Source organism: Salvia splendens, chromosome 16, assembly GCF_004379255.2.
Source record: "Salvia splendens isolate huo1 chromosome 16, SspV2, whole genome shotgun sequence".
NCBI lineage: Eukaryota > Viridiplantae > Streptophyta > Magnoliopsida > Lamiales > Lamiaceae > Salvia > Salvia splendens.
In genome coordinates, this window is record NC_056047.1 from 19,650,763 (window position 1) to 19,722,851 (window position 72,089).

Sequence of the window (72,089 nt, forward strand, 5' to 3'; positions counted from 1 at the left end):
AATCGTGTCTGCCTCTCGCCAGCAGCCGCAGGAAATGGTTCACCGTACGCTGCACTGCTGGGAGGCCATGGAATGCGACGTAAATTTCGCCGATATTATTCTCTCTTACTTTACTTTCACTTAATTTTAACTATTTATTATCATTTTCGCAAAACAACGGCTGAAAAGAGACCGCTCACTTATAAAATGGGATGGAGGGGGTATTATTCATTACCAATACTATTGGAGATGGATAAGGTAAGCATAATCTATTGTCTATATGTACGTATGTTTAGATGGAGTAATTTGTGAAACAATCTAGCATAATTTTATTTGTCCAAATAAAATCATTGATTGAATAAGTATATATTGTTTTAAATAATCAGCGAGTGTGTAAAGGGAGACTTAGGATCCTTACTTTGCTCTATTTAGGTAATGCAGTATATATAATAAGATTAGAAGATTATTACTGCCTCCGTCCCACTCCAAGTGACACATTTTATTCTTTGAGACGTCCTACTTTAAATGACATATTTCTAAATATGAAAACATCACTCTCTACTTTTTTCCATCTCTCTTACTTTACTCTCTCTACTTACTCACAAAACAACACTACATAAAATCTCGTGCCGAATTAGAAATGTTCCACTTAAAGTGGGACGGAGAGAGTTATATAAATCTCCTCACTAATAGTATGCGCTACAATATTATTTCCTGAGTCAACTTTGTTGATTCAAATTTAAAATATGAATCCTAAACTAAGTTGAGTAGTCCTTTTTTTTAAAGGACTAAAAACAAAATATCCAATCATTTCTTTTTTAACTAAAAACAAAATATCCAATGACTCTTATTTTATTTTAAAATAAAGCTTAATTTTGGTCCTAAACATATGATCAAAATACGAATTTGTTCCAAAACATTCATTTTTTGAAAAACATGTCCATAACAAATGAAATTCTTGCCGGAGTGGTACTTTTTTTACGGTTCCATCAAAAAACTAACGATCATGCCACTGTGCAATTAACATTGACCATTAGTTTTTTTGACGGAACCATACAATAAGGACTTCTTAGGTGATATTTTCATTTGTTACGGACCCATTGATAATGCTCATTTCATGCATTGGTTTTGAGTGATATACTGACCGAGCAGACGCAGATTGAGCAGAAATGGAGTGAAAATGCCAAAAATCCGTCTAATTGATCAAGGAGAATTATCAGAAGGAGCAGTGAGAAGGACAGTGGAGAGAGAATTCGAAGACACTCTTATTTTCAGGGTACAAATGTCAAATCATGGAAGACATATCCTAGGAATTTGAGCTTGAAGCCACCCTATATAAAGGGACCAACATTGAAGGAAGAGAGCAGCCCCCTTTAGAGCTCTTCTAGCTCACAGCTTCACATAGCTCACCATTCTACACAGTAGTTTTTAGAGAGTTCTTAGCTGCAAATTCACTCCAACTCCAGTTTCAAGCTCCCTGCCTCCCAGCTCGGAGGGGGAAATCCTCAGTTCCGGCTGTTTCAATCATTTCATCATAGTTCCACCGCTCCGAGTAGCGAAGAAACAATCTTTATTTTCTTCCGATTAACTTTCGTGCTTTGAGAAGTTTTAGTAGTTTAACATCCTAGCTTAAGAATTTCATAGTTATTTCGCTGCTTGTTTTCAATATTGACGTGGGAAGCTTGGATTTGGTTTTATTTCTGAAGTTGTGGAAGGTTTCGTTGAAGTTCTTGTTGGATATGGTGAAGTTGAGCTTTATTTGTGTTTTGTTGCATGCTTTTCGCAATTGGTAGTTAGATCTTGAGATGTTGAGCTTATTTGTGTTTGTTGGATGCTTTTCGCTAACAATAGTTGTTAGGATGTCCTAGTTCTAGTTCATTAACGTCTGATTCCGTAGATCTGATCTGTTCTGTTTTGGAAATTGCATGATTATGGCTTATTCTGGTTGATCACTTAGCATAGATCCAGTAGTTCTTCGCTTAAATTTGTCGTTCGCGTCTTGTTTTGAAGCATGCTTTGTTTTCTTAAGATTCGATTTATGCAATGCTCTGTTCTTGCTTAGTTTTTTGAAGGAGACGAAGTAGGAGGTAGTTACAGATCAGATCTGAAACTTGCTTTATGCTTTTTACTTTTCCAGCTTTTCCTGTCAACCCAGCCAGTTTAGGAAATATGGTCCCCACGTACTTTTCCACCTTGTCTGCCTATTTTAGGAAAGTTTTCAGCATGATCTTTTAGATGAAGGTGTTCCTAGTAGCCTTAGCTTAGATTTAAATGTTTGCTTCGTGTTTAGTCGTTCATGTATGTTGTCGTACGTAGCCTGTCTAGTTGATCAGTTAGGTAGAGTCCCCGGTTCATTCTTCCAAGTTAAGTAGGTAAAACTTAACCCACTTAGTTGCGTGGCAACTGCCAAAAACCTCCCAAAATGTCCCGAACACATGCTTGATACCTCCATCCTTGTGGGATTCGATCCTTACTTCCCTATACTAATTAATACTCCCTCCGTCCTCAAAGAATATGCACTTTGGGTTCGGCACAGGTTTTAATACTCCATCCGTCCCATAATAGAGGTCACACTTTCCTTTTTAGTTTGTTCCACAAAAGATGTCACATTTCCTTTTTTGAAAAAAGTTCTCTCACATTAATATACATTTATATTATTTTCTCTTTCCACTTAACACACAAAACAACACCACCTAAAATCTTGTGTCAATCCCTAAGTGTGACATCTACTCTAGGACGGAGGGAGTACAAAATTGGGAAAACAAGAGAGAGATAGAAAGAAAAAGTAATTAAAGTATTGTTAGTGGAGAATGAGTCTCACCTCATTAGAATGAAAAGAGTTTTTAAAATTGGAAAGTGCATATTCTTGTGGGACGGACTAACTAGGAAAGAGTGCATATTCTTATAGGACGGTGTGAGTAGTATTTGTGGTTTATGGGTTTAAAAGTAGCTTCGTATTGCGCGTCCGACAACACGTAGATAGGTCGGGAGTCTGCCTAATCAGTTTGGTCTAGTCAGTCTTCTTGATCTGTCTGCGATTTTACTTTATATATTTTGTTTACATCGCGCGTTCTCGAGCCAGGTCTTTCACCCATTTTTTCAACAAATTTCCAATATCCGTCGGTAGAAATAGGATGTCAAATTGACGAAGCAGAAGAAGAATAGAGATTTAATTCTATTGTTGATTTGGCAATTGGGCACGCAATTCGTTTGGAAAATTTTCACAATTACCGATTCTCTTCTTTCTTGCCCATTTCTAATTCTTGAAAATTTATCAAAATCCATCTGCGCAAATTTGAGATTCTTGAAAATTTTGGAGAAGCAAGAAATAACAATATGAGATGTTATGTTGAATTTAAGCTTGGAAAAAAATATTGTGGAATCTCAATTTGAAGAAGAAAATAATAAAGAGATAGCACAGATTGTATTGTTTGTGATAAAGATTGTGTAGATGAATTTTTTTTACTAATATCGCCGAAGAATACTCCCTCTGTTCCATAGTAGTTGAGTCATTTTGCCATTTTGGTATGTTCTATAGTAGTGGAGTTATTTCCTTTTTTTGGTAAAAAGTCAACACATTTCTTCTCACTTACTTTTCCCCCTCTCTTACTTTATTCTCTCTACATTTTCATCTCTCCTACTTTATTATATTTTTATTTAATACATTACACACTTTTTTCTTAATCTCCGTGCCGGAATGAAATGTCTTCACTACTTTGGAACGAAGAGAGTAAGAAATAAAACCTGATTTCACATTTTATAAAGAAATAAAAAATAGAACTAAAAATTAGAAAGAAAGAGAGAAATAGTCGCTCAAAATGAGCGATAGCCGTATCAATCCTCTTAGGCCAAATTCATATTTTTGTCCTATGTTTAGGAGTAAATATGACATTTATTCTTTATTTTATCACTTAATTGACTCTTCTTATCTTTCCTACTCTTTTCCCTCTCTTATTTATTTTACTTTCATTTAATCTATTTAACATAACTCCGCTCAAAAAAGTTTTGTACCAACTTAATTGGGACGGATGGAGTAATATAATATCCTTTCAAACAGACAAAATAGTGCAACCTTATAATGCGAGTGACTGTCTAGGATTGATACCAGTGGCGGATCCAGAAATTTCATATTGGGGGTGCGATAAATAATTATATTCACTTGAAAATATAAAATTGAATCGATATTTTTTCGGCTATGTCAATTTTTCTATCAAGTCATTCCATTAAATAAAAATAATTATTTTTAGGGCTATTACTTGAAAAATTTTCAGTATTAAATTATAAGTTTTTTTAGATATTTATATAAAACGCGCTTTGGAGGGATCAATCTCAGGTCAGTGCTGTGGAAGGGTGATGCATATACCACTAAGCTACTTCCATATTTTGAGAATACAATGGTACCCCCTTGTTCTTAATTGAATCCGCCAGTGATTGATACCCACTGTTCCCCTAAAATATGGACTATTTTATTTTAAATTTATCCCTTTGAAATATGAACTTTCTAATTTAGGATAAAACTTTCTTTCTAATAAAGCGAGAATTCATTCTCTACTAACAATACTTAGCATATATATATATATATATATATATATATAGGATAGTGATCAAGATATAACTAATCTTAAGTGTATAACTAGAGAACAAATCTTAGTCACTCATTATCTTAATCCAATGATCAAAATAAGTAAACATTTTTAGTTAATAAAAATTGCATAAGGGTATTTTAGGAAATTAACTTTATTCTCATCTTCCCCTAACGCTAATTGCTGGTGTGTAGTCTCCGGATTTCCTCCAATTCCTCGGGGGAGAGGTTGGAGGCGTCGGCTTCGTAGTGAGACGGATCGATGTCGTCGCCTTCGTAGAGGAGGACGCCTTAAGAATTTGTGCATCCATGTCATACGATTTGAGAATCGGAGAAGCAGATTCATACCGACGAAATTGACGAACTTGTTTTTACGAACGTTGCGTCTGGAGACGATGAGAACGCGAGGTAAGATCACAGAGAGATCAACAGCAGCCACGAGCAGAAGTAAAATACGCCGAGCAAAATCAAATCGAGAGAAGATGTGACAACCCGAACTTTTGATGTTATAAATGTAAGAAGTGACGGCTAAATATGTATATGTCCCTCTTTTTCCCAACTTTAAAAATATATATATAATAAAAATAAATAAACTAATTAATAAAAGAATATTAATTTTTTTCAAGAATAGCTTTGATGAGTCAAGAGTAGGTTATATTAGTCATTTTGTTGACTAATCAAAGCTAAGAATGTAGGCTTGATTAGTAAATAGTACGTGTCATGAATTGTACATAAAAGATACCAATGAACACTTATATATATGTATGTGATCTTCTGTTACACCTCTTTGAGGTTTTAAAAAAAAAAGAGAGAGATTACACCACTTCATAAAATTCACATCTACACTAAAACATACGCCGGGTTTTGACGTGAAACAAGAAGCAACACAAAGAAGGGAGATTTACGAAGAAAGTAACGACGGAAAACGAAGGATCTTTTCCTAATAGTTGGAAAGTAAATAAGGTGAGCTTTCCATCCTACATACTAATGTGGATAAAAATCGCAAGGTAATTTCGAGATTTGTTATGGTGAAAATCCAAACTCATGCTCGTCAATGTTATTGTCCCGTCAGAAATGATTTATGCCTATCTGCCTTGGTTATGCCAAATATGTTATAATCGAATTCGGGTTCAAGTAAGGCCGCAAACCTTGCTTGGACTAGTGTACACAAATGGACCGTGAGCCGTTGGCCGGTCATGTGACCGTCGTGGAAGGTGGCCACCTTCCCGGTACACAAATGTTAAGATATGGCAAATGAACTTAGACCGCGGTTGAACATAGAATTTTAGCAAGCTCAGGCCTTTTAAGTAAAAAAAATCCATGAGTGTTGCTGGAATGATGTGACAATATTTTCAAATATATAATTGTATTTTTCGGCATTGTGTTCACTGAGTACTCCTGTACTCAGCTCTGTATGTATTTCTAAACGTGCAGGTTGAGCTGCAAAACGGTGAAGCAAGGGTGTTGAGAGAAAGTTCTTTTGAGTTGATCTAGTAAGACCTCCGAGGTTTATGTCTCTATACATGAAACTGTGTTGTTTACTTCCGCTGTGAAAACTATAACTTCAAATCCTATTTTGTATCATAACGCTATCCTTTGATCCTATATTACTCCTACTCAAGTATTTCAGGATGTATACATGATATTTTGATAATTTCCGTCTGAATTTGTACTTGTTATTACTTATCCCTTTTTCCTCATCCCCACTTCTCTTAACCCTCCCCTTTTAGTCACGAATTTTTGTACTATACTATCCATAGGTAGTGCGGCCGTGACAGAGTGGTATCAGAGCAAGTTCTTTTCTGCCCTGAACCTGAGTGTCAATTTCTTTTCAATTCTCTGTCTAGACTCTTTCTACTACACTGTAAGGTGATCAACTCTCAACACTCTCACCTATCGCACTCAACCAGAAGAATGATTCAAAGGCCAAGTTATGTAATTAAGGAAAGGAAAGAATAAAGAACGAGAAATCGGGTCAAAGAAGGAAATAAGTTATAACCATCTTTCGCTTTTCTGAGCGAAAAAAAAAAACAATAAATGGAGGATTAAAACAAGTAGAAAGCAACCAAGTAACAAAAACTTAAGTAGGGAATCTGGAGGCAATAAGATATTATCATACCTTTCCATAATTTATTTTAATATCATAGATACATAGACTTATTTGGCACGGAGAGATGTGAATTGATGAATGTTTTACTGTAGATGGCCCCTTTTCGATTTACTGCTAGGATGAGAACGTCACCGATACAAAGCCCAGAAGATATAGTAGAAGAATATGAGGAATGTGCTATGCGCTTTAATGAAGATCTAGGAGAATTTCTTGCTCGGTTCGGCAAGCTCTGGAGACGGGCCCATCGGTATGGGGTTGATGATATGGACGGGATTTCACGACTTGTTAGTCTACTACCTTCTACTTGGCAGCGATGGGCGAAGATGATCTCCAGGGATTATATTTTCTATCGTAGGCCACGCTTTGTGTACACAGGTGATTTCCTCCACTTCTTAGGGGAAATTCAGTTGTGTTACACTGTGTACGGACATGCTCCTCTAGGGCCATATATATTACCCGGTGACCCCATCCCAGCAGGAGGATCCATACTTCCGGATCAGCCGAGTATCGTGCCTGGTATGATGCCACCTTCTCCTTGGCCCGTTACTCGAGCACATAGGGCACGATATGAGGCTGAGGCAGGCCCGTCACGACCACTGCCGGATGAAAGAAGGTGGTCACCATTTAGGTGGTCACCAGTGAGGATCCCTGATGCCCAGACACCTATGGAACATGCTACAACGACAGACACTTTAGCAAAGAGGCACAGACAGGGTAAGGCCCCAGCTTGTACTCTTACCGACTTGAACAATCAGCCATGTACGGTGGGTACTGATCGTTTACAGCCTCTATCCACGACCCCACGCGTATCTCCAGCTGAGGGGACTTCTCCGGTCTCTGTTTACCACCCACCGACTTCAGAGGAGCTCAAGTTTAATGCTTGGATATTTAGTCATTTTGATGAGATGACTCGTGGACGATATAGGCCAGGAGGGAGTCGTATGACTGCCATCGTCATTAGCAGTTCTGATGATGAAGACATTGAAGAAGAGCCAGAAGAAGATATGACCTGCAAGTCAGAAGCCAGTGTCACGAAACCTACAACACCTTAGTAGTAAAGTAGATGTGATCACTGTACTTATCCGAAACAGACCCGCTGTGAGACTGTTCGGTTATGTGTTTTTGTTTTGGGTGTAGTAGCTACTACTTTTGTATGATGTATATATGGGTACATGTATTTCATGTTTAGGTCTTGACGATGTTTTGGATAGTATTGTGATGCTTGTAAAACTATATCTTGTACAAAAAAAAAAGTCCTCTTAGTTATCCAAAAGGCAATTTTCACATGTATATACATATATGTTCATATTTTCAATGACTCCCTATCCTTATTGTTATTATTGATTCGATTGTATTGTTGAATAATTTTAATCTGACACAATACAAATAGCGTTATTTAGTTATTTACTAAATGGTTTTATCCCATATATATATACACGTAAAGCCTTATAAAAAAAATGTTTTGTCAATTTAGAATGCCACCAAGGAGGATTGGGCGACCCCGAGGGAGAGGGAGAGGAAGAGGAATTGGAGTAGTGCCACCACCCGAACATGAAGAATTTGAGGAACAACGTGAAATAACCCCACCACCCCCACCACCTCTAGTATCAGATCGAAGAAAAGAAGAGATTTTCCTGAAACAAAAACCACCAATATTTGATGGTATGGGTGATCCTACAGATGCAGAAACTTGGATACGCGAACGCATTTTCAACTTATTTCACTTCACAGATCCAGAGCGCTTAATTTGTGTGCCTTTCCAATTAAAAGGGTCGGCAGATTACTGGTGGGAGGCACGCAAAAAAATAATGGGGGCTCAAGAGTTAACTAATATGACCTGGGAGCAATTCAAGGAAGGATTCTATGAGAAATATATTCCCAAAAGTTACCGGAAGAATAAGGAAATGGAATTTTATAATTTGAAACAAGGGAGGATGTCAGTAACAGATTACGAGCGTATATTCACTGACATGTCCAGATATGCCCCGGATCAGGTTAACACAGAGGAAAAATTGGCTGAAAAATTTTGTGGTGGGTTAAGACATGAAATAAGAATGGCACTGGCAAGCCATGGTGGATTATCTTATTCTGAATCTCTTCAACGAGCGCTTGCCATTGAGTCAGCAATGCCAGTAGAGAAACCTATGCCTAGTATACCACCGCCACGTGCTCAAATTCAAAGTCCAGGAGACAAAAGAAAGTGGGATGGTAATCAAACTCAGTGTGAACAAAAGAAACCATGGTATGGCCAAGATCGTGCGCAGAACTTTCCAAGACAGCTCACTTTCAATTCAGCGGGAAGCCGACCAAGTCCCATTCCATGCTCCAATTGTAACAAGATACATAATGGGATATGTAGAGCCGGGACTGAAGCTTGTTATAAGTGTGGTAAAATTGGTCATTTTGCAAAAAATTGTCCAACCAAGTCTTATGGAAGGGGTACAGGACCCTATCCACTAGGACAACACTCCCCGCTACGGGCGGTAAATGTACAACCTCAGAGAGGTCAGCAACAACCCCCACGATGTCTGCAACACCATCAACTGAGGCTTCCAACACAGGCCAGGGCCTACGCACTGAGGCGGGAGCAACCTGAGGGAGAAAAAGGAAATCTGGCAGGTATGGCCATGCTACTTGACATACCTGTCATTTTATTATTTGATACTGGAGCTTCACATTCTTTTATATCGGACTCTTGTGTTGATACCTTGAGACTGACAACTGAACCAGCTGAATATAAAATCAAGGTAACCTCACCCGTCGGAGGAATTATAGAAATCACTCGAACTTGCTCGAACATAGAAGTCTTATTGGGGGAACATAGGATCCTAGTTAGTAATTTGAAGGTCCTGAAAATGTGTGATGTTGACCTTATACTAGGAATGGATTGGTTGGCTGAAAACCATGTCACCATCCAATGTAAAGAAAGAAAAATTTTCTTTCAAAACACAAGCGAAGCACTAACAAGTTTCTATGGGGTCACCATGAATAAACGACAATCCATAATCTCTGCCTTACAAGCAGCAACATTAATAAGAAAAGGGTGTTCCGCTTACCTCGTTTACCAGAACGAGGAACATAAGAAAAAAATGGAAATCGGGGATGTGAACGTCGTGCGTGAGTTTCCAGACGTGTTTCCTGATGTTCTACCTGGGTTACCACCTGATAGACAACTGGAATTTAACATTGATTTGGAACCTGGATCTGCCCCAATATCGAAAGCACCATACCGGATGGCGGCAAAGGAATTGGGAGAACCAAAGATACAGTTACAGGAACTCATGGATCTAGGCTTTATCAGACCTAGCACTTCACCATGGGGAGCTCCTGTACTCTTTGTCAAAAAGAAGGATGGATCGCTAAGAATGTGTATTGACTATCGGGAACTGAACAAGCTAACACTTAAGAATAAATACCCATTGCCGAGGATAGACGATTTGTTCGATCAGCTCAAGGATGCTAGGGTATTCTCCAAAATGGATTTAAGATCCGGCTATCACCAGTTAAGGATTCGACCAGAAGATGTACCCAAAACGGCTTTTCGCACCCGATATGGTCATTATGAATTTTTAGTAATGCCTTTTGGATTGACTAATGCCCCTGCTGTATTTATGGATCTAATGAATCGCGTATTCCATCCCTATTTGGATAAGTTCGTCTTGGTCTTCATAGACGACATACTCATCTACTCGAAGGGTGTAAAGGAACATGAAGAACACCTCAGAGTTGCATTAGAAACCTTGAGGACTGAAAAGCTCTATGCAAAATTTAGCAAATGTGAATTTTGGCTAAATGAGGTGAACTTCCTTGGACATGTGGTAACTGCGGAAGGCATTCGAGTGGATCCGGCAAAAGTGGAGGCTATACAAAACTGGAAACCACCAACCACCCCTAGTGAAATTCGAAGCTTCCTTGGGTTGGCCGGCTACTACAGAAGGTTCATTGAAGGTTTCTCCAAGATTTCTAGGCCAATGACGCAACAACTTAAAAAGGGCATCAGGTTTGTGTGGACATCAGAATGCGAACATAGCTTCCAACTGCTGAAGGAAAAATTAACAACAGCTCCGGTGTTAGCAGTCCCTGAATCAGGAACAAGCTATGTAATTTACACAGATGCCTCAAAGAATGGGTTGGGTTGTGTGTTGATGCAAAATGAGAAAGTAATTGCTTATGCGTCACGACAACTGAGGCCCCAAGAGATGAATTACCCGACACATGATTTGGAATTAGCCGCGGTAGTACATGCTCTGAAAATATGGAGGCACCACCTTTATGGAGCTCGATGTGAGATTTTCACTGATCATAAGAGTCTCAAATACTTCTTTGAACAAAAGGAACTGAATATGCGACAGAGAAGATGGCTGGAATTAGTGAAAGATTACGATTGTGGCATAAACTACCACCCAGGCAAGGCTAATGTGGTAGCTGATGCTCTTAGTCGAAAATCTCAGCAGTTAGCAGTGGTGATCACTCAAGAAGAAGAACTATGGCGAGAATTCAACAAAATGGGGCTGGAAGTAGTACAACCACATGAAACAGTGGAAGCGAAAATTGCCACCTTAGTGATGGAACCAGATTTGAGAACTCAAATTATAAACGCACAAAGACAAGATGACATCATGGAAAAGATTCGAGAAAAAGTACGATCTGGTGATGGAAAAAATTTTAAAGAAGAAGCAGACAATGCTCTCACCTTCGATGGGAGAATCTGTGTGCCAAATAATGATGAGCTCAGAAATAAGATTTTGAGTTAAGCTCATGACACACCGTATACTGCCCATCCAGGGAGCACTAAGATGTATCAAGACTTGAAAAAGAAATTTTGGTGGGATGGTATGAAAAGAAGCGTTACCATGTTCGTGGAAAGATGCCTAGCATGCCAGCAAGTTAAGGCATTGCACCAACGACCTCATGGGAAATTGCAACCTTTAGAAATCCCTGAGTGGAAATGGGATCATATAACAATGGACTTTGTAATAGGTCTGCCTAAAACCAAACGAGGAAATACTGCTATCTGGGTTATCGTTGACCGCCTTACCAAGTGTGCTCATTTCATTCCCATTCATATCACTTATGGGTCAGAGAAGTTAGCTCAGTTGTATGTCCAAGAAATCGTACGTCTACATGGAATCCCGATAACAATCACCTCGGATCGAGATCCGAAACTCACCTCAAGGGTTTGGAAAAGCTTGCAGAAGGAACTGGGCTCAATACTAAATTTTAGCACAGCATTTCATCCACAAACGGATGGACAGTCAGAAAGAACGATTCAGACCCTAGAAGATATGTTACGAGCAGTCATACTGAATAGAGGAGGTAGTTGGGAATCCGTTTTGCCTTTAATAGAATTTGCATACAACAATAGCTACCAGGCGACCATTGATATGGCACCATACGAGGCATTATATGGAAGAAAGTGCAGATCGCCACTTTACTGGGATGAAGTTGGTGAAAGAAAAATGCTAGGTCCAGATTTGATAAATGACATGATTGAGATCGTGAGGCAAATTCGATTGAGAATCAAGGAGGCACAAGATCGGCAAAAGTCTTATTTCGATGCACGTCGGACGGAGTTGAAGTTTAACATCGGAGATAAGGTGTTTTTGAAGATATCTCCTTCTAAAGGGATAACTAGGTTTGGAATCAAAGGAAAATTGAAGCCACGTTTCATCGGGCCTTACGAGGTTCTTGACGAAGTAGGTCCGGTCGCATATCGTTTGGCATTACCACCAAGCTTGGGAAATGTACACAACGTGTTTCATGTGTCTCAACTTCGGAAATATGTTTATGACCTGAAGCACATAATCCACTATGAAGAGGTTAGTCTAACACCAGATTTAAACTATGAAGAGAAACCTATAGCTATCCTTGATCAAAAGATACAACAGTTACGGAATAAGTCAATATCAACAGTGAAAGTTTTGTGGAATCACCATGGACAAGAAGAGGCAACATGGGAGTTAGAGGAGAAAATGAGAGAACAATACCCAGAAATGTTTATGTAAGAAACAACAAATTTCGGGACGAAATTTTTTTGAAGGAGGAGAGGATGTGACAACCAGAACTTTTGATGTTATAAATGTAAGAAGTGACGGCTAAATATGTATATGTCCCTCTTTTTCCCAACTTTAAAAATATATATATAATAAAAATAAATAAACTAATTAATAAAAGAATATTAATTTTTTTTCAAGAATAGCTTTGATGAGTCAAGAGTAGGTTATATTAGTCATTTTGTTGACTAATCAAAGCTAAGAATGTAGGCTTGATTAGTAAATAGTACGTGTCATGAATTGTACATAAAAGATACCAATGAACACTTTTATATATGTATGTGATCTTCTGTTACACCTCTTTTAGGTTTTAAAAAAAAAAAAGAGAGAGATTACACCACTTCATAAAATTCACATCTACACTAAAACATACGCCGGGTTTTGACGTGAAACAAGAAGCAACACAAAGAAGGGAGATTTACGAAGAAAGTAACGACGGAAAACGAAGGATCTTTTCCTAATAGTTGGAAAGTAAATAAGGTGAGCTTTCCATCCTACATACTAATGTGGATAAAAATCGCAAGGTAATTTCGAGATTTGTTATGGTGAAAATCCAAACTCATGCTCGTCAATGTTATTGTCCCGTCAGAAATGATTTATGCCTATCTGCCTTGGTTATGCCAAATATGTTATAATCGAATTCGGGTTCAAGTAAGGCCGCAAACCTTGCTTGGACTAGTGTACACAAATGGACCGTGAGCCGTTGGCCGGTCATGTGACCGTCGTGGAAGGTGGCCACCTTCCCGGTACACAAATGTTAAGATATGGCAAATGAACTTAGACCGCGGTTGAACATAGAATTTTAGCAAGCTCAGGCCTTTTAAGTAAAAAAAATCCATGAGTGTTGCTGTAATGATGTGACAATATTTTCAAATATATAATTGTATTTTTCGGCATTGTGTTCACTGAGTACTCCTGTACTCAGCTCTATATGTATTTCTAAACGTGCAGGTTGAGCTGCAAAACGGTGAAGCAAGGGTGTTGAGAGAAAGTTCTTTTGAGTTGATCTAGTAAGACCTCCGAGGTTTATGTCTCTATACATGAAACTGTGTTGTTTACTTCCGCTGTGAAAACTATAACTTCAAATCCTATTTTGTATCATAACGCTATCCTTTGATCCTATATTACTCCTACTCAAGTATTTCAGGATGTATACATGATATTTTGATAATTTCCGTCTGAATTTGTACTTGTTATTACTCATCCCTTTTTCCTCATCCCCACTTCTCTTAACCCTCCCCTTTTAGTCACGAATTTTTGTACTATACTATCCATAGGTAGTGCGGCCGTGACAGAGTGGTATCAGAGCAAGTTCTTTTCTGCCCTGAACCTGAGTGTCAATTTCTTTTCAATTCTCTGTCTAGACTCTTTCTACTACACTGTAAGGTGATCAACTCTCAACACTCTCACCTATCGCACTCAACCAGAAGAATGGCGAAGATGATGTGGAGGAATTGGCGAAGATGCCGTTTTGATGAAAAGCTGTTGTCGTTTACTCATTTTTCATTTTTTTAAATTCATTTTTCTGCCCCACAAAAGCATTATTTTACTTCACTCTCGTTTACAAAACACATCACTCTTAGGCATGATTTTACTTCACTCTTGTTTACAAAACACATCACTCTTCCGAGTGAGGTAACTTATGTCTCTATCTTATCAGCTAGTGCTCACATGGGATTGGCTGAGAAGGGGTGGAGGTATTTTGACTTGATGAAGGAGCAAGGCTTGAATCCGGGCGCTGTGCATTACTCATGTATGGTTGATATCCTAGGTTGAACGGGGAGGATTGACGAGGCCAAGGATATGATTGAGAAAATGTCGTTTGAGGCCACTGCGTCCATGTGGGGATCGCTCTTGGCCTCATGCAGAGTTCATAAAAACGTAGAGGTGGCAGAGGTTGCTGCAAGAAAATTTTTCAAGATCGAGCCTAACAATGCTGGGAATCTTGTTTTGCTGTCAAACGTATATGCTGCAAGCGGGAGGTGGGACGACGTTGCATCAGCAAGAAAACTGCTCAATAGTAGTGAAGTCAAGAAGGAGAAGGGGAAGAACTGGATTGAGATCAAAGACAGTGTTAACTCGTTCATGGTCGGGGAGAGGAGCCATCCGTGGATGGGGGAGATATACGCGAGGCTGGATGATTTGCTTGAGGAGATGGAGAAGTCGGGGTTCAGAGGGCAAGTTGAGCACGATCTGCACGATGTGGAGGATTATTGCAAGAGGGAGCTGCTGAAGTATCATAGTGAGAAGCTGGCTTTTACTTTCGGGTTGATGTGTTTGTCTTGGTTTGTTCCGATAAGGATCATGAAAAATCTGAGGATTTGTGGGGACTGCCATCAGTTTATGAAGGTTGCTTCGGCTGTAACGGGGCGCGAGATCGTGGTGAGGGACAATAATCGGTTTCACCATTTCAGAGAGGGGGTGTGTTCGTGTGGAGAATTTTGGTGAGTCTGTGTACTGAGATGAATTGGTGTTAGACAAAAGCTACGAGTTTTTGAGTGTAGGAATATGTTAGTGAAAGAGGTGTGATTCTTTTGTGATGAAGAACTAATGGAATCTGTGATTTTCCGGGGTTCGATCTTGATTCAACAAGACCAACAGATAATTATAAATTTTTGGGTTGATCCAAAATTATTAAATTCTCCGTTGGCCAATATATAACTCAAATCATACTACTCACCAAAAGCGATAAGAAATGACCTAAAAGTTGTTTCAAGAAGCTATCTTTATCTCTTTTTGCCAAAAAAATTTCTCGTATGTGTGCACTTTTTATCTAGGAAAATAGAAATATAGAATCAGTTTAAAACTAAAATTTGAGAATATTTTTATATCTGCAGAGACATGAGCAATGATATGCTACGTACCTTATGTGAGCATCACTCTCGTTTGACTCACGTTTAACTTTGTTCGTTTTGATTTATATGTTTAGTTTGATTCTAATATATTAAAAAATGTTATAAAACTTTTTAAATTTTTACAAAATTCATAAAAATCAAAGCTCGATTTGCTTATTTTCTCTATAATTTTTAATAAACGACCAAATCAAGCTTTGATTTTTATGTAATTTTGTGAAATTAAAAACTTCAATAATATTTTTTAATTTATTAAAATCAAACTAAATATATAAATCGAAATGAACAAAGTTAAACACGCGTCAAACGAGAGTAGTGCTTACAAAAGGAGCTCACATAAGGTACCTTATGTAGCATATCATTCCTCGACATGACATAGTACTCCCTCCCGTCCATCATTTAAAGAGTCATTTTGGTTCGGCAAGGTTTTTAAGAAATTGCTTCCTTTGTGGAGAAAAATAAAGGGAGAAAGTAAGTGGAATGAGAAATTCATTTTTATATTAATTTTATAATGAATTATTAGTGCAAAAAGTTAATGAAATATAGGGTCTGTATACGAAAGCGAAAAAAAATAGATGGTTTTTTAAATTATTGACAACCTAAAATAGCAAAATAATTCTTTTAACGGTGGAGAGAGAGAATAAGATCTGCAAAATCGATGTATTTATTTTCCACATGAATATCTTCATACAATTATTGACAATAAGCAACACATAATCATTGTCATTACAATTCTAAAATAAACTGTGTTTCACGAAAATTTCTAAGCCCTTGCTCAAAAACCCATTTTAGATTGCAAATAAGCTTATCTTCCACTCGTAGCATCTACTCCTCCGTCCACGATTAGGATTCCCATTTTTTCCAGCATTGGCATCAGTTTAAAGAAATATTCAGAAAAGTAGGTGGAAGAAAGTTAGAAAAGTAGGTGGAAGAAAGTTAGTGGAATATGAGTCTCATTTGTAGATATTAGTTTGAAATGATACGTGGTGGAATGTGTTGAAAATGTAGAATTGATTTGGATTGAAACCTCCATCAATGAAGGATGAAGAAACTGATAAAATTTGAGAAAAACTGTAGTGCAGGAGAGAAGAGCGGAAAAGGAAAATTTTCACTAATTGACTACATTTTTGAAAGTGTTAATCTACAAATTACAGTAAGATGCCTTATATAGGCTAAGGAAAAATATAAACTACCAACTAATATAATACTAAACACTAGCTAATAAAAGAAAAACAATATCAACTTTACAATTTATTTTTAGTTTCAACACCCTCCCTCAAGATGGAAACACAACCAAATGCTACATAAAAACACACAACTAAGATTTATTCTAACTCCAAGTCATGAGAAAATCCATCTTGAGCATTTGCAAACCAATTAGAGTTGTTGTTACATATTATGGTAAAACCTTGCTCTCTCAAACATTCACTGGCATTGAGTACAACCAAGATTGTAGAATTGGGTAAATCTTTGTTATATTATTCACAACGGAATTATACATCATATATAGGCTAGAATAAAGCTATACAAGGTAAGATTTCCCTCAATCATATCTCCCTAATTTTTTATCATAATATTGTATAATCTTCTGCTGATTTTGTGCAATCTTCTTTGCCTTGCAGAATATTTCGGATCTTCCAACACTCCCCCTCAAGTTAAGTGATGGGATTCCCGAAGCTTAACTTGCCCAATACTTCTTGAAAGCTTTTCGCCGAGACTGTTTTGGTCAGATTGTCAGCCAGTTGGTCTTCTGATTTCACATACAGAATTTCCATTATCTTCTCCTCAAGGTTCTCTTTTATGAAGTGCCGATCAATTTCGACGTGTTTAGTTCTATCATGCTGTACTGGATTCTTCGAGATACAGATCGCAGCTTTATTGTCACACAACAATTTACAAGTTTTCTGCGGTTCTAAGTTTAGCTCCTTCATCAATCTCCTAAGCCAAAGGATTTCGGTTAAACCGCTCTTGATGCCTCGAAACTCGGCTTCAGCACTTGAGAGAGCCACTACCTTTTGCTTCTTACTCCTCCACATGACTAAATTTCCACCAACAAAGATGAAATATCCACCAGTAGAACGTCTGTCGACTAGGTTCCCTGCCCAATCAGCATCTGTATATCCGTGAATATCTAGGTGCCCATTCTTCAGGAACAAAACTCCATGTCCGGCAGTTCCCTTTAAAGAACGGACCACTCTAAGTGCCGCCTCCTGATGTTCTTCTTGAGGGTCATGCATGAACTGGCTAAGAACTCCCACTGCATATGCAATATCTGGCCTGGTATGGGACAAATAGATGAGTTTCCCAACTAGTCTCTAGTATCTTCCACGATCAGTGGGGGTTGCCCCTTTGACGAGCTGAAGTCCGTGAATCTAAACGATTGGGGTGTCTGCTGGCCTGCAGTCCAACATCCATGTTTCTGTCAAAAGATCAAGAACATACTTCCGTTGGCTAATAAAAATTCCCTTTCCTGACCTAAGTACTTCAATCCCAAGGAAATATTTGAGATCGCCAAAACTCTTCATCTCAAATTCTGCAGCCAGGTGTTCTTTGAGTTGTTGTATTTCCTCGACATTGTGTCCAGTAATGTTCATATCATCAACATAGATTATCAGACATGTGATCTTCTCCCCTTCCCGTTTGATGAAGAGTGTGTGGTCGGAATTGCTTTGTCTGTATCCATACTTCTCCATCACTTTTGTAAATCTTTTGAACCAAGCCCTTGGAGATTGTTTTAGCCTGTATAGTGTTTTCTTCAATTTGCATACTTTCCCTTGCCCGAACTCTTTTGAGAATCCTGGTGGAGCCTCCATATAGATGGGATCTTTCAACTCTCCATGAAGAAACACGTAGGTCACATCGTACTGATGAAGTGTCCAGTCCCTATTTGCTGCAATAGAGAGAAGGACTCTCACGGTGTTCATCTTTGCCACGGGAGAGAATGTCTCAGAGTAGTCGATTCCTTGAGTTTGAGGGTACCTCTTTGCTACCAGTCGAGCTTTGTATCGCTTAATGCTTCCATCTGGTCTTCGATTAATTGTGAAGACCCAGCGGCACCCAACTGTATGCTTTCCATCGGGCAGCGGACTGACCTCCCAAGTTCCATTTCTTTTTAATGCCTTCATCTAAACTAGCATTGCCTCCCTCCAATGTTTGATTTTCACTGCTTCTTCAAATGTTTGAGGTATCTCTTCCTCATACAGTGCAGCATGGAATGCCCTTGCCGTTTTGGAGATGTTGGCTTCGGCGAAGTTTGCTACAGAGTATTTGCTTTTCCCGCCAATTCTTTCCGGAGAGTATCTCTTAGGAGGAATTCCTCTCGTGCTCCTTGGAGGAAGCACATATTGCCCAGTATCTTGATCGATCGAAGTATCCTCTTCCTCTTTCAAGAGGTGAGCCAGAGATTACCTCAGATTCCGTTACGGCTGGATCATCGGAACGCGGCGGAAGCGTCGTTGGGTTTGTTTTTGTAGATGAGGTCGGCTCATGAACAGTGCCAACTTGCTCAATTGGTCCCACATCAAAGTGACTTGGCACATACCACCGACGGGAGTCGTTTTCTTGGGTCTCCCCATGTCTCTCACACTCCCCTTGAGTCCCAAAGTGGTAAAAGAATTCTGTTTCGAGAAAGCTGCAATTCATGGTGGTGATTACCTGTCTGGTTTTCGGATCGTAGCATCAATAGCCCTTTTGATTGATCACATACCCCACAAATACACACTTAATCGCACATGGGGAAAATTTGGTTTTTTCGTGTTTCGGGATGTGTACGTAGACAGTGCAACAAAAGGTTTTGGGTGGGATGGATAAGGCTGAGGGGACTTGTGTCATAGTGGCCAAATGGTCTAGGGGCGTTTTTCGGTTTAGTAATTTGGTGGGGAGTCGATTGAGGTAAACGAAAGTGGCTATGGCTTCGGGCCAAAAAGATGGTGGGACTTTTAAATCAAAAAGGAGGGCTCGAGTCATTTCAAGGATGATTCAATTTTTTCGTTCCGCTACTCCATTTTGTTTGGGTGTATGAGGGCATGAGGTTTGGTGAATTAACCCATTATCCCTAAAAAATTGAGCCATAGAATTGTTTACAAATCCCCCCCCCCTTTATCTGATTGCATCATTTTAATGGATGTTTGAAATTGGGCTTGGACCATTTTATAGAAAGAAATGAATTTTTCGACAACCTCAGATTTTTGTTTCATAAAATATACCCATGTGACTCTACTACAAACATCGACAAATATCACAAAACACAAGCTTCACACGAAAAATCCTTAGGAACAAAAAGTTTAGGAAATAAAGATTTTAGATAACCTGGAGAAGTATGACCCATTCTTCGGTGCCAGAGTCAAGTCGCCTGAGTGGTGGGTCCGTGAGCAAGCATCGCCGCACCATCTTGTCGAGCAATCTTGTAATAGCCGAGACCTAGATTCTCGAGAATTTTGAAATAAATACTAGAATTCATTAAAAAGAAAAGAAAGAGAATTCATAGCTTTGAACATACGGAACATAACAGTTATTATAACGAGTTAAGCCTTGAATGACAGATGTTGATAAAAACAATGAAAGAGCATTTCTTTATTTCTTGAGTAAAAGAAATACAAGATTTCAGAATTTCAAGCTAATAAAGTGCAAATGCTTGAAAAGTAATACACACCAAATAACTATTACATGTTAAAGAAAAGAGAGATTTCAAGTAGAACTACTCGATTACATTATAGAGAGAAAAAGGAAAGAGTAAACTAGCGTTGGGCCTCTTCAGCACGGGCTTGCGGCCCAGATCTTCTCAATGGTCCTATAGGCCGAACTAGAGGGGCTGCAGCCAGAGGAAATAGGTCTCCCTTGTCCCTACCAACCGCACACAAAATGGAATTTAAGTGCATGAGAGAAAAGACAAACTAGCACCCTACATTAAGAGGGAATGAGTAGCCTTACCTTTCCAAAGAAAAGAGGAGAGCTTGGTCGAAAGGAGCAAGTCCAGCCAACAGAATTTGCACCTCAGTGGCTGCACTCTGCAAGGCTGAATCCCTGCAGCTTGTACTTCATTTATACCTGTCATGGTCCAGAAATCAGCCACCCAAATGCCTGCTCTTGTTGTGCACCTGCCAAAAGGAGACAAAACCTATGAATGAGCTAGGGTACAAGGCAACACAAAGCACCAAATTCGGTTATGGCATCAGAATATAGCCAGGAGCCAAAGGCTCATCCAGCTCACGAGTACACCCTGCGATTTTGCTGCAGAGGAAATAGCCAACCCAGTCCATCAAGGACTACGTTTCAGCCAAGTACATCAACTTTTCTCAGGGTTTAGTTAGGCAACGAGTATAAATAGGCCTAAGCCTCTTCCTCCCTTCCCCATCACCACAAATCAATCGTAATACAGTGAGGCATAGAGTGAGAGGGACCGAGGCAGCGAGAGGGAGTAAAGGGGATCAAAGCCGAGAGTAAGGAACAACAAGATACGCAGCAGCGAAGGTAAAACCTCCTTCGAATTCATTTTAAACCCATGTCATCATGTAAGCATTTAAAGCATGTTAGACCAACACCATGCATATTGAGGCAGAATGATAGAGTAAGAAGAAGTAGTGCAACTTCCACACACCCATGCCGTTAAAACATAGGAAGTAAGAGCTCAGTAACGGAGCTATCAGATACCAACAATTTCTCAGAAACCAACAAGGATTTAACCAATGTTTTGGTCGACCATAAACATGCCTCAAATCAGAACCCTAGTGCTACTAGATCACATACAACTTCAATAGAACGAAATAGGTAATAGAAAATGGAGACTTAGCTCTTAGGAAGAATGCGGCGGAGGTTGCGCCAGTATGGGACGCCGGCGGCCCATGACGCCGAGAGATGGAGCCGTCGCTGCGAGCAGCCAGCGGCGATATCGGAGGCACCAGCTGCAGAGAGAGAGAGAAGTCTCAGAGAGGAACCGTCTGACATTCGAGGCCAAGGTGCCGATAATATTTTAGTCCGAGCTCGAATCGGAGGGATGAAGAAGGACGTCTCCCTCCGTCGACGCAAGCTCACGGCGGATGACAGCGGAATCCCCGACGACCGGCATGGCGGCGAGGTTCTCCGCGGATAGGAGATGCAGACGGGGTTCGATTCTTCACGACTGGGGAGGGGTTTAATTCCTTCTGGGAATATCCGAAGGAGTAGAGTAGCTCCGTCGCGCCATCGCGACGGAGGTTCAAAGACGGTGAATGGCTGTCCGGCGGTGGTGATTGACGCCGTGTCAGGGATCGAAGGTTAGGGTTGAGAGTGAAGTTGGGGATTTTTGCTGGATTGTGAAATGAGAGTCGATGGTGGAGAGGGAGTATAACTCCAGATTGGGCCAGCCCTTTTGGGCTATAGTAATATGAGTTGGGCCAGTGCCCATTTTATTTAAGTTGGGCTACTAGAAATTTTTAGACATTTGGGCCTTTCCTTTAAATTAATTTGGGCCAAGGAGTTCAAAAAAAAGGAAAGGAAGAGAAAGAGTTGAGCTCTTTTATTTAAATTATTTGGGGCCACGTTTTTTGACCTCTGCCCTCAATAAAAGTTAGACCATGGAATTTTAATTCAATTGGACCTCACCAATCCAATTATATTTTATACTTAATCCAAGAATAATTAAGTATTTAAATCCAAGAGGATTTAAATTTGAAAATGGACCTATGATAATTTAGGTCATAACGTAAGCCGCTAATTAAAGCAGCGAGGTTTGTTACAGACTCCCCTAATGTCATGCCACCATGAACGATGGATGGCCACATTAAAGATAAATATCGGGAATTTAACTAATACTCGAGAAGTTCGGCAAGACTCCGAATAAATTAAATCGTTGATTTAATTAATAGTAAAGAATTATGAATCCAGAAAGCAGAAAGTAAAATAATAAGCACACGCTTAGGCATGCATGCATGCAAGATAATTAACTGCTTAACGCCTAATTTAAGCATGTATTTGTTATAAAGGAACGTCGTCGTACGACAAGTAAAATCCAGTCAAGGAACGCTCGTTTGAGAGAATTTAAGCAAACGAGGTGGGCCTTTCTCTTCTTTCTTTTAAAGCGTGTTTTATGTGAAAACATGATTATTTGAATGAGTTGTCATGCCATGTTTTGTTTTATGATTGCCTATCTGTTGGCTATGCCAACCAATTAAATTGAATTCGGGTCTCAGTAGGTCAGTAAATCCTACTCGGACTAGTGCACACATATGGACCGTGAGCTAGCGCCAGGTTGGCCGGTCCAGGGGTCGTGAGCTAGCGCTAGGTTGGCCGGTCCAGTGATCGTGGAATGTGGCCTCATTCCCGATTCACGCAGTTTGATATGGCATATCATCAGAAGTTTAAAAGACTGCAGTCTATTTCAGAAAGAAATAACAGATTTTAGTGACCAGGACCTGTTTTCAGAAAAACCCCGCATTCACTCAGCTTGGCTGACAAATAAAAGAAAATAGTTTTCGGCATAAGCCCACTGAGTATATCAAGTACTCAGCCCTGCATATTGTTTTCCTTAATGTTCAGGTTGATCGGTCGAGGCAAAGGAGGTGTTGGGACAGAAGACTAAATCAGTAGAATGATAGCTGGTGTAGTATGTCTTCATACATATTACATCTGTCTTGGTACTCTTCCGTTGCATAAACTTAGACTTGTTTTTGTAAAGACAATGTCCCAGATTTCACTCTGATTCAGTACTATGTTATCCTTAGCACATTCAGACAATGTTTCCTTGAATTAAGTTATATTCATGATGAGTTGAGACAGCTTCACTAAGTTTTAGTCGCGATATAGCTACACCTTCTTTGACTAGGGAGATGTGGTCGTGACAGAGTGGTATCAGAGCACCTTGAATTAAGTTATATTTCATACTACTATTGCACTTTTCCCTAACGAGCTTGGCCTAGCTGATTTTTTCTGAATAGTTCATTTCAGTGTAATACCTTTAATGAACCTATGAGATCATTGATGTAATTCTGTTATTCCATATCCAGATTCCTTTGAAGCATGATCAATGTTCCTTCATTGCAATCGCCTACGTTTCTAAATATTCGCGGTTGATCATCTTAGGCGGTGGCATGTTTGAACCACTATCCTTGATGCTCAGATCCTTTCAGTTTAATTGGACAACAATACTGCCCTATTTGGCCGCTCACTATGGAAATTTACAGTAGTGAGAGTGTGAGTCGAGCGAGACAAGTGCGTATTAGAATGTAGAAACTAGTAAACAACTTGAGCAATTAGAGAGAATGAGCAGAGAATAGAGAAATGGAGATTGAGAGAAGGAAATCCTTGTTAACACAAGAATGGGGTGAGTAGAAATGAGGGGGAAGTGGGGTATTTATAGGAGTAAAATAGGAAGGAAAAAAAATTCAAATTTTGAATTCGACTCGAACCGGCGGTTTACCGCCTAAACCGGCGGTTCGGTCCATGGTTTTGCACCGAAAACCGCCGGTTTCTGACCGGTTTTGCTGGCCTACGCACTGCAGCCTATGCACTGCAGCCTATGCCCTACTTAGACTTATGTTATGTTCGCTTATACATGTAAATATGCAATAAACATCCATTAAATGTAAAACATAACAACATTATGACACAAATAATCTGTTGCATTCATTGGAAAATAATTATTAGAGTTTTACAGTATTCAATCACTCGAAAGGTGATTTCTAGTATACAAACCCTAACAAGCTTTTGAGGTGGGCTTTCTTTTAAATAAGGACGATGTCCTAAATATTTTATCGATGGGAATGAAACTATGTTTATCATGCCGTGCTTTGATTTTAACGTGCCTATCTGATGTGGCTTTTGCCATTATTATTTAAATCGAATTCGGGTCCTCGTAGGGTCGCAAACCCTACTTGGATTAGTGTACACCTATGGTAGATCGTGTGCTAGCGTATAGGTTGGCCGGTCTAGTGACTTGGTTTGTGGCCACATTCCATGTCATGTATGTGCAGATATGGTTAACGTCTATGGGAAAATGACTGATTAGTCGACTTTTTACAATGGAAATGATTTTGAGTGCCTCGGGCCTTTCTAAAGCTATACCCCGATGGTTACTTTTGGATGGCATGATAAATATTATTTTGATAACTTGTTTTCGGCATAAGTCCACTGAGTATTTTTATAGTACTCAGCCCTGCATGTGTTTTCCTTATGTGCACGTTGAGCGGCGACGAGCAAGTTGTGGTGTTGAGCTTTTAAAATTGAAGTATTATTTGGCTTTCTTTGAACTACGAGTGTCGTTGTGTCTCCACACATGACGCCACTCTTTTTCTTGAACGCTTCCGCTGAGACATTATTTTTACTCATCATTTATTTAGCTTTGATCCTAATTATTTGGATATTTGAAAACTTGATATATTTTGGATAATGTCAAACTCTTGTCTTTTTTTTAAAATATTAATTATTGGTCAAACTCTTTATTGAAACCCTAGTTTTCTACGTCTGTTTATTAAGTTCTTTTAATCACGATCGCCCGTATTTATTAACCCTAAAGGGCGGTCATGAATGTTTTAAATCTTGCAAGCCCAAGTTAAATGACGGCGGCCCGCATTGTTCATCGTTTTTAGTCGAGTTTTGTATCTAGAAAAAATCGTAGTATATGAATTATTGGTGGAACAGCAACTTCGTATTTGGAGAGGAAATGACGCATGCAACCCCAAATCTGCCGTCGCACATAGCTAATTTTTTTTTTTGTTTTCCTCATTTTCTCTTCAATTGCTGCGGTGAAATGGAGATCTTACCACCAGGGATTTCTTCAGCAGCCCAATTTTGTGAAGATGATGCAAACAATTTGAACTTGTAGTTTGAAGGATCATAGGGTTTTGCAATCATTGGGAGCTTTGTTGAACTTGAAGTTCCATACAAGGGGGGGTCTGAGGAGGATGGTTCGGAGGCGCCATCGGCCTCGGGTGATAGGTTGCCGGAGAGGAGGTCGAATTTAGAAGCTGAGGTTGTGAAGGAGGATACATGGCAGGAAAGGGAGTTACTATTGTGATTTGCAGAGGAAGAGAATGAGAAGAAGGGAGTGAAAGAGTAGGCTCAACCAGAGATGGCGATTTTTTTGTGTGGCTTCTTCAATACACGACATTGTAAACAGTGATCTTGAGCTACAAAAATCGAGGGTGGAGCTCAGGGAAGTTCAAATTGTTAATAAATAAATGAGGGGTGTTTCGTCAGTTCCCGTCATATTGGTTGGAGCCCCAAATCGTTTCCAAAATGGGCTAACTGAACGCCATTTTTATTATTTCAACTTTGTGGGCCATAATCACTCCAAATCTGCATCAACTTACATATCATGGCAAACTGAACGAGCCCTTTATAAACTTTGCCCTCCCAATGATAAAATTTAGAGTTCGATAAACAAAGCAAAAGATCATTGGTTGAGTATTGCAGAATCTTCACGTAGAGGAGTAGTAAGTCAGTTTGATTCTTTGGAGAATAAATAATTTAAACCATAAAGTTCATGATTTAGGATTTATACTTCCTATTTATGAATTAATTGCAGACCTGGCATGCAATCTGTAATTTATGCACGAATTGGATTAATCCAATGGTTACTTAAATCGATTATGTTATCTAAATTTATTTATTTTGCAAGTCTTCCGATGCAAATCCTAATACCTTGCAGGTAGCAAAGCTAAGTTGTGTAACTCAGGAAACTTTGCGAGGTAGAATGACCTAGTTGGGATTTTGTGATGTGTAATGTATATGACTCTCTGACTGTAGCATGACTCGACTTCCTTTCGACAATATCCTCACAATTACCGGTTGAAACCATATTGTGTATTTCTTGTAATGTTTTTTTTTCTCTTGATATCAAGAATATCGTTGAAGTATTCTTAATATAAAAAAATTTTCAAAATGAGATGGACCTTATTTTTTATTTTTAACTATTTTTTATTTTCATTTTTTTCTCATGTTTTATTAATTTTCATGAAAACCCGTGTCATTTATTACCATAATTATTTTTGTGGACGAAATAGTAGTAATTGTACTCCCTCCGTCCGCAAAATGTTGTCCATGTTTGATTCGCCACGAGTTTTAAGAAATATGAAGAAAAGTGAGTGGAAAAAGTTAGTGGAAAGTAGGCCTCACATTTATATATTAGTTTTATAATAGAATGTGAAGGTAATGAGTTAGCGGAATGTGAGGTCCATTTACCAAAAATGAAATGTTAACTTTTATTTAATGCTAACTTGTATTAAAATATCAACTAAGTTTATTGGCATTTCAATGTCATTGTATTGAATTTTTAATACACTGTATTGATGAGCTAGCAACGTTAGCAAGTTAAGAGAATGAGCAACAGATCACACCTCATTAGTCAAATATGTTGGCTTATTTAATAACTCCAATACGATTAATATCCGAATTTATTTAATTCTTCAAGATATTAAAGTCAATTGCCAGATTAAGTTCATGCAAATAATTAAAGTTTGATTTAATTAATGCGAAAGAATGTCATAAAGCTGCCTAAGAAAAGATAGAGAAATAAAAATGAACATGCATGCATTCTAATTAAGTTGAATATTTTATTGAGTCTAGTCAGCATGTTATTCTTATTTTACAGTACACATATTACTAAAGAAAAAAATACGAGACAATTATGTATGGACGGAGTGAGAAAATATTAATTATGTGGAGTGTGAGAGCATTTACTTAAACAAATAAATTGAACTATTTGCATACCCTTAGTCTTTCTCCTTCTATATTTATATCTCAATAAACTTTTTCTCCTTCGTCATCCTCACATGAATCCTACTAATTTGTTCTTATTAAAAGTAACATATTTTGAAAATATAAAATATGATATGAAGGGAAGTAATATGATCAAAAACATGCTGAATTGTATTTATATACAGTTTAAAGTTTTTTGTCGTATACTTCAATTATTGTTATACATATTTATCAATAGTAGTATGAAATATTATAATAAAATTATTCCCAATCAAAAATAAATAATGAAAAATTAAAACCAATTAAAATCTTATGCATCACATCTGATAGGTATAATATTTTAATTCAGATTTCAGATATATGATCAAAAATATGTATTTCTGTAGTTAATATATTAGCAAAATTATTAAATACTATAGTTGAATTATTATAATTCACATGCATTAATATTAAACATAATTTTATATGATATTAGATATTGTATTATTAGAGGTTTCCATTATAATAATAAACTAATTTCTACTTTAGAACGCATAACTTTTCAGTTTTGTATTATTATCAACACTAAGACAATAGATTATGCTTAACTTTTCCATCTCCAATAGTATTGGTAATGAATAATACCCCCTCCATCCCATTTTATAAGTGAGCAGTCTCTTTCAGCCGTTGTTTTGCGAAAATGATAATAAATAGTTAAAATTAAGTGAAAGTAAAGTAAGAGAGAATAATATCGGTGAAATTTACGTCGCATTCCATGGCCTCCCAGCAGTGCAGCGTACGGTGAACCATTTCCTGCGGCTGCTGGCGAGAGGCAGACACGATTTTAAAGCTTATAAAGGTAAATTTTCTCATTTCTTCTTCTCCCACACTCAAATTCATTCCTTGCACACGACCTCCACACTATATATTCACCAATTCTCTCCTAAATTCAGACCCCCACACTCTTGTTCTCGCATTACAATCTTTATTTCAAGTTTTCAACGTTTGAATCTCCAAAACATGGATGTTCTTTCAATTTCTAAGCTTTTGGTTTGAATTCTTCGGTAGGAATTGCCTTAATTGTTGAGATTTTCAGTTAGAAAACATGATTTATGATTAGGGATGAGTTTGACATTGATCTCACATGTTTTCCAAGATATAAATTTTGAATTTTGTTGAAGATAGTGAATAGTGTTGAATGTTGGATTTTGAATTTTGGTGAATACCCCTATTGTTCTTCATTATTTATCTGCACAATCACGTTGATAGCATTCCTAGGCTATTATTACTTCCATGAATTGTATTGTTGATTGATTACTAGAGATTGTTGGTTTTTGTTGATTATTGTTGATACATCTGTAATATCCGAAAAAAAAAAATATTTTGAATATTGTTTTTATTAAGGGATGTTTCTTTTTGTGAATATCTTGTTGTGGATATGATTTTATTTACCTAAGCAACATGTAATTGAAATAATTAATTAAGCTATGAATTAAAATCCTAATTAACAAATTAAACCTCTCTCTCCCTATTTTCGAAACCCCTCCCCTTCACCCCACTATTTTCTCAACCTCCCCACTCCCACATAACCGATACATTATCTCCTTTCCAATCACTCATCGGTTTCTCTCATCTCCCTCTCGCTTTTGTTCTCAACACCGGTAAGGTCTCTCTCTCTCTTCCTCCCTCTCGGTTCTCACCTTTCCCCCACTCACTCCCTCTCATTGATTTCTTGAATTCATCAAGGTATCACACTCTCGCGTACCGATTTGGAGTCGGAGTAGGGAAGGCTTTCGAACTACATTTGAACTCTTCGAGAAGGTAGTCCAAAACCCTATTTCCATACCCGAACCACATGCATTTAGGACGTTTTGAATGTTTTAAATGCTGAATAGGTTTTGTGATCATGTGTTTATGTTGAGTATGTTTTCGGTGGTGACTGACAGTGGGTTCCGACCCCTTTTTGACTGATCAAACGATCTCCTTTTGGTACGAAATTTTAACTGTGTAAACTTGGGTGTGTCTTCTGTGTGGTGTGTAAATTTCAGCTTCATTGGACGTCGGATGATTTTATAATGATTTTTGTAAGTAAACTGCGTAGTTCTGCGAGATGTACGTTTCTGGGTGATGTGTTTTTGTGCAATGGGTGTGAATCTGGGTGTTTTGATATTATGATGTATGTGGGTGTGTTTGGCCAAGGGATGGCTCGGAGGAATCAGCGTTTGGTTCGAGTGTTTTGTGTGTGTTGGCCGAGAGTTTTAGGGTTTGGCCTAGGGTGGTGTTGTGGAGAGTTTTGGAGGGTTGATCTCATGTTTTCGGGTGTGTTTTGGGATGTAGAATGTGTGTTGTGAATGTCGTATAAGGTTTGAGAATCGTTGGTTGGGGGAAAACTGGTGTGCACTTGATCGGGCCAGCGGCCGAGACGCCGAGCCAGATGCCGAGCCAGATGCCGAGACAGGTGCCGAGCCAGTGCCGAGAGAGGTGCCGAGACGGGCGCCGAGCCAGATGCCGAGCCAGATGCCGAGACAGGTGCCGAGCCAGTGCCGAGAGAGGTGCCGAGACGGGTGCCGAGCCAGGGCCGAGCCAGACGCCGAGACATGTGCCGAGCCAGGCGGCCGAGACGGTCGGCCGAGGTGCCGAGCCAGGCGGCCGAGCCAGGCGGCCGAGACGGTCGGCCGAGGTGCCGAGCCAGGCCGAGACACCGAGCCTTTTCCGAACCTTTTCCGAGCCAAGTGAGCCGTTTGCACAAGGAGGGTATACCGGGAGTACGAGTGTTTCGGGTGTGTGTCGTGTGCGCGTCGTGGGTGCGTGGTATGCGTGTCGGGTGCGTGCGTGGTGTGTTTCGGACGTGTGATTCTGTGTGCTTGACTTATAGGATGTTGTTAAGTGTGTGTATGTGTAACGTGCTAGATATTGAAGTCATCCACGTAGAAAACATGCATTGTTGACTAAGTCTCGTCTTCCCTGAGTCTAATCATGATTCTCATTTATCTTTCAAAAAGGGTGAACTTTTGCGAGGCAATTGTGGTTGAAGAAGGAAACTGTTTAAAAGCTAAGCAATTGAGGTGGGCTTTTCTACCCTACTATTTTGTGGGTTATCTTTAATACGGACGCTGTTCCGGAAATGTTTATGGAGATGAACTGTTTGTCTTGCCAACTGTTTTGTTTTGAAACCTATCTGAAGTGGTTTACCATATATGTTTAATCGAATTCGGGTCTGTTGGGCTGCGAACCCTCAGGCTAGTGTACACGAGATCGGGAGCCATCTGAGAGCAAGTTGGCCGGTCTAGTTGACCTGGGGTGTGGCCACGCCCCTTGTCACCCGTTGGATCAGATAGTGTATGATGGTGGGAATAAGGGTGGCAATATCTGAAAATGACTGCGCAGTCGAATTTATGAAATATGTTTTAGTGTACTTGGGTTATTTTCTTTACACTTAAAACCCCAAGGTTACACTGTTATGGCATGACAAACTATGATTTTGGCGTGTGTCCACTGAGTGCAATAAGTACTCAGCCCTGCATGTTGTTTTCTTAATGTGCAGGTTGAGCGACGATGGGGATGACGGATGTTGAGCAATTAAAGTCAAAATTGTGTTTTTACTTTGCCTTTTGGATGGTGTCGTGTCGTCATACCCGGCATTATCTATCTCTTGGTCTGTTCCGCTGCTTTGTAATCCGATACAATGTTTTCATTTAAACTCTGTTTACTTTAACTTTAGAAATGTCGCTACCGTACATTGTTTTGAAGTGAACTTCCTCTAATTAAACGTTTTCGGGTCAAGTATTCTTGTTCTCTCCTTTCTTCCCCGCTTCTTTATTCCTCCCCTAGTCGCGGTCCACCGTACTTCCTATCCTTAGGAAATGCGGGCGTGACAGAGTGGTATCAGAGCCTAGGTTTTCTTTCTGCTCTGGATCCAAGAGTCTTTTTCTGTTTTGAGTAAGTTTTCAAAAGTGTTATTGGCTCAACATCCGACTCATCGCACTCAACCTGAAATGAGCTAATGAAAATTTTGAATTTTTGGAAAGTATATGGAAGTGGAGGAAATTGTGATTTTGGGTTTTGAAAATGATTTTTGGAAAGTTTAAGTAAATATTGATGCATGTGGAAGGGTACAAAGTGATGTGAAAAGTTGGAAATTATGAGAGTTATGAACTGTTATTGTGTGTTGAATTTATATGAAAGCATGTGGCTGATGTGTGATGCTATGATGACGTGAATGTTGATGTGAGCTTTTACGTGTGAATGTGTTGGCCTTTTGAATGATTGAACTTAGACGTGAGAGGTTTCACTAGTGCTTCTTGGACCTATAGTAGATAAGGACTTATGGCCTTTGAACACCAGCGGGCTTGGAATTAGAACAGCGATACGTCTGCATACACATATCTCTCTCTTCTTCGGTTATGCACCCTGTTTTTTATATGCGAGGCGATTGTTTCTGTTTTTCTATAGATGGCGCGTATGTTCCGAACCCCGCGACGGAGTGATCGTGATAGACTTAGGGCACAGAGGGTGCTCAGAGAGTATAGAGTGTATCGAAGGAAGGATCACATACCGTTGATTGAGTTCGTAGCGCACTTCGACACCCTCTGGAGGGCAGCTCAGGAGTTCGGAGTGACAGAGCTTGACGGCATTGAGAAGCTAATAGAATTGCTCCCTGACAGCTGGAAGGAGTGGGCTGAAAGAACGGCGAGGAGGTACACGTGGCATGAGCCCGTTACCGATGACATGGTGGGCGACATGGCTGGCTTTCGGAAGGCCGTGTATTGTGCACTGGTAGACTCTCGAGAGGAGCAGCCCCCACAGGATGTGCAAGAGAGGATCGTGTATCAGGACAAGTACGTGAGTATGTACGAGGGTGAGCAAGGGTTTGAAGATAACTATGAGGAGGAAACCGAAGAGGATCCCGAGGAGGAACCCGAGGTGGCTCCGCAAGGGAATTCCGAGGAGGACGATGACGAAGATCCGGAGGAAGGGCCTATGGATGAAGATGATCGAGTCGTAGTCTAGAAATAAAATAGTTCGATGTCTTTTTAGTTTTTGCTTTTAGTGTGAACTGCTCTTGTGAAACAACGTTTAACCTTCTTTCTTTTAATGAGGATTTGGATTTGATTTATATCCTATGTGTTGTATCTTGAACCACACGAAGTTTTTTTTTTGAGAAATTTTTGAGAAGGTGGTAATTGTGGATGATATTTGTAGTAACACTTCATGGATATTGAATCAGAATGCCGCCAAGACGTGGACGCCACCCACGACAAGGACCCAACGCTGAGGCACCACCTCCACCACCACCTCCACCACCACCTCCACCCCCGCCTCAGCAAGAAAGATTCATAGTTACGTTCTCCAGGCAGAATCCCCCTAAATTCGATGGACAGGGAGATCCCTCAAAAGCCGAAGAGTGGATACGCGGCCTCGAGCGTATTTTCAGGGTCATGGAGTGCACAGATAGGGAGCGCATTGCTTGCGCCACCTTTCAACTATCAGGTGATGCCGATTACTGGTGGGAGACTCGGCAAAGAACTATGAATCCTGCACGCTTGGAAGCGTTAACATGGGAGGAGTTTAAAATGGAGATTGATAACAAGTATGTCCCAAAGACGTACAGACGGGCCAAGGTGGTAGAATTCCACACGCTGAGCCAAGGCCGAATGACTGTAACTGAGTACGACCGAGCCCTCGCACAGATGGCACGATATGCGCCCGAGTTGATGGACACCGACGAGAAATGGGCGGTGAAGTTCCGGGCCGGGCTCAAGGATGAGATAAAGGCCGCATTGGCCTGTCGAGGAGAACTCTCCTACTCGGAGATCTTGACTTGTGCACTGGACGTGGAAGATGCACTCCCTAAACCAAAAGTGGTGGCGACAACAAACGCGACACCCCTACAAGCTCAGTCAGGTCATCAAGAGAAGAGGAGGTGGGATGGTGATCACACTCAGTATGGTGGCAAGAGGCCACAACACATGAAGAACCCACCCTACAATGGCGGGAGACAGAATACCTATCACCCGAGGGCAAGCTTTCCGCCGAGGAACCCTCAATGTGGAAGATGCTTCAAGTACCACACCGGAGAGTGTCGAGACCCTAGATGCTTCAGCTGTGGTGGAAGTGGCCATTACTTCCGAAGTTGCCCAAATAAGAACATGGGAACGGGGACGAGACAGAACCAGTTAGGCTTCCGTCCACCATCCCAGGCACTACCTGCACCTCAACCGCCACAACGCCGCCAAGGACTGCCGTCGCAAGCAAGAGCCTACGCCTTGAAGGGGAAGCAGCCGGCAAACGGGAAAGAAACCTTTGGGCAAGGAAACTTGGCAGGTATGGGCACCCTTCTCAACATGCCTATAGTTGTCTTGTTTGATACGGGTGCATCGCATTCCTTTATATCAACTTCTTGTGTGGATACATTAGGATTACCTACTGTTAAGACCGAACCCACTATGAGTGTGACCTCACCGGTAGGCGGGACTATAGATATATCCCGATCTTGTGCGTGTGTGAACTTTGGAATAGGTGAACTCAGTTTGTTGGCTCATAATTTACAAGTAATGACGATGGGTAGCGTAGACATAATCTTGGGTATGGATTGGTTAGCGGAGAACCACGTTACCCTTCATTGTAGAGAAAGGGAAATTTCGTTTGAAACCCCAGGAAAAGAGCCGACGAGGTTTTACGGAATCTCAATGAACCGACGCAAGTCCATTGTCTCCGCGCTGCAAGCCACTACAATGATGAGGAAGGGATGTCCAGCGTACCTTGTTTATTTGAATGGGGAGGAGAAGAAAGACAGGAAGATAGAAGATGTGGCGATAGTGAGTGAATATCCCGTTGTCTTCCCCGATGCATTGCCGGGACCCCCACCCGACAGGCAAGTAGAATTCATGATCGATCTGGAGCCCGGATCGGCACCAATATCCAAGGCACCTTATAGGATGGCGCCAAAAGAGTTGGAGGAGCTTAAGGTGCAACTACAAAAGCTACTGGAATTGGGATTCATTAGACCTAGCGTGTCGCCATGGGGAGCACCAGTGTTGTTTGTGAAGAAGAAGGATGGAACGATGAGGATGTGCATCGACTATCGAGAGCTAAACAAACTGACGCTGAAGAACAAGTATCCACTACCAAGGATAGACGACTTGTTTGACCAACTTCGAGGGGCAGGAGTCTTCTCTAAGATGGACTTGAGGTCTGGGTACCATCAGCTGAGGGTTCGGCGAGAAGATGTACCCAAGACGACTTTTCGAACAAGATATGGTCACTATGAGTTCGTTGTGATGCCTTTTGGACTGACGAACGCCCCGGCAGTGTTCATGGACCTTATGAACCGCGTGTTCCATCCATTTTTGGATCGGTTTGTCCTAGTTTTCATCGACGATGTGCTCATTTACTCAAAGAACGTGGAGGAGCACAAAGAGCACTTGAGAACCGTCCTAGCAACTCTAAGGGACGAGAAACTATATGCCAAGTTCAGTAAATGCGAGTTTTGGCTCAAGGAAGTGAACTTTCTTGGACATATAGTAACCTCAGATGGAATTCGTGTAGACCCGGCTAAGGTGGAAGCGGTGCAGGAATGGAAGTCGCCTTCTACACAAAATGAAATTCGAAGCTTCTTAGGACTGGCAGGCTATTATCGAAGATTCATTGAGGGATTCTCGAAGATAGCAAGGCCAATGACACAACAACTGAAAAAGGGTGTCAAGATGAATTGGACACCAGAATGTGAGGCGAGCTTTCAGTTGTTGAAGGAGAAATTGACCACCGCACCAATTCTAGTTGTGCCGGAGTCAGGGACTGACTATGCGGTGTATACGGATGCGTCGAAGGTGGGACTTGGATGTGTGCTTATGCAGAAGGGGAAAGTGATTGCATATGCATCGAGACAATTGAAGCCCCATGAGCTGAACTATCCGACACATGACTTAGAACTGGCAGCCGTGGTACATGCACTGAAGATCTGGAGACATCATCTCTATGGAGTCCGTTGTGAGATATACACGGACCATAAGAGTCTAAAGTACTTCTTTGAGCAAAAGGAGTTGAACATGCGCCAACGTAGGTGGCTCGAGTTGGTGAAGGACTACGATTGTGGTATAAATTACCATCCGGGAAAAGCAAACGTAGTGGCCGATGCTCTTAGTAGGAAGTCGCAATCTCAGCTGGCCACCTTTCTTACTATCGAGGAGAGTTTAATCCAAGAGTTCAGTAAGATGCGGTTGGAAGTAGTGAGAATGCCCGAGACTGTGGAATGAATAATAGCCACGTTGGTGATGGAACCCGACTTAAGAGCCAGAATTGTGGAAGCTCAACGGCGGGATACGTTACTAGAAAAGATTCACTCAGAAGTGAGGGCGGGTGAACTCGGAAACTTTCACGAGGCAGCGGATAATGGTCTCACATACAAGGGAAGGTTGTGTGTGCCTAAGGATGAAGGCCTGAGGATCGAAATCATGAGAGAAGCACATGAAACCCCATACGCTGCACACCCAGGAAGCACCAAGATGTATCAAGACTTGAAGAGGCAATTTTGGTGGAACGGTATGAAAAAGCATGTTGCAGCTTTTGTGGAGAGATGCCTAGCATGTCAACAAGTAAAGGCGCTACACCAACGGCCCTATGGGAGATTGCAACCCCTTGAGATTCCAGAATGGAAGTGGGAACATATTGCAATGGACTTTGTGACAGGACTGCCAAAATCCCAGCGAGGAAACACTGTGATTTGGGTGATTATAGATCGCCTCACCAAATCTGCTCATTTTGTACCGGTTCGTGCTACCTATGGATCCAACCAGTTGGCTAAGATATATGTGCGGGAGATTATACGCTTGCATGGAGTACCAGCGACAATTACATCCGATCGCGATGCTAAATTTACTTCTAGATTTTGGACGAGCCTGCAGCGCGAGTTGGGGACTAAGTTGAATTTTAGTACTGCCTTCCACCCACAAACCGATGGGCAGTCAGAGAGAACGATTCAAGCCTTAGAGGATATGCTGCGAGCCGTGGTGCTAGATCGAGGTTGGGGTTGGGAAGAAGTGTTGCCATTGGTTGAGTTCGCGTACAATAATAGTTACCAAGCGACTATCAAGATGGCTCCATATGAGGCATTGTATGGAAAGAAGTGTAGATCGCCACTTTATTGGGATGAAGTGGGTGAGAGAAGAATTCTCGGACCAGACTCTGTAGAAGAGATGATAGAGATTGTTCGACAAATCCGTGGGAGGATCAAGGAGGCGCAGGATCGACAGAAATCATACGCCGATGCTCGGAGGACCGATCTACAATTCGAATCTGGAGAGAAAGTTTTTCTGAAAGTTGCCCCTTCTAAAGGAATAACTCGATTTGGAGTGAAAGGAAAGCTGAGACCCCGATTTATCGGACCGTATGAGATTTTGGATAGAGTCGGCGCGGTAGCATACAGATTGGCCCTACCACCAAGCTTTGGGAAGGTGCACAATGTCTTCCATGTGTCACAATTGAGGAAGTATGTGTTTGACCCCGCACACATAGTTCACCAAGAAGAGATGATGGTCCTAAATCCCGATCTAAGTTATGAGGAGAAGCCCGAGGCCATTTTGGATCGAAGGGTGCAAGAATTGAGGAATAAGTCAATTGTTTCGGTGAAAGTACGATGGAGGAATCATGGAGTCGAAGAAGCAACATGGGAATTAGAAGATAAGATGAGAGAGAAGTTTCCAGAGCTGTTTGAGTGATCTAGGCAAATTTCGGGACGAAATTTTTTTTAAGGTGGGAGGAATGTAATATCCGAAAAAAAAATATTTTGAATATTGTTTTTATTAAGGGATGTTTCTTTTTGTGAATATCTTGTTGTGGATATGATTTTATTTACCTAAGCAACATGTAATTGAAATAATTAATTAAGCTATGAATTAAAATCCTAATTAACAAATTAAACCTCTCTCTCCCTATTTTCGAAACCCCTCCCCCTCACCCCACTATTTTCTCAACCTCCCCACTCCCACATAACCGATACATTATCTCCTTTCCAATCACTCATCGGTTTCTCTCATCTCCCTCTCGCTTTTGTTCTCAACACCGGTAAGGTCTCTCTCTCTCTTCCTCCCTCTCGGTTCTCACCTTTCCCCCACTCACTCCCTCTGATTGATTTCTTGAATTCATCAAGGTATCACACTCTCGCGTACCGATTTGGAGTCGGAGTAGGGAAGGCTTTCGAACTACATTTGAACTCTTCGAGAAGGTAGTCCAAAACCCTATTTCCATACCCGAACCACATGCATTTAGGACGTTTTGAATGTTTTAAATGCTGAATAGGTTTTGTGATCATGTGTTTATGTTGAGTATGTTTTCGGTGGTGACTGACAGTGGGTTCCGACCCCTTTTTGACTGATCAAACGATCTCCTTTTGGTACGAAATTTTAACTGTGTAAACTTGGGTGTGTCTTCTGTGTGGTGTGTAAATTTCAGCTTCATTGGACGTCGGATGATTTTATAATGATTTTTGTAAGTAAACTGCGCAGTTCTGTGAGATGTACGTTTCTGGGTGATGTGTTTTTGTGCAATGGGTGTGAATCTGGGTGTTTTGATATTATGATGTATGTGGGTGTGTTTGGCCAAGGGATGGCTCGGAGGAATCAGCGTTTGGTTCGAGTGTTTTGTGTGTGTTGGCCGAGAGTTTTAGGGTTTGGCCTAGGGTGGTGTTGTGGAGAGTTTTGGAGGGTTGATCTCATGTTTTTGGGTGTGTTTTGGGATGTAGAATGTGTGTTGTGAATGTCGTATAAGGTTTGAGAATCGTTGGTTGGGGGAAAACTGGTGTGCACTTGATCGGGCCAGCGGCCGAGACGCCGAGCCAGATGCCGAGCCAGATGCCGAGACAGGTGCCGAGCCAGTGCCGAGAGAGGTGCCGAGACGGGCGCCGAGCCAGATGCCGAGCCAAATGCCGAGACAGGTGCCGAGCCAGTGCCGAGAGAGGTGCCGAGACGGGTGCCGAGCCAGGGCCGAGCCAGACGCCGAGACATGTGCCGAGCCAGGCGGCCGAGACGGTCGGCCGAGGTGCCGAGCCAGGCGGCCGAGACGGTCGGCCGAGGTGCCGAGCCAGGCCGAGACACCGAGCCTTTTCCGAACCTTTTCCGAGCCAAGTGAGCCGTTTGCACAAGGAGGGTATACCGGGAGTACGAGTGTTTCGGGTGTGTGTCGTGTGCGCGTCGTGGGTGCGTGGTATGCGTGTCGGGTGCGTGCGTGGTGTGTTTCGGACGTGTGATTCTGTGTGCTTGACTTATAGGATGTTGCTAAGTGTGTGTATGTGTAACGTGCTAGATATTGAAGTCATCCACGTAGAAAACATGCATTGTTGACTAAGTCTCGTCTTCCCTGAGTCTAATCATGATTCTCATTTATCTTTCAAAAAGGGTGAACTTTTGCGAGGCAATTGTGGTTGAAGAAGGAAACTGTTTAAAAGCTAAGCAATTGAGGTGGGCTTTTCTACCCTACTATTTTGTGGGTTATCTTTAATACGGACGCTGTTCCGGAAATGTTTATGGAGATGAACTGTTTGTCTTGCCAACTGTTTTGTTTTGAAACCTATCTGAAGTGGTTTACCACATATGTTTAATCGAATTCGGGTCTGTTGGGCTGCGAACCCTCAGGCTAGTGTACACGAGATCGGGAGCCATCTGAGAGCAAGTTGGCCGGTCTAGTTGACCTGGGGTGTGGCCACGCCCCTTGTCACCCGTTGGATCAGATAGTGTATGATGGTGGGAATAAGGGTGGCAATATCTGAAAATGACTGCGCAGTCGAATTTATGAAATATGTTTTAGTGTACTTGGGTTATTTTCTTTACACTTAAAACCCCAAGGTTACACTGTTATGGCATGACAAACTATGATTTTGGCGTGTGTCCACTGAGTGCAATAAGTACTCAGCCCTGCATGTTGTTTTCTTAATGTGCAGGTTGAGCGACGATGGGGATGACGGATGTTGAGCAATTAAAGTCAAAATTGTGTTTTTACTTTGCCTTTTGGATGGTGTCGTGTCGTCATACTCGGCATTATCTATCTCTTGGTCTGTTCCGCTGCTTTGTAATCCGATACAATGTTTTCATTTAAACTCTGTTTACTTTAACTTTAGAAATGTCGCTACCGTACATTGTTTTGAAGTGAACTTCCTCTAATTAAACGTTTTCGGGTCAAGTATTCTTGTTCTCCCCTTTCTTCCCCGCTTCTTTATTCCTCCCCTAGTCGCGGTCCACCGTACTTCCTATCCTTAGTAAATGCGGGCGTGACAACATCTCTTTGCATGGGGATAGACATATGAATAGGGGATGGTTTTTCAACCTAATTTGTTATGTTCTTGATTGATTATGTGTTGGGTAAACATACACAAAATACATACACAAAATACATACACTATAAACACATTGCACATGCCACCGATACTAACACAAAATACACACACTTCACACACAAACACAAAATACACAATTTATAATCTATACAAGAAATACACACACAGCACAAATACATTTCATACTACACACAAAATATACACACCACACACTACATAGACTACACATACTACATACACTATGCACAAAATACAAATATTACGTACACTACAGTAACCACAAACATTGCAAACGCATTGCATGTGTGCAGTGTGTATTTTGTGTGTGTAGTGCGTGCAGAAATACAAAAACACACTATACACACTACACACCACATAATAAATACACACATTAACACATACTCAAAATACTCAAACTGCATGAAAATACACACTCTACATACATTGGACACAATGCACACTATATTCAAAATGCGATATTGTGCTAAACACCGAATAAAAATATAATACACACACTGCACACAACAGAAAACACATACACTACACACATTACGCACACTATAAACAAATGCATGCACTATACACAAAATACACGCATTCCACACACGTACATATACACAAAATACACATTGCCCACAATATGCTAATACACATTTCACATAAGTACATACTCCCTCCGTCTCACTCAAGATGTCCACAAACGACAGATACTATACACCACACACTAAATACACACACTATACACATAATATACAATACACACCGCATACACACACTATACACAAGATACATACACTAAATGTACGCATGCTACACAAATTACACATACTAAACACGGTACACAAAAAATAACACTTTGCGCACATTGTATAAACACTGCCCACACACTATGCATACTAAACACGCTACACAAAAAATAACACACTTTACACACATCATATAAACAAAATACATTCACACTTTACATACAAATATTAAATACAAATAAGTAAATACATACATACATTGCACACACTACAACAAATACTAAAAAAATACATACATAAATATACACACACTACATATACTAACACAAAATACACTATTTATATACTACACAATAAATGTACACAATTTATACAGACTTGGCACAAACTACAAACATTAAACACTGTATAAATAGAATACATAAACATAATATAAATAAAATACACTACACATTAAACGAAGTGATAATACTACACATTATATACAAAATACACACTTGTACACAATTCCAAAAATAAACATACCAAACACAATGCAAAAAAATAACACACTTTACGCACACAATATAGGCAAAATACACACGCTGCCCACACAAAATACACAATACACACCCTGCACTACACACACTATACACACCACACATACACTACTAACACTACACAATACACACTTTAAGCACATACATATAAAACAATAACAAAATACACAATACACACACTACACTACACTACACACACTATACACAACATACATACACTACCAACACTACACAAATACACACTTTAAGTACATACAGATAAAACAAACACTACACTGTACATCAAATACTAAATACAAATATTATAAGCATACTATTCATAAGGGGCACATACTACAAACATTACCCACGCTATAAATAAAATATACAAAACACATACACAACATACATACATTGCACACATTACATAGTCTAACACAAATTACACTATTTATACAATATTCAACAAATGCACAAATAAAATACATAATTTATACATACGTGGTACATACTAGAAACATTAAGAACAGTATAAATAAAACACACAAACACAATATAAATAAAACAATCACACAAACACTACACAAATAAACATACTACACACTATAAAAAAAACAACACACATTGCACACTATATACATACTATACATACGCAACACATACTACAAATATTAAACACACTAAATAAAATACACAAATATACACAAGTCATATATACTGGAAAAATACATTCATACATACATATACACACTACATATACTAACACAAAATACACTATTTATATACTATACAATAAATGTACACATAAAATACACAATTTATACACACTTGGCACATGCTATAAACATTAAACATAGTATAAATAAAATATACAAACACAATATAAATAAATTACACTTCACACCAAATGAACTGCACATACAACACACATTATATACAAAATACACTCTCATACACAATACACAAAATAAATATACTAACCACGCAACAAAAAAATAACACACCCAATGCACTAAGTTTTGACAAAATATACATTCTGCCTATACAAAATACGCAATACACACACTGCACACTACACATGGTATACACACTACACTCAGTATACATAACACTATACATATTAAACACACTAAATAAAATCCACAAAACACGTCCTACAAAAATACATATATACATTTGCGCACACAACAGATACTAACACAAAATACACAATTTATATATACTATACAAAAAATGCATACATAAAATACGCAATATATACATATGTGGCACATAATACAAACATTAAGCATGGTATAAAGAAAATACACAATCACAATATAAATAAAACACACACACATACACACAAGATAAACTACTTCACCCTATAGAAAAAATAACACTTCATACACACAATGCACTATATATATATATATATTATACATCATAGCACACACTGCACACACAATACAACCACAAAACACATACTGGTTACTACGCAAAAAATATAGACACATTATTTATGCAACACACATTTTATACCCACCATAAACACACAAGACATTATAAACATACTACACACACTTTTACACAAAATTCATAAACTTGCACACACACACATATTAACAAAATACATGCAATGCAAACATACATACAAACTTCACATAATACATGCACCGCACACACAACGTATACAAAGTACACCAACGCATACTACAAATTCATACACTACCCTCTAAATACACACATTATAAATAAAATACACATACACGCAAAAAATACATGCATACATACATTGCAAACTACAAATTCTAACACAAATTACACAATTTATATACTATACAACAAATATACACATAAAATATAAAATATATATACATATGTGGCACATACTACAAACATTAAACACGGTATAAATAAAATAAACAAAGACTATATAAATAAACACACACACACACACTGCACGTTGAACACAAATTATACACACCACACAAATACACACACTTTACACACATACATATTAAACAAACACTACACACAAAATATACACATAAAATACAAATATTATAAACACACTAGATTATACATACGCGGCATTATACTTTAAACATTAAACACAATACTACGAATAAAAATACATAAAAAATACACATGCACTACATACATACATACACACATTCCACACACAATTGATAATGACACAAAATACAATATTTATACACTATACAACAAATGCACACATAAAATACACAAATTTTAAATTCATGGCACATACTACATACATTAAACACGGTATAAATAAAATAAACAAACACAATATAAATAAAACACACACGAACATACACACTACACAAAATCAACATGCTACACACTAAACAAAAAATTCTACACTTCATACACATTGCGCACTATATACATACTATACATCATACCACACACCACATGGTGCATATTGCACACAAAGTATACACAAATTTTAAATTCATGGCACATACTACATACATTAAACACGGTATAAATAATATAAACCAACACAACATAAATAAAACACACACAAACATACACACTACACAAAATCAACATGCTACGCACTAAACAAAAAATAATACTCTTCATACACATTGCACACTATATACACACTATACATCATACCACACGGTGCATATTGCACACAAACTATATGCTCCACGCACGATATACATACAATGCCCATGTTGCTCACTACACCAAAAAACACCCTATGCAACACACATTCTATAAACACCATACACACCAGACATTATAGCACACAGTAACATACATACACACTACATATATTGTCTCCCACCATACAAAGAATACACACTCGTACACGATACAAAAAATAAACATTCTAAACACATTACACAAAAAATAACGCCCTTTACCCACATAGTATAGACAAAATATCCATACAGTACACTATACACACAAAATACATGCCCTGCACACACTGCACACAAAGTATATCAACACATACTATACACTGTGTGCACACAAAGTATATCAACACATACTATACACTACACGTAAAATTCACACATCCACACACAATAAACACACTTCACTACACACACTATACACAAAATTCACAAAATACATACACTGCCGGTACTACATACACACTTTACACATGCATCAAAAAAACTACACGCTACACAAAATACATGCAGAAAATACAAACATTATAAACACACAAACACTACAAACACACTTTGAAGCATCTGAGACGAAGTTGCAAAGCTGGCCACCTCATCCAGGTACTACATACACACTTTACACATGCATCAAAAAAACTACACGCTACACAAAATACATGCAGAAAATACAAACATTATAAACACACAAACACTACAAACACACTTTGAAGCATCTGAGACGAAGTTGCAAAGCTGGCCACCTCCAACAGACTTTGCCATATCTTGAATTGTTGTGTTGCTGGCCACCTCATCCAGGTATGATACTTTCAGCTTCACAAAGTTGCAAAGCTGCAGCGGAAAAAATCACACTTAATTGAAAAAATCACACTTAAAGAATTAAGGGCCAGATCACACGACCACACCAAGCAAGTACAAGAACATAAAAATTTTAAGGTGTGCTAACATTACCAACAGTTGTAAGATTTAAAGACATATATCAACTTATCTTAATTGGAAAGTGCACTCACAATCGGTAAAGCTTTAGGTTTTAGGCGGGAGAGAGCATGGCTGCTCTCAAGATATGAGGAAATATTGTCTGAGCCCGATAACTTTAAGTTCATGACGGCCTGACAGAACGCCTCCATTGCCCCACTACTCCTGAATTAATAAACAGGTCACAGGGAAGAAAACAAACAATAAAGAAGCAAAAGGGGAAAGGAAAACGAGAAAGTAATCAGGAATGAAGAAAGAATTCAGAAGTGTGAGATTTTAGTTAACCAGTGGGATCAAGTTATATGTGCTATTAATAGAACTTGTAATATGCAAACTCATAACAAGGAAGAAAATCCTCAAGAGTAAAAACATGGGAAAACCAAAAGGATCAAGATAATGTGTAAACAGGGGCCAAAAAGTTATAAGACGTCTACATCCAAGCACCTCTATGGGAGTTTCTCTTCGCACAGTTATAACACCAGACCCAATGTTAATATAATCCATAAAGGGCACAATGAGAGAGAGTAGTACAGTTAAACGTGACAATTTACTTGCTGAGGTTTATCGACGAGGCAGATTTTAATGACAGCAAAGCACCACTGAGTGATTGCATTGTGGGTTTGAGTAGATTAGCTCTTAATAATACAGTCAAAACAAGGTAAAAATGAAAAAGTATCAAGTGAACTACATCAAAGTAGACAAAGACCCTATTACTTGCCTTAGGAAAGGTAGGTGTGTTGTGATGGCTTCATGTAATTAGGAGTGAACTCTCATCTAGAGAACTCGGTGGTCTCTGTTGTAGTGGGATCGAAGAGGGAATTGCTAACCCAGACAATATGCTGCCGAGTCCGATCAGAGAAAATGGTGGGCCTGCAGTCTGAAACCAAAAGGATGAAATTGCAGTGATCATGAGTTCACACAAATCACTTGGAGTAGAAGTATTATCCACAACCACATAGACAAGGTGAAACTAGAAACCACATATAGGCATGTGGGAAGATGATTTGGATGAAGACATCGAGATAACACTTTTTGTCATGTTTTCTAAGAATCAATCATCTGTTTCTCATATGCAGGTTAAACTACTTAACAGGAAGATAACATTACATGTTTAATACCTCTATATGTGGAGATGAAGATTGAATAAGACTGTGTCGTTGATCAGTATTGGCACTATGGCTAACACCAGTTCAGTATAAGCCGCTGAAATACTGTTAAGTGCCCTCCCTATAAATGTTACAAAGTGCAGGATATGATGGCAGTACAGTGGCCACTAAATGAGACGGTCCACAAACTATTCCAATGCCTTGCTCCCAAAGGAAAACATCAGAATGTCATAAAGCCAAGGTCAGACTGAAATTCACAATAATAACATTAACCAATTACCTAGGAAGGAACAAACTTTTGAATTTGCAAGCTTCCTCAAAGCATTGAAAACCGCTCGTAAAGCAATACCCAGCATAAGGTTAGTCACAAGTTGATGCTTAATGACTGATCCTGAAGCACAAGCATTCACAAAGGATAAACATTATAGGCAAGTTGAAAATTTTAGAACGGGGTAACATTACAAGTAACATAGTTAGGTTGAAGCGTATTTTACAACATTATAGACAACTAGGAACTATCACGGAAAACACCCTAGTTTCCCAAGAATAACACAAGAATATGCTGAATTATCTTAGTAGCCTCAAACGCAGCAATCTGACTCAAACAGAGAGTCTTTCCTGCATACAACAAAGAAAAGGGTTACAGGTTTAGTGCAACACGTAGAAGAATTCCAAGGAGAGAAAAATAATAAACTGTTGTATGTATTCCACTTCCTACAACTAAACAAAAAATTATATCTAAATGTATGTACAAATAAGAGAATAACTAACCACACATCCTGGTATCGTGCAGATATCGTGTTCCTCATAATTAGACAAAGCAAGTCCAACCCAAATTTTATTAGGTACCGACAAGTGTAGAGCATCAGAAAGATTTTGCAGTAGTTCTTCATTGATGGCTTTAGTATGAAATGACACACTTAATATCGAACTAAAGTAAGGTTTAATAAATAAATATTTGAATATTGAAGCAATTATTGGTTGCAGCTTTATACCCTTCAACTCGCTGGAATAAATAGTGAGGTGCTCAAACCTGAACTGGATCAATAATTCTTAATGAGATGACCCACAAACTGCTCCAATGCCTTGCTCCCAAAGGAAAACATCAGAATGTCATAAAGCCACGGTCATACTGAAATTCACAATAATAACATTAACCAATTACCTAGGAAGGAACAAACTTTTGAATTTGCAAGCTTCCTCAAAGCATCGAAAACAGCTCGTAAAGCAATACCCAGCATAAGGTTAGTCACAAGTTGATGCTTAATGACTGATCCTGAAGCAGCATTCACAAAGGATAAACATTATAGGCAAGCTGAAAATTTTAGAACGGGGTACCATTACAACTAACATAGTTAGGTTGAAGAGTATTTTACAACACTATTAATCTGTTCTTATGTTCTCTAAGTAAACCAGAATTTGTTGTATCAATCATAATCATCAAACGGACAGTTAAAGATAACAAACTCAAACACAGTAGACTATGTATAAAACTAATTAGAGAACTGGATCAATAATTCTTAATGAGATGACCCACAAACTGCTCCAATGCCTTGCTCCCAAAGGAAAACATCAGAATGTCATAAAGCCAAGGTCATACTGAAATTCACAATAATAACATTAACCAATTACCTAGGAAGGAACAAACTTTTGAATTTGCAAGCTTCCTCAAAGCATCGAAAACAGCTCGTAAAGCAATACCCAGCATAAGGTTAGTCACAAGTTGATGCTTAATGACTGATCCTAAAGCAGCATTCACAAAGGATAAACATTATAGGCAAGCTGAAAATTTTAGAACGGGGTACCATTACAACTAACATAGTTAGGTTGAAGAGTATTTTACAACACTATTAATCTGTTCTTATGTTCTCTAAGTAAACCAGAATTTGTTGTATCAATCATAATCATCAAACGGACAGTTAAAGATAACAAACTCAAACACAGTAGACTATGTATAAAACTAATTAACTGGTATATAAAAGATGTTAAGTCAAATTAAATTTTTGAGGAACTTGACCAGACAGATAAATGTAACAGAAAAAATCATGGCATCAAATATACGGAAATCGGAGTAGTCAAGATTACATAAATTGTAATTAAATTATTTACTATAGTAGTGGGAACAAGCTGCAGTTTACATTCCGGCATTGCAAAAATATTAAAATCATGAGAAAGATCAGTCAACCTGCAACAGAAGTGGCAACACTTACCTCTAGAAAGTATCTTTACTCGACACTATTTGAGTGCTCAACCAGCTTCCAAGGCCCACGATTTCTTTTTTAGAAGCAAGTTCAGCAAACCTAATGCCGAAGTAAAAAGGAAATGTGTCTAGTAAGTAATGGGAAAGAGCATATAAAAACATTTAACAGATATATTATGAAGCCAAGATTTGACAATCAATGGGTTTTACATTTCAAAGCAACACTTATATAGCACATATTTGTACAGGGCATACGAGACAAAGAAAAATAGGATGCTATGTTTGTTAATATTAATTATGCTGCAAGGTAGCAAAAAGTGGATTAGAAAAAGTAGAAAAACGTCAGGCATAGTATAACAAACAAAAATATAATATATGTAACAGATCAATTATAAAGCTGCAAAATGCAGCAAAGAATGAATTAAATAAGTAGGAAAAATATAGGCGCAACAACCAAGAAACAGAAGATCACAAAGCAAGCTCAAAAATCAATAAATAGACTTGTGCCTTCAGTTTTCCACCCTTTCCCCCCGCATCTTTTAAGTTAAGAACTCAGTCGCCCCCTACCACCCTTGACCTTCAGATCGACTAAGTACTTTCTAGTCTATTTATGCACTAGGAACTATCACGGAAAACACCTTAGTTCCACGAGAGATAACATTTGCAAAAACGAATCTAAATGCTTAGAGAGGCCTTCAAATCGACTAAGAGTAACACGAGAATATGGTGAATTATCTCAGTAGCCTCAAACGCAACAGGATTGGTACACAGCAGCTCTGTAATCTGACTCAAACAGAAAGTCTTTCCTGAATACAGCAAGATTGGTACACAACAGCTCTGTAATTAGATAAATAAGCACATTCACAAGACATTAGATAATCCTCTACTTCAAGTCACGTCAAATCACACGAATCATCTTATTAGGCTTTACCGAGCATATTGCGAGTAAGACTTTAGAACAAGAATTGTACACGAACTAATTCCCTAAGAGCTAGGCATCCAATGCTTCAATGTAAGTTCGATTTATGTCTTGGGAGTCTCAAACCATCGTCGCTAATTCGTAAAGAGAAGTTCTTCCGGCTATTCTTTATTTTAAGCACATAAGATCTTTCTCCCAAAATCAAGCAAAATTCGTCGCTCACAAGTCAATATGATAAATAAATGTAAAGGTCTTATTCATTTGGATGTAACGGGGCTTTTGGTAAAGGTGTGATCATATTTGGATTAGTAGCTTATCACCATTCTTAAAATACTAGCACATCCCTTACAACATCCTTCACATCTCACTGAATGCGTAAAAAATTCTGACAGCTCAACACCCCAAACTTGAGATTTTTCTACCATCTAAACCAAGTCATCTTATTCTTTAGAGCATATTTCTGTTTTTTGCTCGATATTTTTTTTCTAGCCTTGGCTTTTTTTACTCATGAAAGGCTGCCTTTTTATTTTATTTTTTTACAAGCCTTGGCTTTTTTTACACATGAAAGGCTGCCTTTTTTATTTTTTTTCTAGCCTTGGCTTTTTTTTACACATGAAGGCTGCCTTTTTTATTTTTTCTAGCCTTGGCTTTTTTTTTACACATTAAAGGCTGGCTTTTTATTTTTTATTTTTTTTCTAGCATTGCCTTTTTTTCACACAGCTTTTTCACTTTGTATCTCAGTATAAATGAATACCACCTAATAAATGTTCCAGGACTTCCAGCTTTTTCTTGCCACCATAAATACCCTTCCAAGAATGTGCTAGCACTTTAATTTTAGTGACTAGGGTAGAAAATATAGGCCAACAAATGGATATAATAAGTAGGCTAATATAGTGACTTCAAAATTTTCAACAAAGAAATAAGGCTTTTGGGGCTCAAACTGGCTCTCTAGGGGTTTATGTAGGGTTAGGCATGTGATAATTTGGATATGAGGCTTTTAGTCCTATTGCCTAAATCATTTTATTCACCAATATCAACAAGATTGCAACTGATAAAGCTCTCATTCAGTCGATCGGCCCTATGGCTTTTTCAATTAATTTTTCAAAACCGGAATAGTTCTCTCTCCTTAGCTCAAGAAATCGGGCACCAAAGAACACTATTGTCACTTTATCTGAAGCACGGGAAACCTAGTTCTCCAGAAGTTAGTAAGCAACAACAAGTTTACAGACCAACCCTTGAGAGAAATGAAGTCCACACTAGTAACCCATAAAAAAGTGGTGAAAGTAGTGACAATCAATAGAGAGAAAATCTTGCATGCACACACAAATAGCAAGTGGTGAAACTCTGTTCGTGGAAGCATTTTGTCCTCACTACAAAGTAACATAGTACTAGGGCAATTTTTGGATAGTTCTGAAGGTAATATTCGTTGTTTATCGATTGTTGATGTGTATGAAATCATTAAAAACTAAGGAGATGCACATATTAGAGAGCCATGACAGACAACCTCTCGGAAATTACTTTTAATCATAACATGTCAATTACCAAAAAAAACATTTAAATTCTCTATACAATCAACATATCAGGCATGAATGAGAATAAATAGCAGTTAGGCACTCATGTATAAGTAGGAAACATCACAAGTTGAGTATATACGGGTTTGAATGAGACCCGAAAAAGATGAGAAGTAGTGTTACCAGAATCCTCAAAGACCAGGATTTGACGACTACAATAAAAGCTCGGATTTCCTGCCTTGCTGGAAACCTGGTACCTTCTCACATACCAAAATGCTGAAAACAAACCTCTACCAGTGTATCTTTATCAGAATAAAAAACATAATACTCAGTCAATTTAGATCATCTTCGATACTTTCCAAACATTCAGTTTTGATTGACCGATAAAATTGTTTTCTTTAAATATATACTGCAATCTTTCCTGTCATCTTTACAAGATTCGTCTTACCTTCCTACCTTCCTTTTGTGGCTTTAAAATTCCTTTTTATGAAGCTTATTCCCTACAAAACAGTGTGAATCATTTGCATATCATGTAAGACCCCGAGCAAATTAAGTGTTATTTAAACTTGTTTTTTATTAACATGACTTTTAAATCTTAAGCGAAAGGAAGGAAACGTTTTATATCATCGAAAAAAGAGAATTTCTTTCATTTCTCTTATCATCACTACAAAAGGTAAGTATTGCATCACAAGAAAAGTTACATGAGATGATCTCTTACAAAAAAAATGTACCTACTCTTTTTTTCTCATCAGGGCCGAGAGTCCAATATAGGAAGCTAGTTGCTCCTGCAGTCCACCCCTTCCCAAGCTCCTGCAAGAAAAAACAAACTTCATTAAAATCTTATCAAGAAGACGACAGATGTGATTATGATAAAAAATATATGTACTAAGGTAAAGATCATTTCTATTAAGACCCAACAAACAGATGCACTTAACATTTTATGGAAAAAGATGAATGATATCCATAGGTTAAGCCAGAGTGGTTTTACATGGACTAAATGATCTTCCGATGCAGCACGAATGATTCGGCACTCAAACTGACTTATAAATAACCTACAAAGAAAATTGTCAATCTTAGATAGCCTTAAAAATACATTAAGTAAAGAATGCACTCATGCACATAATGAATAACTGTGGTGAGTGAAGCAAGTTCATTAAAGAAAAAAAGAGTGCAACTATAAGAAACAGCAGTGTGACCATCTGCTAGAATGTTTCATTGTCTAAATTGCAAAATAAGAAAGATAGGACATGAAGAAATAATCAATGCCCGATTTCGGCATGGAAGGAAGCCAAATATTCAAATTACCTCAGCAGTTATACATCATCTTCATTCAAAACTCCTGGAACTAAAGATTCAGAATGACTCAACTGTGAACCTACATGCAACAGAGTATTAGAATATAGATATGTTTGATTAACCAAGGGAAGAGTTAGAAGCAGGCATACATAAGTTCTTGCTAACTTTAGACACTTTGTCAGCTTCTGAAGTAGAGAAAAGAATACATAAGTTCACATAAGCAAAGACATTTTCTTAGAAACTCAGATATCATGCTTTGACTCTTTTCGACCTTTGATCATGAAAAGCAAAGAAACCTTACCATGAAATCTATAACACTCTATAATATTTAAAATTAATTGTATTGATGGAAAGCTTACAAAGTTTATCATGATGAATGACCGAAAATTTGAAGCATCTGAGACGACATCTGCCAAGCGCTTTGTATTACGTTCCAGTTGACCCTTCGGGTAACTTGCCTCGGAGGGAGCTTTTAACTGTCTTGAATCTATACCAAACATTTTTCAGCAATTGAAGAACCTATACAAAACATATGCCCATGATAGAAGTAAGGCAAAATGAGAAATTGACAACTGCATAGGTATAGAAGGCAAAATCATCTCAAAGTGGAGAAATTGCAATGCTTATTGTACGGTATACCTATAAACATTTGTTATAGACCCAATTGCGACTGGGCAATACTACAAACTAGGATTATAATAGGCAGTTAAAAATCACAAGAAAAAGTTTGAAATGTGTCGTATTTGGGTTTTCTCGATGTGTAAAATTTCTGCAGCACATTTGAGATTATTTCAGTTTATTTTCAGAGAACAAAACTTCTGGTTTTTCAATGTAATTGTAACAATAGATCTAAAGGGTCTGGGAAATCTTTGTCTATCATAAAAGCAACTAAATATGTATCTCTCTGAGAGTTATGACAGAAACTGCATTACACTTTGATTTTAGAAATCAATACCTCGAGTCCAACAGACTTTGCCACATCCCTAGTTGTTGTGTTGCTGGCCACCTCATCCAGGTAGGATACACTTTCAGCTTCACAAAGGTGCAAAAGCTGCAGCGGAAAAAATCACATTTACTTTAAAGACATAAGGGCTTGTTCACACAACCACACCGACCACAAGCATAAGCACATAAAAATTTTCAGGTGTGCTAACTTTACCAGCAGTTGTAGTATTTACAGACATATATCCACTTATCTTAATTGGAAAGTGCACTCACAATAGATAAAGCTTTAGATTTTAGGAGGGAGATAGCAGCCATGTATGAGGAAATATTGTCTCAGCCCGATAACTTTAAGTTCATGATGGCCTGAACTAGAACAAGAACGCCTCCATTGCCACACAACTACTGAATTAAGAAACAAGGAAGAAAACAAATACGTAATCAGGAATAAAGAAAGAATTCAGAAGTGTGAGATTTTAGTTAGCCAGTAGGATAAAGTTATAAGCGCTATTAATAGAACTTGTAATATGCATATGCTAATTCACAGTACTAATCTAGCTTAAAATAATTGACTCCCCAACATTGTATAATCATTTGGTTCGCACTGATACTAGTAACAATTAGTCCATCCGTCCCCCAATAGTATAGCACAATTACTACGTATGGTGTCCCCTAAAAATTAGCAATTTCCATTATGGTTCATGACCCACACTCTAGTTTATATTTCAACCTTCCAAAGACACATTTAACAAAATCCACATTTTCTTAGCACATAGTGGGACCCTTAGTAATACCCTTAGAAAGCAAACACACTCTAGTTTATATTTCAACCTTCCAAAGACACATTTAACAAAATCCACATTTTCTTACCACATAGTGGGACCCTTAGTAATACCCTTAGAAAGCAGACAGACTGTTACATGATGCAGTGGAAAAAATCACTTTAAGAGAATAAAAGTTGCTAGTAAAGCAACCAAATCAAAATAAAGATTTTCTTTCAATCCATTTATGTTTGTTGTCTCCTCTCAATCAGTTTCACTATCACACAATTGTTTCATCACCAAAACCGAGAGAGAAATAGAGAGTTATTGGGTCTAGCTTTCACAATGGCTGAGCCCAAATTTTAAGATAAATGCTCAAAGGGATAACACCAATGTACAAATAAGCAAGCGGTGACCTGCACTTTCAACCCAAGAATGTTTGGACATCACAACAAGTTTAATAGCTTCACAAATAAAGAAGAGAACCCAATCTCATGAACCCAAATCTAACTCCCTAACATATCCAGCCAAACAGGAAGATAAAATTTGTAAATTGGAAAATTAATGGAAACTTACTTAAGCCTAGAAGTCCACGGAAGTCCGACGAAATTGATAGTGACAATGCAGCCGAGATGGCTGGAGAATGACACCGACCGAAGTGAGACCCCGATGGCAGCGACTGCTTGGTGGATTCTCGAGCGCCTCTCACCGCTAGGCGAGAATCGGCAGCATCAAAATCAGACGGCGAGTCTGTCCGCTTCCTCGATTAAATAAACACTGACATACAACAAAGACCGTGAAATTCCAAAAAGGAACACAAAAAATAGCAGGAAAATACAAATAAACAAGGGAAAAGGGCAACAGTGGCGACGGCGAGACATTGCGGCAAAGCTGGGACAATGAGGCGCCTGATTCGGCGCTGATGTTCGGCTGCGGTGATTCCACGGCAGCGGCTTCCAAACAGTAGCACAGAAACTCCGTTCTGACGGCGACGGAGTGGTGGTGATGAGACCTCGCGAACCGAAATCAAAGGCGGTGGTGGAACGAAGGGCGAATCGTGACTTGACTGTGTTGTTTAGCCGGAGTGTAGAGAGGACGTAGAAGGGAGTGAGAGGGCGTTGTGGTCGCCGGTGTAGAGTGAGTCGGAGGAGGCGACGGGAATTAAGGGTTGCTCAAATTGGGGATCTCAATTTGGGGAAAATGGTGAATGGAGAATGAGGGAGTGAATACCGATGGTGGAGGGAAGTGATGCTTTTTCTAACGGTAATTGAAATTTGGGAGGAATTCAAATTAGTTGTCGACCAATATTATTAATTAAAAAGGATAATTCTTTGGGCTGGGATTAATTCCATGATGGGCCCAATGAGTTTAATAAATTAGGGCTGATTTTAAATGGGTTATATTTAAATAATTCTTTAAATTGGCTGATTGTTTAATTCTTTGATCTAGATTGATTAATGGATTATAAAGGGTTGAATAATTCATTGGTCTATATTGATTTCATTAATGGTGGGTTGACGGTGGGCTTGTTTTAAATAATTTGGGGTCAATTAGTCAAAAGGGTAATAACAGAGTGGTCAATATTTTACGGACGGAATGAAATGACAAAACTGGACAATATTTCACGGACGGAGGGAGTAGTTTTTAAGATTTTTCTTTTTTAATTTTGATTTTTCAGTTTTAAAATTTACTATAATTATCTAATTTTAAGTAATTCTAATTAGGATTTGGTTCAATTTTAGGAAACAAATTTAAAAATATGTACTCCCTCCGTCTCCAGTATATGTTCCATTTTGACCCAATATGGGTTTTGATAAATGTAAAAAAGTTAATGATGTACTAGTCATATTTATATACTCCCTCCGTCCCGGGCTACTCGCTCCTTTCCTTTTCGGCACGGAGATTAAGGAATGAGTGTATAGGAAAGTCAAAAATGACGGCTGTAGGTGAAAATTTTTACTAAAAATGGAAAGAGTGCAAGTAGCTTGGGACGCCCAAAAAGGAAATAAGTGCGAGTAGTGCGGGACGGAGGGAGTATAATTTTATGATAAAATATGAGTAAAATTAAGTAAATAAAATGTGAAGTCTATTAAGAGACATGTCAAAAAATTGAAAAATGGAACAAATAATGGCCAAATGTGTACCAATAAAATTGACAAACCAATCCCCTTTTTTATTCTGATCCTTTGAAGTAACCAACCAAATGAAGTCGTAACATAAAATCTTGATTCCCATTTATTTCCCAACCGTTTTGGACACTCCAAATGAAATTATTGCACATAAAAACTAAATCTTGCATAACATTCACCTTTTATCAAAAACGCATTTCAACAATCAGCTAAAACTGACCAACAAAATCAAGAAGAAGAAGAATCCCATATTTGGGTATGCACAAGACAAACTTTTCTTCAAATTCAGCAAACTAACGTTCAAAAATGCACCAAACAGAAAGTAATCCAGTCGGGAAAATCCTCCCACGCACAGATCACTCATTTCGGTACAATCAAACACTTCCGCTTCCAACATGCTCATCAATTTCTACTCCAAATGCGGCGCTGTGGATCATGCCCGCAAGGTGTTCGACGAAATGCGCCTGCGAAGCGTGGTTTCATTGAACACCATGATCGGCGCCTACACTCAAAACGGCAACGGCGAAGCAGCTCTGTCTCTATTCGCCTGGATGCTCAGAGAAGGATCGGAGTTCAGTGAATTCGCCTTGTCTAGCGTGCTATGCGCTTGCGCCTCGAATTTTTTACCCCTTTGAGAGCAAACAGTTACATGCCTTAGTTGTTAAGTCGTCGATGGAGTCGAATGCCTTCTTTGGCACAACTTTGCTTGATGTTTATGCAAAATGCCGATTCATCAACGACGCTTTGCACGTGTTTGAGGCCATGCCGGAGAAGAGTGCCGTGACATGGAGCTCGATGATGGCTGGATTCGTGCAGAACGATCTGTACGAGGAGGCATTGAGATTGTTTCTCACAGCGCAGAGAAATGGAGTCGAGATGAATATTTTCATGATATCCTCTGTTCTCTGTGCCTCGGCTGCCTTGGCGGCGTTGGGAAGCAAGTGCACGCAGTCGTGTGTAAAGCTGGTTTTGGTGCAAATGAGTACGTTGTTTCTTCTCTCATCAATGTTTATGCAAGATGTGGTAGCATTAATCAGTATCGCTCTGTTTTCTCCGAAGCAGAGAAGAGAAATGTGATCCTTTGGAACACGATATCTCGGGCTTTGCAAGGCACGCTAGGCCCTTGGAGGCTATGATACTGTTCGAGAAGATGCAACAGGCATTTCTGTATCCGAGTGAGGTAACTTATGTCTCTATCTTATCTGCTAGCGCTCACATGGGATTAGCTGAGAAGGGGTGGAGGTATTTTGACATGATGAAGGAGCAAGGCTTGAATCCGGGCGCTGTGCATTACTCGTGTATGGTTGATATCCTAGGTTGAAAGGGGAGGATTGACGAGGCCAAGGATATGATTGAGAAAATGTCGTTTGAGGCAACTGCGTCCATGTGGGGATCGCTCTTGGCCTCATGCAGAGTTCATAAAAACGTAGAGGTGGCAGAGGTTGCTGCAAGAAAATTTTTCAAGATCGAGCCTAACAATGCTGGGAATCTTGTTTTGCTGTCAAACGTATATGCTGCAAGCGGGAGGTGGGACGACGTTGCATCAGCAAGGAAACTGCTCAAGAGTAGTGAAGTCAAGAAGGAGAAGGGGAAGAGCTGGATTGAGATCAAAGACAGTGTTAACTCATTCATGGTCGGGGAGAGGAGCCATCCGTGGATGGGGGAGATATACGCGAGGCTGGATGATTTGCTTGAGGAGATGGAGAAGTCGGGGTTCAGAGGGCAAGTTGAGCACGATCTGCACGATGTGGAGGATTATTGCAAGAGGGAGCTGCTGAAGCATCATAGTGAGAAGCTGGCTTTTACTTTCGGGTTGATGTGTTTGTCTTGGTTTGTTCCGATAAGGATCATGAAAAATCTGAGGATTTGTGGGGACTGCCATCAGTTTATGAAGGTTGCTTCGGCTGTAACGGGGCGCGAGATCGTGGTGAGGGACAATAATCGGTTTCACCATTTCAGAGAGGGGGTGTGTTCGTGTGGAGAATTTTGGTGAGTCTGTGTACTGAGATGAATTGGTGTTAGACAGTAGCTACGAGTTTTTGAGTGTAGGAATATGTTAGTGAAAGAGGTGTGATTCTTTTGTGATGAAGAACTAATGGAATCTGTGATTTTCCGGGGTTCAATCTTGATTCAACAAGACCAACAGATAATTATAATTTTTTTGGGTTGATCCAAAATTATTAAATTCTCCGTTGGCCAATATATAACTCAAATCATACTACTCACCAAAAGCGATAAGAAATGACCTAAAAGTTGTTTCAAGAAGCTATCTTTATCTCTTTTTGCCAAAAAAATTTCTCGTATGTGTGCACTTTTTATCTAGGAAAATAGAAATATAGAATCAGTTTAAAACTAAAATTTGAGAATAGTTTTATATCTGCAGAGACATGAGCAATGATATGCTACGTACCTTATGTGAGCACCACTCTCGTTTGACTCACGTTTAACTTTATTCGTTTTGATTTATATGTTTAGTTTGATTCTAATATATTAAAAAATGTTATAAAACTTTTTAAATTTTTACAAAATTCATAAAAATCAAAGCTCGATTTGCTTATTTTCTCTATAATTTTTAATAAACGACCAAATCGAGCTTTGATTTTTATGAAATTTTATGAAATTAAAAACTTCAATAATATTTTTTAATTTATTAGAATCAAACTAAATATATAAATCGAAATGAACAAAGTTAAACATGCGTCAAACGAGAGTAGTGCTTACAAAAGGAGCTCACATAAGGTACCTTATGTAGCATATCATTCCTCGACATGACATAGTACTCCCTCCCGTCCATCATTTAAAGAGTCATTTTGGTTCGGCAAGGTTTTTAAGAAATTGCTTCCTTTGTGGAGAAAAAGAAAGGGAGAAAGTAAGTGGAATGAGAAATTCATTTTTATATTAATTTTATAATGAATTATTAGTGCAAAAAGTTAATGAAATACAGGGTCTGTATACGAAAGCGAAAAAAAAATAGATGGTTTTTTAAATTATTGACAACCTAAAATAGCAAAATAATTCTTTTAACGGTGGAGAGAGAGAATAAGATCTGCAAAATCGATTTATTTATTTTCCACATGAATATCTTCATACAATTATTGACAATAAGCAACACATAATCATTGTCACTACAATTCTAAAATAAACTGTGATTCACGAAAATTTCTCAGCCCTTGCTCAAAAACCCATTTTAGATTGCAAATAAGCTTATCTTCCACTCGTAGCATCTACTCCTCCGTCCACAATTAGGATTCCCATTTTTTCCAGCATTGGCATCAGTTTAAAGAAATATTCAGAAAAGTAGGTGGAAGAAAGTTAGTGGAATATGAGTCTCATTTGTAGATATTAGTTTGAAATGATACATGGTGGAATGTGTTGAAAATGTAGAATTGATTTGGATTGAAACCTCCATCAATGAATATGAAGAAACTGATAAAATTTGAGAAAAACTGTAGTGCAGGAGAGAAGAGCGGAAAAGGAAAAATTTCACTAATTGACTACATTTTTGGAAGTGTTAATCTACAAATTACAGTAAGATGCCTTATATAGGCTAAGGAAAAATATAAACTACCAACTAATATAATACTAAACACTAGCTAATAAAAGAAAAACAATATCAACTTTACAATTTATTTTTAATTTCAACACCCTCCCTCAAGATGGAAGCACAACCAAATGCTACATAAAAACACACACAACTAAGATTTATTCTAACTCCAAGTCATGAGAAAATCCATCTTGAGCATTTGCAAACCAATTGGAGCAGTTGTTGCATATTATGGTAAAACCTTGCTTTCTCAAACATTCACTGGCATTGAGTACAACCAAGATTGTAGAATTGGGTAAATCTTTGTTATATTATTCACAACGGAATTATACATCATATATAGGCTAGAATAAAGCTATACAAGGTAAGATTTCCCTCAATCATATCTCCCTAATTTTCGATCATAATATTGTATAATCTTCTGCTGATTTTGTGCAATCTTCTTTGCCTTGCAGAATATTTCGGATCTTCCAACACTCCCCCTCAAGTTAAGTGATGGGATTCCCGAAGCTTAACTTGTCCAATACTTCTTGAAAGCTTTTCGCCGAGACTGCTTTGGTCAGATTGTCAGCCAGTTGGTCTTCTGATTTCACATACAGAATTTCCATTATCTTCTCCTCAAGGTTCTCTTTTATGAAGTGCCGATCAATTTCGACGTGTTTAGCTCTTGATGCCTCGAAACTCGGCTTCAGCACTTGAGAGAGCCACTACCTTTTGCTTCTTACTCCTCCACATGACTAAATTTCCACCAACAAAGGTGAAATATCCACCAGTAGAACGTCTGTCGACTAGCTTGCCTGCCCAATCAGCATCTGTATATCCGTGAATATCTAGGTGTCCATTCTTCAGGAACAAAACTCCATGTCCGGCAGTTCCCTTTAAAGAACGGACCACTCTAAGTGCCGCCTCCCGATGTTATTCTTGAGGGTCATGCACGAACTGGCTAAGAACTCCCACTGCATATGCAATATCTGGCCTGGTATGGGACAAATAGATGAGTTTCCCAACTAGTCTCTAGTATCTTCCACGATCAGTGGGGGTTGCCCCTTTGACGAGCTGAAGTCCGTGATTGGGGTGTCTGCTGGCTTGCAGTCCAACATCCATGTTTCTGTCAAAAGATCAAGAACATACTTCCATTGGCTAATAAAAATTCCCTTTCCTGACCTAAGTACTTCAATCCCGAGGAAATATTTGAGATCGCCAAAATTCTTCATCTCAAATTCTGCAGCCAGGTGTTCTTTGAGTTGTTGTATTTCCTCGACATTGTGTCCAGTAATGTTCATATCATCAACATAGATTATCGGACATGTGATCTTCTCCCCTTCCCGTTTGATGAATAGTGTGTGGTCGGAATTGCTTTGTCTGTATCCGTACTTCTCCATCACTTCTGTAAATCTTTCGAACCAAGCCCTTGGAGATTGTTTTAGCCTGTACAGTGTTTTCTTCAATTTGCATACTTTCCCTTGCCCGAACTCTTTTGAGAATCCTGGTGGAGCCTCCATATAGATGGGATCTTTCAACTCTCCATGAAGAAACACGTAGGTCACATAGTACTGGTGAAGTGGCCAGTCCCTATTTGCTGCAATAGAGAGAAGGACTCTCACGGTGTTCATCTTTGCCACGGGAGAGAATGTCTCGGAGTAGTCGATTCCTTGAGTTTGAGTGTACCCCTTTGCTACCAGTCGAGCTTTGTATCACTTAATGCTTCCATCTGGTCTTCGTTTAATTGTGAAGACCCAGCGGCACCCAACTGTATGCTTTCCATCGGGCAGCGGACTGACCTCCCAAGTTCCATTTCTTTTTAATGCCTTCATCTAAACTAGCATTGTCTCCCTCCAATGTTTGATTTTCACTGCTTCTTCAAATGTTTGAGGTATCTCTTCCTCATACAGTGCAGCATGGAATGCCCTTGCCGTTTTGGAGATGTTGGCTTCGGCGAAGTTTGCTACAGAGTATTTGCTTTTCCGGCCAATTCTTTCAGGAGAGTATCTCTTGGGAGGAATTCCTCTCGTGCTCCTTGGAGGAAGCACATATTGCCCAGTATCTTGATCGATCGAAGTATCCTCTTTCAAGAGGTGAGCCAGAGATTACCTCGGATTCCGTTACGGCTGGATCATCGGAACGCGGCGGAAGTGTCGTTGGGTTTGTTTCTGTAGATGAGGTCGGCTCATGAACAGTGCCAACTTGCTCAATTGGTCCCACATCAAAGTGACTTGGCACATACCACCGACGGGAGTCATTTTCTTGGGTCTCCCCCTGTCTCTCACACTCCCCTTGAGTCCCAAAGTGGTAAAAGAATTCTGTTTCGAGAAAGCTGTAATTCATGGTGGTGATTACCCGTCTGGTTTTCGGATCGTAGCATCGATAGCCCTTTTGATTGATCCTATACCCCACAAATACACACTTAATCGCACATGGGGAAAATTTGGTTTTTTCGTGTTTCGGGATGTGTACGTAGACAGTGCAACCATAGGTTTTGGGTGGGATGGATAAGGCTGAGGGGACTTGTGTCATAGTGGCCAAATGGTCTAGGGGCGTTTTTCGGTTTAGTAATTTGGTGGGGAGTCGATTGAGGTAAACGAAAGTGGCTATGGCTTCGGGCCAAAAAGATGGTGGGACTTTTAAATCAAAAAGGAGGGCTCGAGTCATTTCAAGGATGATTCAGTTTTTTCGTTCCGCTACTCCATTTTGTTCGGGTGTATGAGGGCATGAGGTTTGGTGAATTAACCCATTATCCCTAAAAAATTGAGCCATAGAATTGTTTACAAATCCCCCCCCCCCTTATCTGATCGCATGATTTTAATGGATGTTTGAAATTGGGTTTGGACCATTTTATAGAAAGAAATGAATTTTTCGACAACCTCAGATTTTTGTTTCATAAAATATACCCATGTGACTCTACTACAAACATCGACAAATATCACAAAACACAAGCTTCACACGAAAAATCCTTAGGAACAAAAAGTTTAGGAAATAAAGATTTTAGATAACCTGGAGAAGTATGACCCATTCTTCGGTGCCAGAGTCAAGTCGCCTGAGTGGTGGGTCCGTGAGCAAGCATCGCCGCACCATCTTGTCGAGCAATCTTGTAATAGCCGAGACCTAGATTCTCGAGAATTTTGAAATAAATACTAGAATTCATTAAAAAGAAAAGAAAGAGAATTCATAGCTTTGAACATACGGAACATAACAGTTAGTATATCGAGTTAAGCCTTGAATGACAGATGTTGATAAAAACAATGAAAGAGCATTTGTTTATTTCTTGAGTAAAAGAAATACAAGATTTCAGAATTTCAAGCTAATAAAGTGCAAATGCTTGAAAAGTAATACACACCAAATAACTATTACATGTTAAAGAAAAGAGAGATTTCAAGTAGAACTACTCGATTACATTATAGAGAGAAAAAGGAAAGAGTAAACTAGCGTTGGGCCTCTTCAGCACGGGCTTGCGGCCCAGATCTTCTCGATGGTCCGATAGGCCGAACTAGAGGGGCTGCAGCCAGAGGAAATAGGTCTCCCTGGGCCAACCGCACACAAAATGGAATTTAAGTGCATGAGAGAAAAGACAAACTAGCACCCTACATTAAGAGGGAATGAGTAGCCTTACCTTTCCAAAGAAAAGAGGAGAGCTTGGTCGAAAGGAGCAAGTCCAACCAACAGAATTTGTACCTTAGTGGCTGCACTCTGCAAGGCTGAATCCCTGCAGCTTGTACTTCATTTATACCTGCCATGGTCCAGAAATCAGCCACCCAAATGCCTGCTCTTGTTGTGCACCTGCCAAAAGGAGACAAAACCTATGAATGAGCTAGGGTACAAGGCAGCACAAAGCACCAAATTCGGTTATGGCATCAGAATATAGCCAGGAGCCAAAGGCTCATCCAGCTCACGAGTACACCCTGCGATTTTGCTGTAGAGGAAACAGCCTACCCAGTCCATCAAGGACTACGTTTCAGCCAAGTACATCAACTTTTCTCAGGGTTTAGTTAGGCAACGAGTATAAATAGGCCTAAGCCTCTTCCTCCCTTCCCCATCACCACAAATCAATCGTAATACAGTGAGGCATAGAGTGAGAGGGACCGAGGCAGCGAGAGAGAGTAAAGGGTATCAAAGCCGAGAGTAAGGAACAACAAGATACGCAGCAGCGAAGGTAAAACCTCCTTCGAATTCATTTTAAACCCATGTCATCATGTAAGCATTTAAAGAATGTTAGACCAACACCATGCATATTGGGGCAGAATGATAGAGTAAGAAGAAGTAGTGCAACTTCCACACACCCCTGCCGTTAAAACATAGGAAGTAAGAGCTCAGTAACGGAGCTATCAGATACCAACAATTTCTTAGAAACCAACAAGGATTTAACCAATGTTTTGGCCGACCATAAACATGCCTCAAATCAGAACCCTAGTGCTACTAGATCACATACAACTTCAATAGAACGAAATAGGTAATAGAAAATGGAGACTTAGCTCTTAGGAAGAATGCGGCGGAGGTTGCGCCAGTATGGGACGCCGGCGGCCCATGACGCCGAGAGATGGAGCCGTCGCTGCGAGCAGCCAGCGGCGATATCGGAGGCACCAGCTGCAGAGAGAGAGAGAGAGAAGTCTCGGAGAGGAACCGTCCGACATTCGAGGCCAAGGTGCCGATAAGATTTTAGTCCGAGCTTGAATCGGAGGGATGAAGAAGGTCGACGTCTCCCTCCGTTGACGCAAGCTCACGGCGGATGACAGCGGAATCCCCGACAACCGGCATGGCGGCGAGGTTCTCCGCGGATAGGAGATGCAGACGGGGTTCGATTCTCCGCGACTGGGGAGGGGTTTAATTCCTTCTGGGAATATCCGAAGGAGTAGAGTAGCTCCGTCGCGCCATCGCGACGGAGGTTCAGAGACGGTGAATGGCGGTCCGGCGGTGGTGATTGACGTCGAGTCAGGGATCGAAGGTTAGGGTTGAGAGTGAAATTGGGGATTTTTGCTGGATTGTGAAATGAGAGTCGATGGTGGAGAGGGAGTATAACTCCAGATTGGGCCAGCCCTTTTGGGCTATAGTAATATGAGTTGGGCCAGTGCCCATTTTATTTAAGTTGGGCTACTAGAAATTTTTAGACATTTGGGCCTTTCCTTTAAATTAATTTGGGCCAAGGAGTTCAAAAAAAAAGGAAAGAAAGAGAAAGAGTTGGGCTCTTTTATTTAAATTATTCGGGGCCACGTTTTTTGACCTCTGCCCTCAATAAAGTTAGACCGTGGAATTTTAATTCAATTGGACCTCACCAATCCAATTATATTTTATACTTAATCCAAGAATAATTAAGTATTTAAATCCAAGAGGATTTAAATTTGAAAACGGACCTATGATAATTTAGGTCATAACGTAAGTCGCTAATTAAAGCAGCGAGGTTTGTTACAGACTCCCCTAATGTCATGCCACCATGAACGATGGATGGCCACATTAAAGATAAATATCAGGAATTTAACTAATACTCGAGAAGTTCGGCAAGACTCCGAATAAATTAAATCGTTGATTTAATTAATAGTAAAGAATTATGAATCCAGAAAGCAGAAAGTAAAATAATAAGCACACGCTTAGGCATGCATGCATGCAAGATAATTAACTGCTTAACGCCTAATTTAAGCATGTATTTGTTATAAAGGAACGTCATCGTACGACAAGTAAAATCCAGTCAGGGAGCGCTCGTTTGAGAGAATTTAAGCAAACGAGGTGGGTCTTTCTCTTCTTTCTTTTAAAGCATGTTTTATGTGAAAACATGATTATTTGAATGAGTTGTCATGCCATGATTTGTTTTATGATTGCCTATCTGTTGGCTATGCCAACCAATTAAATCGAATTCGGGTCCCAGTAGGTCAGTAAATCCTACTCGGACTAGTGCATGTTAGGATTGGTATACTGAAAAGCATATTTCGAGCATGTTGCACGGATAGAATTGCTTGTATACAATAAACTCTTCAATCCACTTTTAACCCAAGGCAAGAAGAATTAATTTTATCGCATTGGTGTTTGCTTATGCATTTATAAGATGTTTCTCAAACATTTAAATGTATAAGAAGCAAATAAGTCTAATTCTTCTGCATAGTAGACTGGTCGTGAACGACGTTCACAGAAGGTGACGCAGTCGGTCCTTTGTAGAAGAGAAATAGAATTTCACAACCCAGATAGGCTTTGGCTACCTATCGTGAAAGGTTGCAGTGTCAGTCCGCATGTTTCCTTACCTTAGGAAATAAATGACACTGGTGTGGTATAGCACTGAAGGATCTAACAATTGAGATAAGTCTTTCTTGCTATTTACTGAAAGATGAGGTCTCGGTGATTGTTATTTCTTAATCATTGTTGACATAACATTGAGCATACGATATTGATTATGCACTACTTTGATTTATCAAATGGTGCGGATTTTTTGCAATCTAAGAATCCTGGTATCTTGGGTAGTGGTGATCAATGTCTAGAGGTGCTAGTATTGTTATTGCAATGAATCGTGTGCTGGGTGAGTCCAGTTTGATAATATCCTCAAGAGGTGATCGAAAATGGTTTTATTATTCAGAAACCCAGCCGGTTGGAATTTATTTCAGAATAATAAATAAAGATTTTGAACTAGACAACTCTTGGAAAAAGATATTAATTAATTAAAGTCAAATAGCAGACTTAAATTAATTAATGGATATTTATATCTTAAACACGGGAAATAATAAAATAAAGAGATAAAGCCCGGATTACTCGTAATTTGGGATTGGACGGGTAGTCAATATTATTTTACTGTAGTGGCTGATAATAATATTCTGTCGGACTTGTATTAAATTGGGGCTCAATTTAATTAGTAAAAGTCCAACAGGTTTGGCCCAAGTCCAACCTCCATGGATCCCTAATCTGACCCATCATAACTCTATATAAAAGGAGATTAGAAAGGAGATTCAATAATGAATTTAATCATTAATTTTCGTGCTCCCCTCTGGGAGTGGACGAAAAATCAGTTTTTGACAAAACTGATATTCTGTCTCCTTTCTGATCAAGTCCTTTTTGATTCTGACAAGCTTTGCCCACCCAAAGGTCAGATTCTGAGTTCGGGATACAGATTAGAAGATTCGTGGTTGAGTACGAAGAACATCACGTGGAGAAGGCGCAAACAATCGTCGATTCTTTGGAGAATCAGATCGGTATTCCTAAACCGTAGAATATCATGAATTACGATTTTAATTCCTTAAGCATGATTTTTGTGCGTTCTTGTATGCAATTCAATGTTTAACATGTGAATCAATTAATCCTATAATCGGTCAAATAGATCCATATGTATGATTTATTTGTGAATGCATGTCTTCCGCTGTGCAAGGGGCTCCAAACCCCAGCAATTGGTATCAGAGCCAATTTTTTGCTCTGATTATGTGGATTAATTTCATGTTATTAGAATTGCTTGAATGTATGAGTTTCTTCGTTGTGTTGTTATTTACATCGTTTTGATATTGATAAATGCGAAGAACACGAAGAAGGTTTTGAGCGGCTGACGCCAATTTGCCAGGCTAGGGTTTTTGACCGATTCCCAAATAATAAGCGCCGTGTTAATTACGTTGGGTAATTATTTGTTTGCGTTTTTATGTGTGACAAGAATAACTTGGAAACCAATACTTCCAATTACGTTTTTAATCATTACGTGTATATATTATGTTTTGATTAACAAATATTCTTTGTTGGTAATCATTACATTGACGTAAGATATGATTAATCATTGTCCATGTATGTATGTGATTCAAACATGTTGAGAAACTTATACACGCAGCATTGCTGTGTTTAGAAATGAATTCCGAGGAGGACGATGACGAAGATCCGGAGGAAGGGCCTATGGATGAAGATGATCGAGTCGTAGTCTAGAAATAAAATAGTTCGATGTCTTTTTAGTTTTTGCTTTTAGTGTGAACTGCTCTTGTGAAACAACGTTTAACCTTCTTTCTTTTAATGAGGATTTGGATTTGATTTATATCCTATGTGTTGTATCTTGAACCACACGAAGTTTTTTTTTTGAGAAATTTTTGAGAAGGTGGTAATTGTGGATGATATTTGTAGTAACACTTCATGGATATTGAATCAGAATGCCGCCAAGACGTGGACGCCACCCACGACAAGGACCCAACGCTGAGGCACCACCTCCACCACCACCTCCACCCCCGCCTCAGCAAGAAAGATTCATAGTTACGTTCTCCAGGCAGAATCCCCCTAAATTCGATGGACAGGGAGATCCCTCAAAAGCCGAAGAGTGGATACGCGGCCTCGAGCGTATTTTCAGGGTCATGGAGTGCACAGATAGGGAGCGCATTGCTTGCGCCACCTTTCAACTATCAGGTGATGCCGATTACTGGTGGGAGACTCGGCAAAGAACTATGAATCCTGCACGCTTGGAAGCGTTAACATGGGAGGAGTTTAAAATGGAGATTGATAACAAGTATGTCCCAAAGACGTACAGACGGGCCAAGGTGGTAGAATTCCACACGCTGAGCCAAGGCCGAATGACTGTAACTGAGTACGACCGAGCCCTCGCACAGATGGCACGATATGCGCCCGAGTTGATGGACACCGACGAGAAATGGGCGGTGAAGTTCCGGGCCGGGCTCAAGGATGAGATAAAGGCCGCATTGGCTTGTCGAGGAGAACTCTCCTACTCGGAGATCTTGACTTGTGCACTGGACGTGGAAGATGCACTCCCTAAACCAAAAGTGGTGGCGACAACAAACGCGACACCCCTACAAGCTCAGTCAGGTCATCAAGAGAAGAGGAGGTGGGATGGTGATCACACTCAGTATGGTGGCAAGAGGCCACAACACATGAAGAACCCACCCTACAATGGCGGGAGACAGAATACCTATCACCCGAGGGCAAGCTTTCCGCCGAGGAACCCTCAATGTGGAAGATGCTTCAAGTACCACACCGGAGAGTGTCGAGACCCTAGATGCTTCAGCTGTGGTGGAAGTGGCCATTACTTCCGAAGTTGCCCAAATAAGAACATGGGAACGGGGACGAGACAGAACCAGTTAGGCTTCCGTCCACCATCCCAGGCACTACCTGCACCTCAACCGCCACAACGCCGCCAAGGACTGCCGTCGCAAGCAAGAGCCTACGCCTTGAAGGGGAAGCAGCCGGCAAACGGGAAAGAAACCTTTGGGCAAGGAAACTTGGCAGGTATGGGCACCCTTCTCAACATGCCTATAGTTGTCTTGTTTGATACGGGTGCATCGCATTCCTTTATATCAACTTCTTGTGTGGATACATTAGGATTACCTACTGTTAAGACCGAACCCACTATGAGTGTGACCTCACCGGTAGGCGGGACTATAGATATATCCCGATCTTGTGCGTGTGTGAACTTTGGAATAGGTGAACTCAGTTTGTTGGCTCATAATTTACAAGTAATGACGATGGGTAGCGTAGACATAATCTTGGGTATGGATTGGTTAGCGGAGAACCACGTTACCCTTCATTGTAGAGAAAGGGAAATTTCGTTTGAAACCCCAGGAAAAGAGCCGACGAGGTTTTACGGAATCTCAATGAACCGACGCAAGTCCATTGTCTCCGCGCTGCAAGCCACTACAATGATGAGGAAGGGATGTCCAGCGTACCTTGTTTATTTGAATGGGGAGGAGAAGAAAGACAGGAAGATAGAAGATGTGGCGATAGTGAGTGAATATCCCGATGTCTTCCCCGATGCATTGCCGGGACCCCCACCCGACAGGCAAGTAGAATTCACGATCGATCTGGAGCCCGGATCGGCACCAATATCCAAGGCACCTTATAGGATGGCGCCAAAAGAGTTGGAGGAGCTTAAGGTGCAACTACAAGAGCTACTGGAATTGGGATTCATTAGACCTAGCGTGTCGCCATGGGGAGCACCAGTGTTGTTTGTGAAGAAGAAGGATGGAACGATGAGGATGTGCATCGACTATCGAGAGCTAAACAAACTGACGCTGAAGAACAAGTATCCACTACCAAGGATAGACGACTTGTTTGACCAACTTCGAGGGGCAGGAGTCTTCTCTAAGATGGACTTGAGGTCTGGGTACCATCAGCTGAGGGTTCGGCGAGAAGATGTACCCAAGACGGCTTTTCGAACAAGATATGGTCACTATGAGTTCGTTGTGATGCCTTTTGGACTGACGAACGCCCCGGCAGTGTTCATGGACCTTATGAACCGCGTGTTCCATCCATTTTTGGATCGGTTTGTCCTAGTTTTCATCGACGATGTGCTCATTTACTCAAAGAACGTGGAGGAGCACAAAGAGCACTTGAGAACCGTCCTAGCAACTCTAAGGGACGAGAAACTATATGCCAAGTTCAGTAAATGCGAGTTTTGGCTCAAGGAAGTGAACTTTCTTGGACATATAGTAACCTCAGATGGAATTCGTGTAGACCCGGCTAAGGTGGAAGCGGTGCAGGAATGGAAGTCGCCTTCTACACAAAATGAAATTCGAAGCTTCTTAGGACTGGCAGGCTATTATCGAAGATTCATTGAGGGATTCTCGAAGATAGCAAGGCCAATGACACAACAACTGAAAAAGGGAGTCAAGATGAATTGGACACCAGAATGTGAGGCGAGCTTTCAGTTGTTGAAGGAGAAATTGACCACCGCACCAATTCTAGTTGTGCCGGAGTCAGGGACTGACTATGCGGTGTATACGGATGCGTCGAAGGTGGGACTTGGATGTGTGCTTATGCAGAAGGGGAAAGTGATTGCATATGCATCGAGACAATTGAAGCCCCATGAGCTGAACTATCCGACACATGACTTAGAACTGGCAGCCGTGGTACATGCACTGAAGATCTGGAGACATCATCTCTATGGAGTCCGTTGTGAGATATACACGGACCATAAGAGTCTAAAGTACTTCTTTGAGCAAAAGGAGTTGAACATGCGCCAACGTAGGTGGCTCGAGTTGGTGAAGGACTACGATTGTGGTATAAATTACCATCCGGGAAAAGCAAACGTAGTGGCCGATGCTCTTAGTAGGAAGTCGCAATCTCAGCTGGCCACCTTTCTTACTATCGAGGAGAGTTTAATCCAAGAGTTCAGTAAGATGCGGTTGGAAGTAGTGAGAATGCCCGAGACTGTGGAATGAATAATAGCCACGTTGGTGATGGAACCCGACTTAAGAGCCAGAATTGTGGAAGCTCAACGGCGGGATACGTTACTAGAAAAGATTCGCTCAGAAGTGAGGGCGGGTGAACTCGGAAACTTTCACGAGGCAGCGGATAATGGTCTCACATACAAGGGAAGGTTGTGTGTGCCTAAGGATGAAGGCCTGAGGATCGAAATCATGAGAGAAGCACATGAAACCCCATACGCTGCACACCCAGGAAGCACCAAGATGTATCAAGACTTGAAGAGGCAATTTTGGTGGAACGGTATGAAAAAGCATGTTGCAGCTTTTGTGGAGAGATGCCTAGCATGTCAACAAGTAAAGGCGCTACACCAACGGCCCTATGGGAGATTGCAACCCCTTGAGATTCCAGAATGGAAGTGGGAACATATTGCAATGGACTTTGTGACAGGATTGCCAAAATCCCAGCGAGGAAACACTGTGATTTGGGTGATTATAGATCGCCTCACCAAATCTGCTCATTTTGTACCGGTTCGTGCTACCTATGGATCCAACCAGTTGGCTAAGATATATGTGCGGGAGATTATACGCTTGCATGGAGTACCAGCGACAATTACATCCGATCGCGATGCTAAATTTACTTCTAGATTTTGGACGAGCCTGCAGCGTGAGTTGGGGACTAAGTTGAATTTTAGTACTGCCTTCCACCCACAAACCGATGGGCAGTCAGAGAGAACGATTCAAGCCTTAGAGGATATGCTGCGAGCCGTGGTGCTAGATCGAGGTTGGGGTTGGGAAGAAGTGTTGCCATTGGTTGAGTTCGCGTACAATAATAGTTACCAAGCGACTATCAAGATGGCTCCATATGAGGCATTGTATGGAAAGAAGTGTAGATCGCCACTTTATTGGGATGAAGTGGGTGAGAGAAGAATTCTCGGACCAGACTCTGTAGAAGAGATGATAGAGATTGTTCGACAAATCCGTGGGAGGATCAAGGAGGCGCAGGATCGACAGAAATCATACGCCGATGCTCGGAGGACCGATCTACAATTCGAATCTGGAGAGAAAGTTTTTCTGAAAGTTGCCCCTTCTAAAGGAATAACTCGATTTGGAGTGAAAGGAAAGCTGAGACCCCGATTTATCGGACCGTATGAGATTTTGGATAGAGTCGGCGCGGTAGCATACAGATTGGCCCTACCACCAAGCTTTGGGAAGGTGCACAATGTCTTCCATGTGTCACAATTGAGGAAGTATGTGTTTGACCCCGCACACATAGTTCACCAAGAAGAGATGATGGTCCTAAATCCCGATCTAAGTTATGAGGAGAAGCCCGAGGCCATTTTGGATCGAAGGGTGCAAGAATTGAGGAATAAGTCAATTGTTTCGGTGAAAGTACGATGGAGGAATCATGGAGTCGAAGAAGCAACATGGGAATTAGAAGATAAGATGAGAGAGAAGTTTCCAGAGCTGTTTGAGTGATCTAGGCAAATTTCGGGACGAAATTTTTTTTAAGGTGGGAGGAATGTAATATCCGAAAAAAAATATTTTGAATATTGTTTTTATTAAGGGATGTTTCTTTTTGTGAATATCTTGTTGTGGATATGATTTTATTTACCTAAGCAACATGTAATTGAAATAATTAATTAAGCTATGAATTAAAATCCTAATTAACAAATTAAACCTCTCTCTCCCTATTTTCGAAACCCCTCCCCCTCACCCCACTATTTTCTCAACCTCCCCACTCCCACATAACCGATACATTATCTCCTTTCCAATCACTCATCGGTTTCTCTCATCTCCCTCTCGCTTTTGTTCTCAACACCGGTAAGGTCTCTCTCTCTCTTCCTCCCTCTCGGTTCTCACCTTTCCCCCACTCACTCCCTCTGATTGATTTCTTGAATTCATCAAGGTATCACACTCTCGCGTACCGATTTGGAGTCGGAGTAGGGAAGGCTTTCGAACTACATTTGAACTCTTCGAGAAGGTAGTCCAAAACCCTATTTCCATACCCGAACCACATGCATTTAGGACGTTTTGAATGTTTTAAATGCTGAATAGGTTTTGTGATCATGTGTTTATGTTGAGTATGTTTTCGGTGGTGACTGACAGTGGGTTCCGACCCCTTTTTGACTGATCAAACGATCTCCTTTTGGT

The 72,089-nt window shown here is 39.8% G+C and overlaps 1 long non-coding RNA gene and 1 pseudogene across 11 annotated transcripts; one reads left to right on the forward strand and one right to left on the reverse strand.

The window, feature by feature from the left end:
• Positions 1 to 45,164: 45,164 nt before the first annotated feature.
• LOC121772621 lies at positions 45,165 to 54,422 on the reverse strand. 11 transcript variants are annotated; one of them, XR_006044364.1, is made up of 16 exons: positions 54,058 to 54,422; positions 53,755 to 53,955; positions 52,694 to 52,822; positions 52,431 to 52,526; positions 51,835 to 51,994; positions 51,625 to 51,660; positions 51,485 to 51,554; positions 51,168 to 51,231; positions 50,915 to 50,989; positions 50,363 to 50,679; positions 47,760 to 48,555; positions 47,182 to 47,292; positions 46,715 to 47,101; positions 45,830 to 46,634; positions 45,562 to 45,749; positions 45,165 to 45,320 (listed from the first exon to the last, which is right to left on the reverse strand). It is a non-coding gene; the product is annotated as an uncharacterized LOC121772621 (long non-coding RNA). The 11 variants fall into 11 exon arrangements; XR_006044365.1 differs by having other exon boundaries at positions 54,041 to 54,422; XR_006044369.1 differs by lacking the exon at positions 54,058 to 54,422 and having other exon boundaries at positions 45,830 to 46,448; positions 46,545 to 46,634; positions 53,755 to 54,032.
• Positions 54,423 to 55,442: 1,020 nt separating this feature from the next.
• Positions 55,443 to 57,417, forward strand: LOC121772013 (annotated as a pseudogene).
• Positions 57,418 to 72,089: the final 14,672 nt, after the last annotated feature.